At 46.6% G+C, this 70257-nt stretch overlaps 3 protein-coding genes and 1 long non-coding RNA gene across 11 annotated transcripts in view; 3 read left to right on the top strand and 1 right to left on the bottom strand.

Moving 5' to 3' along the window:
* Nucleotides 1–9444, top strand: part of arhgef3 (Rho guanine nucleotide exchange factor (GEF) 3) — an 81176-nt gene extending 71732 nt beyond the window's left edge. For all 5 annotated transcript variants that reach the window (XM_035388725.1, XM_035388729.1, XM_035388728.1 and 2 more), the window contains 4 exons: nucleotides 1642–1899; nucleotides 3205–3375; nucleotides 5335–5521; nucleotides 5914–9444. In XM_035388725.1, coding sequence (XP_035244616.1) covers nucleotides 1642–1899; nucleotides 3205–3375; nucleotides 5335–5521; nucleotides 5914–6221 — 924 coding nt within the window. In that variant the 3' untranslated portion in view covers nucleotides 6222–9444. The remainder of the gene's footprint in view (nucleotides 1–1641; nucleotides 1900–3204; nucleotides 3376–5334; nucleotides 5522–5913) is intronic.
* A 7949-nt stretch (nucleotides 9445–17393) lies between these two features.
* On the top strand, nucleotides 17394–25442 carry LOC118210853. Of its 2 annotated transcripts, XR_004761921.1 has the most exons (5): nucleotides 17394–17803; nucleotides 18431–18807; nucleotides 19055–19131; nucleotides 21866–21966; nucleotides 24147–25442. It is a non-coding gene; the product is annotated as an uncharacterized LOC118210853 (long non-coding RNA). The 2 variants fall into 2 exon arrangements; XR_004761920.1 differs by lacking the exon at nucleotides 24147–25442 and having other exon boundaries at nucleotides 21866–23249.
* A 786-nt stretch (nucleotides 25443–26228) lies between these two features.
* On the top strand, nucleotides 26229–57238 carry tasora (transcription activation suppressor a). 3 transcript variants are annotated; one of them, XM_035387493.1, is made up of 23 exons: nucleotides 26229–26693; nucleotides 30938–31083; nucleotides 31792–31884; nucleotides 33179–33251; nucleotides 36561–36652; nucleotides 36805–36939; nucleotides 37173–37303; nucleotides 37401–37432; nucleotides 38012–38126; nucleotides 40435–40538; nucleotides 40717–40820; nucleotides 40995–41067; nucleotides 41195–41269; nucleotides 42298–43008; nucleotides 44633–44949; nucleotides 46383–46500; nucleotides 46981–48464; nucleotides 49720–49842; nucleotides 50317–50476; nucleotides 52808–52916; nucleotides 53359–53537; nucleotides 54468–54626; nucleotides 55058–57238. In XM_035387493.1, the coding sequence occupies exons 1-23, from the start codon at nucleotides 26390–26392 to the stop codon at nucleotides 56287–56289; spliced, it is 6069 nt and encodes a 2022-aa protein (XP_035243384.1). In that variant the 5' UTR covers nucleotides 26229–26389; the 3' UTR covers nucleotides 56290–57238. The 3 variants fall into 3 exon arrangements, with proteins under 3 accessions (XP_035243384.1, XP_035243385.1, XP_035243386.1); XM_035387494.1 differs by having other exon boundaries at nucleotides 26230–26693; nucleotides 38021–38126; XM_035387495.1 differs by having other exon boundaries at nucleotides 26231–26693; nucleotides 55003–55198.
* A 43-nt stretch (nucleotides 57239–57281) lies between these two features.
* ccdc66 (coiled-coil domain containing 66) lies at nucleotides 57282–69639 on the bottom strand. Its single transcript, XM_035387496.1, has 19 exons — nucleotides 69453–69639; nucleotides 67508–67566; nucleotides 67318–67343; nucleotides 66610–67051; nucleotides 66371–66482; nucleotides 66145–66251; nucleotides 65139–65263; nucleotides 64931–65053; nucleotides 64418–64549; nucleotides 63883–64118; nucleotides 63710–63794; nucleotides 62882–63043; nucleotides 62309–62474; nucleotides 62096–62230; nucleotides 61195–61640; nucleotides 60815–60870; nucleotides 60342–60559; nucleotides 59789–59910; nucleotides 57282–58285 (listed from the first exon to the last, which is right to left on the bottom strand). Exons 1-19 carry the CDS (start codon nucleotides 69461–69463, stop codon nucleotides 58190–58192), a joined length of 2859 nt encoding a protein of 952 aa, XP_035243387.1. The 5' UTR covers nucleotides 69464–69639; the 3' UTR covers nucleotides 57282–58189.
* Between the last annotated feature and the right edge of the window lie 618 nt (nucleotides 69640–70257).

Here is a 70257-nt window from a genome sequence, read left to right as displayed (position 1 = left end):
GAATTGGGATTAATTTTCTGAATTGACCCAATCAAAATCGAATTGCCCTCCTCCCAAAACCTGCTGAGCACTCACCTTCCATACAATTATAATTATAGTTACAATTATGATTACAGGTCAATTTGAGGCATTCAGCAGATGTGTTTTGGACAAAAATAATGTTTCAGAAACACCTGCAGTCCTGTGTATGGCGTCCTGTAGATGCGTTCCTGCAACCCAAAGTGAGGTGTGTGAGACTGGCCTGTTCCTCACCTCGGAGTCTCCACACTCCGCAGCTGCTGGCGATCCGGGCGCGGCCGCCGCTAACCTCAGGGTGAGAGGCCGGGGAGGCGTCCCCAGCAGGTCCGTCAGCCAGGTGTCAGAAGGACGCCACGCTTCCTCTGCTGCACGGCGGGACCGGCGGGCGGGACAGCCGGCCAACGGGAAAGAGTTATGCTGCTGTCCGCAGAGCCATCGATATCCATCCCAGCAGTCAGTGGGGCGCTGCGTGGAGGGAGTCGGTGGATGTTTTAAGGACGGGGACGAGGCTGTGCCAAATGGGGCCTTCCTTCTTGTTTACAGTGGGGCATCATGGGAAGCGAAGCGTGGCGGCACGCTACTCCTCTGTGAGCGCGTCTCCAGCTGAATCGGAGGTCTCCTCCGTGACCCCTGTCCTTCTGCCGCAGAACACATCCACAGGATTGCGTAACTCGGTAGAGTAAATATTTTCCAGTTTCAGTGAAGGCGAACTGCTGTTAAGTCTTGGATCTTTGGACTAAAAGGGAAGTGAGTGTGCTGCAGGAGGGACCGAAGGCTGGGCTCTATTCCAGCTGTGTTGATGCATCTTACATAACATGCGTGTGATATGTTGAAATGCTCTCTGGAGCAGTGGTGGCCTTTGCCGTGTCAGAACATCTAAGGAGATTTCTGGGAATGGTCATGTGACTCCAGAATGGTGAGCGTCTATTCGTTAGTCACCCTTTCCATCGCTGTGCTTTTGGACGCGCTGCAGAAGGGGGGGGCGACGGACCGATGATTAAAATGTTTCTGTGGAATTCTCTTGGTCGTGAATCACAGGGAGCTGAACTCCCCGTCTTGCAAAACTGCAGCAGTGACATTAAGGTTCATCCCTTCTCATTATTAATATTATTATGATATCAAAGCCTTCGTGACGACATTTCCCAGCTGAACAGGAAGTGAGTGAGTTGGAGCGGCCAGGCTTGTAACCAGGTCAGCTGTTGCCGTGGCGTTGAGAAGCAGCAGTGCAGTAGTTTTGGGACTGGGGTCTCTCACGGGTTAATGCACCTCGGCCTGGTCACCCATCATCCTGTACTTCGCTGCAGCAGTCTGACTGGCTACCCTTGCCTGCCTGCCACACCAATGGCCATGTATGTCTCTGCGCTTTCTGCCCTCTGAGACCTACTTTTAAAATGAATTATTATTGTGGAATGTTAGTCTGTTGTCGTATTTCTCAGGATGTTATTCCGCTTTTGTGTGAATCCTTATTTCCCCTTTGGAAAGGCAGGGTGAACACGCTGGCTCCCCTGTGTGTGCTTTGATAGAGGAGCCCTGTCTGAGCGCACTGGTGTCAGGTGGCCAGTTGGTGATGCTCAGAGAGGTGGTAGTACAGAGGCCCCAGTCTCACCCTCTCCCTTCTCCCAGCTGCCCTGCCTGGACTCCTACAACGGCTACTGCAGCAACCAGGTGGCGGCCAAGGCCCTGCTGGACCACAAGAAGCAGGACCACCGCGTGCAGGACTTCCTGCAGCGCTGCCTGGAGTCGCCCTTCAGCCGCAAGCTGGACCTGTGGAACTTTCTGGACATCCCGCGCTCCCGGCTGGTCAAGTACCCGCTGCTGCTGCGCGAGATCCTCAAGCACACGCCCAACGACCACCCCGACCGACAGTACCTGGAGGAGGCGGTGAGTGTCCTGTCTGGCTAACGGGTTCCTTCAGTCCTCTCCCACATAATTACCCAAAACATGCTAGCCCTTTAGCCGCCAGTAAAATTACCTGCAAAATTACCCAGTGGTTTTTAAAAATTTTTTATAGGATTGAATATTTTTCTTAGCATGTTTCTTTGAAAATGATCTAGGATCTACAGGAGTGCATTCAGGTTTTTACAGCATATAAGGGTTTTGGATTCTTTGTGTTTCAAAGCTATATTTCAGCCTTTCTTTCTCTAAGTGTGCTGTCTGTCTCTCTGTGATAACCTGTGCTATCAATAGATAAATGTTCAAATTGTGGCTGAGAGCATACCCTGCATTTAGCGAAACTATGCCCCCTGCTGGGAAAATGTTGTAATGCATGCTGAGGAGAGCGTAGTCCTGAGTATGAACCACACAGCTGGGTCTGAACTGCCAATCTTTGAAATGCAGTGCTTTGTAATAGTGGCAGCTTTGTCTTATTTTTTTGTCTTAAGACACAATGAAGCTGCAATGGCAAACGTATTAGTGTCAGTTTACAGTACAGCAGTGCCAGCAAGGCCTGCTCTCATTGCACATTTTTGTGAGAGAGCCAGAGAGCTCAGGCCCGCGCTGGTCCCCATCAGCTCTGATGACTCATTTTTTTCCCCCCGGGGGACAGGGGCTGCCCCATCCCATCCTTGTCCAATCCCGTCCCAGCCATTTCTCACCCTGCAGGTGCTTTAGCATCTGTCAGTGGAATGAGCCCCTGGGGCAGTCCCCAGACAGGGGCCCAGCCAATGATAAGCTGCCAGTCTCAGAGCAGGAGGCGTGTCTCGCTGTCTGCCCTGAGACTGATGCTCCTTAGGTGTGGGTGTGTTTGCCCTGGGGTACTCAGACCTTGCCCTAGAGGCCGCTAGTGCTGCTGGTTTTCATTCTTCTGCTCTAATGAGGAGCAGCAGGTGAGTGGGATCTCTGGCCAATCAGTGACATTAATCCTGTCAGGTGGTAATGAAAACCAGCAGCACTACAGGCCTCAAGAGGCCATATTTGGGTATCCCTGTGTCAGGCGTGAGTTTCATGGAGGTGCTGAAACATTGAGGCTTTACAATAATTTTGGAACTAACAGGAGTGTGCAACCTCAATTTTACTGCCTGGAATTCAGTTTCTAATAATTTCTTTAGCTTTTGCTTTGAATCCCTCTGCTGGACATCGGATAAAGCGAGGCTCAGCTTCGCTGAAGTTTTGTCAGTTTGAGGCGGCGTTAGGAGTCCCCCTAAATCACTCCGCTCTCGTGACCCCCTCGGCGTGTCTGTCCCGCAGATCAATATAATCCAGGGCATTGTGGCAGAGATCAACGCGCAGACCGGCGAGTCGGAATGCCGATACTACAAGGAGCGGCTGCTGTACCTGGAGGAGAGCCAGAGGGATCTGCTCATCGACCGCTCCCGCGTGCTCACCTGCCACGGAGACCTGAAGAACAACAGAGGCGCCGTGAGTGTTTTAAACCAGCTCTGCACCCCGCCCCAACACCTTACTGTCCCTCACTATACTCACTCTGCTCCAACACCTTACTGTACTCACACACACCTGCACAGCTTCCCCTGGCTGTGGTCAGCCGTTGTAACTGTGTGTACAAGCGTCTGTGTGGACATGGCCCTCCTAGGCTTTATCAGGCTTCCCCTGGCTTTCCGGCCTCCTCGTAAATGTTATGACAGGGTGCTGTTCGGACATTTTAAGAGAGGTGCACTCCATGGTGCGTCCGGCTCATCGCGCTTTTAGTGCAGCTCAGAGCGTTTCGGCCACCCACGCTCGCCACAAAGCCGCAGGTTAGAGGCGTGGGCTCGTGCCCTTTGACCCCCGGCCGCCCCAGCGGGCGTGAAAAGGACGTGATGAGAGAGAAATGGCTCGGGCAAGAATGCGTCCTGTAACTCAAGCCAGAGGTTAAGTACAAGGGTCCACAGAGGTCAAAGTCAAGGGACGGTATGTCCCGCGTAAATATCCCTGATGTCAGGCCATCTCATTGATGGTTCTGTAATGCTGCGGTGAGGGGCAGGCGGGTAATTGGTCATTGTGAGGTCTACACAGCGGGGGCAGGCATGTGATTGGTCACGGCGAGGTTCCTACAGCACAGCCTGAGAGGCGGGCCTGTTGTAATCATCAGCAGGTCAGGGCAGGCGGTTCACACGCAGCCCAAGCCCGGCTGGCTAACGGTGTCACGCAGGTGAGCTCATGAATCCTCTCAGAGCTCCCCAGGAGAGTGGGTGGGCCAGTCGAGAGAAAGGGAAAGACCTCTGCAGCCAAAAGAGTCCCTTCCTAAGTTTGGGCCCATAGTTAAGTCCATATGCCAGGCTCCAGTCCATGCAGAACTCCTGGCTGTTCTTTTGTGCTGCTGTGTTTGTGCGCTCAGTCACCATGTTGCTGGTTGGTGGTTTATTTAGAGATTATTTCACTGCTTTTAATTAATGAGCCGTTCCCAGCAGCGTTCTAAAAATAGGAGGTGTTGTGGAAATTACACTAAACTATTTTCCTTAATAGAAGTGCGATGAAACAAAGTTTTCTCTTTATTGAGGCCTCAAGGGAAGAAATCCAGCTGCTCTCAGATAGGACAGTGGAATTTGTTCCAAAAATCGTTTGTCCATGGCACATTTTTATACATTTCGAGCCAAAGCGTAAAAACAGGTTTTCATTGGTTCATTTCTCCAGATACAGATACAAATTTAGACAATTCTGGTTATTGTACTCCGTGCCTAAATCTCACCAACAGAAAAGCTTTGATGGGTAGCAGCCTTCAGGTCTGGCGTTCAAGGTGACCAGACCTTGACCGCTCATAAGGCCTCCTGTTTCTCATGATATTTTCGGATTTGGCAAAAAGCAACAATTTCCTGTTATCGCCTCAGAAAAAGGAGTGAACCTTAGCAGTCGTTAATAGTTATAAAAAGAAAAACACATGAATATAAATTTTCTCTCGCTGAGGTCACTGAGTGCAGATGGTAAAATCCGAGTAAATTTCCAAATGAAATGTGTCTGTAAAATGTTACAGGGGGTTGAACAGGGAAAATGCAGCACGTTCAATGAGCCATATGTCAATACATATTGGGAACTGTGCTGATGAATTTATAACTACTAGCACCACTACTACTAGTATTGTACTACTGTATGTACTACAGATAACGCTATGAGTACTAATAGTAACAGTCTAATATTTTCCTAATTATACTAATTATTTCTACTCGTATTAGTACTAGTAGTCCTCTGCTAGTATTTTGCAGTTACTGCTGCTTGTGGTAGTACATCAGTTACAGTGCTCCTGCTCCTGCTGTTGCTCCTGCACCTGCTCCTGCTCCTGCTCCTGCCCCTGCTCCTGCTCCTGCTGCTGCTCCTGCTCCTGCTCCTGCAGCCCAGAGCCCCGGTCCTCACACGCCCTGTCCCCTCTCCTCTCTCCCTGCGCAGAAGCTGCACGTCTTCCTGTTCCAGGACGTGCTGGTGATCACGCGCGCCGTCACGCTCAACGAGCAGCTGTGCTACCAGCTGTACCGCCAGCCCATCCCCGTGCGCCTCCTGGACTGGGAGGACCTGCAGGACGGCGAGATCCGGCTGGGCGGCTCCATCCGCGGGGCCTTCAGCAACAACGAGAGGAGTGAGTGTCCCCCTGAAAATGCTGCTCGCGCGCCCCGTGTCCGCGATGCTACCGGGGGGTTATGGGTCATTTTAGCAACCGGCGCTACGGCTAGGCTGTTCTGCTGGGCTTGTGCTGTCCTGACGAGGCTTTGCGTCAGTGAGGAGGGCTGAAGTAAAGTTCCCAATGAAACATGGTTTATAGCAAAGCCTCCCCTCTCCTCCAGCCTCTTCTAGTCCCAGTGCTCGTCCCTAAACAGGCATTTCAAATTGACATGTATAAGACAGAACTGACCAAAGGTATTGGTAAATAAAGCAGTGAATCTAAATTAAATGCTGATAGTAAAGTTATTTATTAAAGTAGAGTTTAGTCAGCGGTGCTACAGCAGGACTAATCTCCTCCTCTTCCTCCAGCCAAGAACTTCTTCCGGGTGACGTTCCGCAGCGGCACGCAGCTCCAGTCCTACTCTTTCCAGGCCAGCGACGCCTTCAACAAGCAGCAGTGGCTCAACTGCATCCGGCAGGCGAAGGGCGCGGCGGGGAGCGGGGCTGGGGGCGGGGCCGGGGACCCTCCCTCGGGACAGGCGGGGCCCAGGCCGGAGAGCATGGAGCACAGCGACAGCGAGGTGTCGGACTGTAGCATGGACACCAGCGAGGCGGTCCCTGACTGCCCTCAGATGGAGCACACGAACACGAGGTCTGACCCCTCCGCCGAGGTCTGATTCCTGGGGAGGGGGCGCGTTCCGTCGCCCCTCTCACGGCCCGACACCCCCTCGCCCCCACTTCCCTCTGAAGCGGTCTTGTACAGTATTGGACCATGGAGGCCCACCTGCACCCTGGGAGTGGACAGCAGTATGTGGAAAGCACTTCTTCTTCCTTGATGCCTTCTCTTTCTTCGTGTCTGTTTTGTTTGTCTGAGCATTCATTCTCTCTTTCTCTCTGCCGTTTTCCTGATATACGGCGGTGGTGTTCTCCATGGCAGTGTGTCCTGTGGGCGGGAGGGGAAGGGGCATCTCTGCGTTCTGCAGAGGGGAGGAGGGTAGGGGTGTCAGTGTTCTTTAGGAAGGGGCGAGGTCACTGTCTCCCTCTCACCCTCCTGCTGAGTGGAGTTTCTGACTCAGGGACAAAAGGTCCTGGGTGTGGCCGGGTCCTGAGGAAGAAATGGGAGGGAGTGGCGCCGCACCCATCAAACCCTCACCTCGGGATGGGAGGCACTGCCCACACGACCCCCCAGCCACTGCCCTTCTGCTGTGCCCTCTCAGCGGAAAGCCCAGGCAGATTTATGTATATTTATGTAGGCAGTAGGGAACATAGTGTTTACAGTGAGTGAATATCCAGTCAAAATGACCAGCAGAATGTTTTAAGACAATCAAGGGAGAGTAGCAGGGGATGTGAAGTGGTGTGAAGCGTTTGGGTTTTTCTGGTGCACCGAGGTCGAAGGTCGGGAGGCGGGTGCTGTGTTCCTGTGACTCTGTACCACGGCTTTTTTACCCTTAGTTCTCTCTCCAGTAGAAGAAGAGAGTGAGCTTTGAAAGGCGTGGCTCTGACACTCTGCAGCGAATGGCAGTCTGATCTGTGAGATGCTTCAGAAGGACAGCCAATGAAAAAACACTGTGAGCAAATCCAGCAGGCCACTTCCCAGCTAACAAAATGTTCTCTCAATGTTGCTGCCATGTAGTGGCATTGTAATAACATTGAATAAACATTGCAGTAACATTCTGAGAACATTTTGTGTTAGCTGGGTTCAACCCGAGAGGCCACTGTGAAGCCACAGGCCTCTGAGGTCCAGGCCGGCTGCATTCTCTCACACGACTGGAGCAGAAGGGAGAGGAGACTGGGGGCGGGACAGGGTCTGTGTGTTTGTGTTTTGAGTGCAGAGCCATGCTGGGGGAAAAGAGCCCTGTCTCTCAGAGAGACAGATCACGCCATTGGACACATTCACGCCCACAACCTTAAAAGCAGCCTCTGTCTCAGGGGGAACATGGAGCGCTGGCCTGTTGTCTGAAGTCTGCATTAACACTGGCCCTACGCGTGGGGTCAGAGGCAAGAAACACGTATTATCACTCCGTAATATGACGTTCGGATTCCGAGAGAAGCACTTCGATTGGACAAAGATCAAGAGACTGTACATTCCCTCAAAGGTGTTCATCACCTTAGACACGTTAGTCACTGACCCCCCCCCCCCCTCCTCCCGTGCACAGGGCACTGTGAAAGTATAGCCTGTCAAAACATGGGGGGGGGCTGTCTTATGCGTAAGTCACATCGTGGGGTAACAAAGCCAGTATGATGTAGCTGTTGCTGTCTGAGGTCTGGTAATTGTTGGATGAAAGTCAAGTAATTTGCCCGGGTCGTTTACCTTCTTCATGTTAAAACAGAACTAAAAGATAAAGTTATTAAATTAAGCTGAAGGTTTTTTTTCTGACTGTGTAAGCGAGTAGTTTGCTTTGCCCTGTGTAGCTTGTGCAGACCTGCTTTAGTCACTGGATGTTCTGTGTGCTGAACTGACGCACACAGAGCTCAAACTAAGACCGCTCAAGCATTGCCAAAAATGTGTTCTGTTGTTGTTGTTGTTTTCGTTTTGTCTTTGTTTTTTTTTGTCTTGTGCCAGTTTACCTGTTTGTACCTGTTTGGCCTATTTGTCTTGTTTTGTTAAGTCACATGTGTTAAAGAAATTGTGACCAGGTAATCACTATCAAAATTTATCCAAAATGTATGCCTTTTTTTTTTTCTTTGTTTTTTTTTTTTTAAGAAATGTATTGAAATTTATCCTTTAGGACATTTATTTATAGTGTTTTTCCCACAGTGGCTTATTGTTTTGTTCTTATTGTTGGTGACTTTGGAGACAGGATGTGACATAATGGCACAGGAAATGCAAGGACAGGAAAGAGAGAATCACAGCCTCTCAGAAAGACCCGGTTGTGTGCGCGTGTCTGTGTGTGTGTCCATGCATGTGTGCGTGTATGTGTGCGTGCATATTTGTGTGTGTGTGTGTTTGTGTGCTTTTGATTTGTCCAAGAAAAGACACTGTTATGTGATGACATTTGTGTTGATGGAGCAAAAGAAAGATGTATGATGGAACTGAAAACATTACCAAATAAATGGCCTGATTTCAGAAATGTAATAAATGATTGTTTTTCCCATTGAAATCTGATACCTATTGGGAGTGGTCGTGTAATAGGATGTTGTGTCACCACGTCTGTCCAGTACAGCCAGTTTGAGCTGTAGCATAGAGTCTACCAGTGTATGGAATTCTACAATTAGGCAGACTATAATACTTCTCCTCAACAAGGCTAATCAACTCACAACTTTTTGGTGGAGCTCATTTGGGTGAATTGTGTCAATGTCATGCTCTTCATATCGTTGGGACGGCTACTGCTTTGTGGATGAGGGCATTTTCATCTTGAAAGACATCCTTCTGCAGGAAAAAAAATGCAAGAAAGAAACGTTTGAACATGGCTGAAGATGGTGACACAGTACCACAAACAATAATCTTGCCTGCTAAGGGTATGAGTAGATCCAGTCCACCCCAGGACGTGCCAGGGCACCAATGCAGGACCACCAGAGAACTTCACTGCTGAAGCACTGCTGTGTTTCCATGGACCTGTTCACTGCCTGTCCCGTGTAAGGCCTGATGGACATAAAACCAGATCGTTCCCAGTCCCGTGGGCTGCTAGGCCAGTCCCTTCCGAGCGCCCAGCAGCTGGATGTGAACGGGAGATCACATGACTCGACGCCCAGGGTTCTTCTAGAAGAATCCAGAAGAGTCTCCTCGAACGTATTACAGATATGAATAACACACAGGGTTAACCCCTAGAAACGGTCCATTTCTGTCTTACTTTCGGAAGTAAGCAAGTAGACTCATTCGTTTCTTGAGTTTCTAAAATATAATTTCAGTTTTATTGTACAGGTGACTGCCAAAATAAAGGAAATATTGATTGAAAGATTGATATTTGTAATGGACTGATTCTCAAACCAGTACATTGACATCATGACTGAGGAGTATGCACTTTTGCATAGTCACGCCTAGTTAATTATGTCTTTACCTCAGACTTCCATACCACCATCACCTTAGCCACTGTTCCTCATGAAACAGCCAGTTGAGTGGTCTTATTCCTGCTGAACTTGCCCCAACAACCACCCCTCTTTCAACTTCACAGATCTCACTATAGCAGCCAAAATAATGGCCATTGTGTCTGTTTAGCATATTGTATTGTTTATGAGAACATGCCAGCAAATTACTTGTCATTAGCAGTATGTGGATTAGATTTTTTTGTTTAACATGTCTGACTTAACAGCTGAAAAGGAAGTGTTTCTCTTTTAAATATTCCAAATATAATACCTTCCAGGTGATTGTGTTAATAGTGTGGGTAATATGCCCAGACTCTTCTCAGGTCACCTGGGGTCATTTACAAAATATATATTCTGTTTTGTCCCGTCAGGTAAAGCCAATTCCATTACACGTTTCAGCCAGTAGATGGCAGGTTCAGGTATCGTTGAGTCACACTGGGTGAATTGGCCTGAAAGGTGGATGTTGTGGGATTTCATGTGGTAGAAAGGTACGTGTTTCTGATTTGTCCAGTCTTGTGCTTTATTCCCTGTCCACTCAGCCTTTTTTATGCACTCAGGAGCTTTTGTTTATTCTGTTTTGGTATGAGCGATGTGTAGGCCTGTTACGTTAGTGGAAACGTAATATAACCTAGTGTAAATCTGCATTTTCCATAGTTATGTCGTCATGATCTGTTTGTGACATATTTATGAAATAGAGAACCGCCTCATTTCAAGCCCCTCCCTGCTAAAAAGTTCACCAAATAAAATGAGAAATAATAAAATGAGTGATGTCACGATTTTGCATTTGTGTCAGCGGCGCACCTTGTTCAAAACATCTTCCTGTGCCAACACCTGCAACTGAACTATTCCTTCAATGCAATTTGTATGAATGTTTACATACTATTTGGTTGTTTTCTCATTATTATTGTGCCTCACTAGCAAGTCACTCGCTAAAAATTTAAATGACTATTGCCAGTTGTTCCAGAGTATTACTTTTGTTCTTACTCTGATGAAAAGACTCAGGACTGTTAGTAAGTCCTAAATGACACTGCTGATTTTGTGTCAGGTGTAGCCAGCACACTCTTTCTTTATGCCAAAGAACTGTCCATATGCACAAATGTTACATACATTGCCTAAATGAAATATTCGCTGCTCATATAAACTGATATCTTAGCAGTCATCTGTAGTACACCAGCAGCCTCTGTCAGCTTTCACACTGTAATCTCTATCATTACAGAAAAACTATGATCAGGCCTATTTTGGGAAGCAGACCTACTTTTAGGGAATTCTGTGAATTTTCTGCTTTTATTTGCACCATTGCTTATGCACTGCAAAACAAACTTTTGATATGCGACTAAAAATGGTTTGGGTGGAGGAACAATCCTGTACATGTCCTGGACCACGTTTAGGAGCCGAGCTAAAGGGGAGGAGTGTGCCAGTTGTTTTTATTTTTTAGGTCTGTCTGTTAGCAATAACGCCGCAAGGCTGGAGATGCAGTAAAATCTTTAAAGGTAACAGGAAATAAATCAGAACATGAGTAACTGGGGGGGGAACAGAACAGAAATAGGACCATAAAATACCCTGCCATCCTTTTAAAGTGCTTTTGAGGAAATAAAAGTTTAAATGTTTTGGAAGTGACATTCGCCTTTGAAGATGCGCTTCTCCTTCCCCAGCTGTTCCTGTCGGTGCGCTGCTCTTAAATGCCGGAGAACTGAGCTCTCACAAGGTCAGTGCCAGAGTGACGGCTTCGCAGTCTGCCTCTCTTTGATCTTTCCGGCTTGCTACGCAACACAGAGAAGTGTTTATGTTACATTTGTTATAAAGTGCCAGATAAACACAACCTGATGTGAAATTGCATCATTCTCATGTCACATTGTTGCCTTTCATGCCAGCAGATATTTAAAATCAGCAGTGAAAGTCCGAGGGGAAAAAGCAGCCATGTCTCAGGTTTCTTTAAAGGACTGGATGGTTTTTGAAACAGAAATTTTGATCAAAAGGGAAGGGGGAGCGCTTGTAATTTTGTAATAGTCACTACTCGTTTCAATTTATGTCCAAAAATGGCTTCTTACACGTGTCTGAAGCAAAATACAGCTGTAAAACAAATGCTGTCTCCTGGAAACCCTGGAAAAGTGCGAGAGTCGCGAGGCAAATGGAACCGGCATTAACATCGTCAGCCTGGGGGTTTCAACCTTTTCTGATCCAGGGACCCCCACCCAGGCTCAAAGGTGTCTGTGGGACCCCCTCATAACTTAAAAAGGGGTTATATTTTTAAACATAGTCAGTGCATATCCTTTCTGGCCCCGGACCCCCTACAGTACCTTTAAGGGCCCCCAGGAGTCCACAGACCCCCCTGTCGGAAGCCCAGGTGAGAAGTGGTTTGGAAGCTGCAGGCTGTGCCGCCTGGTTCTGTGTGCCACAGCTGCTGTGTGTACGGTGTATATGAGCCTTAAAGGCTCAGATTGCATGTCTCTCCAAGTCATTTCAAACCTCCGTCGATGAATTTCCTATTCAAAATAGCCCATTATTGGTACACTGTCTTTCTCCCTCTGAGGATAAACTGTGGTTTTTGATGCTGAAACTGTATTGTGCAGCTTCAGTTTATATTGATTAGATGTTACCATGATATTGCGCCTACGCCTTTTAGTGCAACAAAATGGTATCTCAGGCCTCAACCAGAAGAACATTTTTTAAATAGACTGATGTACTGCCCTCAGGTGTCTGGTATTTGAACTGCAAGATATTGACTTCAGAGATTTTTAAATGAATTTCGTGAAGGAATACTGCCAGATTATAATGACAAGGGCATTGCATATGAAATGTAAAACTGATTATCAATAGCAACCTGTCAATTTATCAATTAATAAATCTACCCTTGTCTGAATAAAGTAAAGACAAAAATACATGAAGGCAGACTGTCTGCTTTCCTTTTTTTACGAATTATTTTGGTATTTAGAAATATTCCATTGAAACCAGTGGCTATAATTGGTATATTTTGTGTATATATTTCTATATAACTGAATAAACGTCACTGTTCAGATTAGATTATACTGTACACTTCACATACAAGTTTCTTATTTCAACTCAGTGTTATGTCTTGATATCATTGGTAGGTGAAGGCTAGTTAAATTCTGTTGTCAATTCTGTTTTGTGACAATCTTCCATTGTCACAAAAAATGTAAACGTCAATTCTGGAGTTGAAATTATAAATTCTACATATGTATGTGTTTTAACGATTGTAACGAATAAATATTATCCATAGTTCATAATTACTGACTAACATTGTTGTGAAGATGGGAGGGGGTCTGGACTGGTGAGAAAGTTCTGCCCAAGCCCTCTCTGTAAACAATAAATCAAACCTTATTCAGCTTATTTGGGTGACCACTGAACATAATACATGAGGACTGGCTCAACAGGAGGTCAAACGAGTGATGTGATACGAATGTAATAAATGTTCAGAGGGACTGCCCCTCTGTGGTGCATTCATCCTGTTGTGTGAATGGGCTCCTCTTCTGCAGAATAAAGAATACTGATTATTTACACTTCCTGCCTCGTACCTTTTTCCACCAGTTCTTGGAGTCAAACAGTTCTGGCGTCATAAACAGGACCTGACCATTCAGTCTCCCGCGCCACTCCACCTACACTTGTGAAGACCACGCGTTATATAAATAAGGTAGGCATGTTTTCTTACAACTTTCATGACTGTGTATGGTAATGGCTTGCTGGTTGTCAGCAAAAAAAAATTTTTGGGTGAAAACAAGTAATATTAATTGTATTGCTGAATGAGGCTGCAGTAAACAGGTGTTTGTTGGTAATCCTTTGGGGTAGTCGGTTCAAAGCCCTGACCCTTGCCTACACTGCAGCCAACAGGACAGCCCCCATCTACTTGCAGGACATGATTCGATCCTATGTGCCTGCTCGACCACTCCGCTCTGCTGCAGCAGGGCGCCTTGTAACCCCTACCACCCGACCAAAGCGATCACAGAGCTTCTCCACCCTAGCTCCCCAGTGATGGAACGAACTCCCCATCCCTCTCCGAACCTCCCCCTCACTACCTATCTTCCGCCGTGGCCTGAAGACTCATCTCTTCAGACTATACCTAGACTAACCACCACCACGCTGTATATTTCACTCTAAATCCCCCCCCCCACCCCTTTTTCATGACACTTGTTACATGTTGCCCCATTGCAGCACTTTTTGGTAATTTGTATTTGTCCTAATACTGTAGCTTATTCTATTGCCTAGTTGGCTTTGCAGTGGTTAGGTCTGAATGTTCACTGTGTGAACTAAACTGTGTTCTTGGCTAGAAATAGCTGTACAAAATAAGTATTGTATCTTACTGAACCTGTGTTTAGTAGTTGTCTATGACCATGAAATGCACTTTTTGTACATCGCTTTGGATAAAAGCGTCTGCCAAATAAATGTAATGTAATGTAATGTAATGTAGTTGGTGTGCATCTGTGACTGTGACAGGATAGATCCGCTCTGCCTGTCCGGTCTTTGGTACAGTAGCTCTCTGTAGGGGTCCGTTGTGGCCCAGGTCCACAGTTTGTAAGACGCAACAGGCATCTCTGTGCGGCTTGGTCTGGTCCGTGTCGCTGCAGCTGGACATTGTGTCATGGCTCGTCATCACAACAATCTGTGGCACCTGTTTCCACAGTCCCCCCGTCTGAAAAGGAGGCACAGTAATCTGCCTCAAGGTCGGACGTGTGGGCTAACAGGACCAAACAAGGCATTTGGAGCAGTGCTCAGTTTGGTAAAGTCCTGGAACCAAGGGGTCTGCTCCCTGCTTGCACTTTAGCCTATCATGAATTGTCACATTCCAGTGTTGAGAAAACTGCCAATTCGCTAAGGCCAGCTGGGCAGGGAAAGGACTGCTGGTATTTTTCAAGAACTACTGTTAACAATGTAGTGTGTGTGCACAAACGAATAGCGGAGCTGTTCTTAAAACTCCTTTGCATTCTCAGCCTTTTCTTGAAGGGTCATTTCATCACATTCAGCTTTAGTTCACTGGTTCCTTCACACCAGAAGGAAGAAATAAATATGTACCGGTAATTTTTGATAAATTTTCATGGTGGGTTGAGGCCTACCTACCCACAAGTGCATGAGCAGACAGCGTTTTGAAACTTCTGCTGAATGACTACATTCCTCGTTGGGGAATCCCATGCAGAATTGACAGCGATCAAGGCACAAATTTCATTGGTAAGATAATGAAGGCCATATGTGAACCCTCAGTCAAGCATTTCATTGCCCCTACTACCCTCAATAACTGGGTTTGGTAGAAAACATGAACAGAACGTTGAAAAATAAAATCACTAAGATCATATGGTCAACTGGCAATGGGTTAATGTGGGTTGCAGCGTTTCCTGTGGCTCTCATGGCAGTGAGAGCAACAGCTAATAAAAGCACTGGCTTGAGTCCACATGAGGTCATCACAGGAAGACCCATGAGAGTCCTGGGAGCTTTGTCCCACCTGGACATGGCTGTTCTGCTACAGAAAATGGTGGATTATACTCTGTGTTTGCCTAAGGCATTAGCTTGTGCATCTTTTGCAGGCCACAGCAGCCCAATGTGGGCAGGCTGAAGACTTCCTCCCTGCACCACAGCCAGGGGACCGGGTCTACATCAAGAAGCATGCGTAAGGTACGCCCGAGGCTGCGTGGACCAGGCCACATCAGGTACTCCTGTTGACCTCCACCGCAGTGAAGGTTGAGGGACATGACACAGGGGTTCACCATTCCCTGGTAAAGCCTGCTTCTCACCCAGAGGATGAAAGACTATTACTGTTTACCTTTGTTACTGCTGAAATGGACAATAAGGCATAAACTTATCACTCAGCATGAGAGCGCCTCTACAAATTTACCGTTGAACAACGCTGACATCGTTTGGACGCATTAGTAGCATGATCTTGACAGCTTATTTGGACGAGCCCTTGACCAAAACAATTTTTAGGGGCCAAATACACCTGCACCACCGCAACAAGAGACTGAATCCTTTACCAATGAAAGGTCATTGACGTGCTTGTAACCTCTCCTGACCAGGAAGATGAGATATTATTTTTTTGGATGACGTGTATCGTCCTCAGTATACTCGACAGAGGGCGGACTCTCTGGATCCTCCTGAATGTTGAATGACAAGCGCCTGTTGCTCATTAGAAGCAGAACCTTCTGGAAAACACCTACTACCAGACCTCTCTACAATATGCTAAAATAATGAATATGTCTATATGTTCAGTGTGCACACACATTCCTCAGAGCACACAGGAAGGTGCTGTAATGATGCCAATACCTCTAGACTGGTTTTCTACAGTTACCTTTTTGGCTATTAAATGTATTAACCAAAACAACAGATATCATCCCCACAATAACATTGAAATGGCCATATTTGAAATGTTAGCTAAGCCCTTCAATTGCTCTGACCAAACTGGGTATTTTTTGGTTATTTCTTTAAACATTACATAAATGCCACCAGCAATAAAGTTGATCCATGCATATAGAGGATATCTCTCTCTGCACTAATAACACTGAGATTGTGTTTATAGGAGAAAGTCACTGTGACTACATCCTCACTTGTAATTCTCAGTTTAATTAAGCAGAACCAGATGGTACAAATTATACTGTGTGATTGGTTCTTTTTTTATATGGGCACACCGGAGGTTCTGGTTGCATCAGCCTGTTGAAGGCGCCTCTGAGGGTATACCTGTGTTTGTGTATGAACACATGCCTGTGCCTGCGTATTCACATATGTGCTTGTGTGTGTGAGAGAGAGCGAGAGAGAGAGAGTGTGTGTGTGTGTGTATGAGAGAGAGAGAGAGAGAGAGAGAGTGTGTGTGTGTATGGGAGAGAGAGAGAGAGAGAGAGAGAGAGAGAGAGAAAATGTGTGTATGTGTTCACTAACAAGAGCCACAGGGACTAGCAAACAATATTTGAATTTATACACCAGAGCAAAGCACCATGGGAATATGACTCACAAGCCAGTGAACAGAGGTTATTCTCATGAGTGGCTGTTAGCCCTCCGGAACCCCGTCCTCACATTTCCTCTTAATCTCACTGTCTGAATCCCACATTGCTGCCAGACTGACTCTTGTCCTTCTGCACTGCTGCTGTCCACATGCAGGCCAGTTGGTCAGTTTCTATATTTATTTGACACATCAGTTTTGCAAATGTATTTCTCGCTGCATGGGTGTGTTATATCATCCTCCCTGTGCTCACTGAGGCCTGAAGAAGGGAAATATAGGGCAGTTCTACCATCATTTAAATAACGGCAATAGTTTTGTTGGACAGTACTACACAATCCTAATAAGGACATTTTTTTTTTCTATTCATTTTCAAATAAACCTCAGATGAATTTCTAGTTCTACACAAATTCACATTTGAATTATGATTATATTGTAAACTCACAATATCTCTAATTTTATGTTTATGTCATGGTTAAAAATAATACCCCATTAATACCCTTTGCGTTTCGATCACCGCTTCGGTAATTTCTTCCCACAGCCCACTTTAATAATTCTAGAGCTATAAATCTCAAGAAGAAGATCTTGTAAGAACAGTCACTAATGTAAAGTTTTTGTGAATCTAAAAACACCTGTGCTCCATCAAACAGTTACTTACTTGCCAATTTGCCCATGTAGTCTATGTGGGTTTTCAGTCTGTCAGTGTCCCTAAGCAAAGGCACAGTCTTAAATTGTGAATTAACATAATTTAATCAATTTTAATACTGCTCACCATATTCTGATGTAAAGATCTGTTGTGGCTCTGTTGTGATTGATAGCTCGGAGGGCAGAACCAAAGTATAATCGAGATCAACGATTGGCTGAAAGTTACACATCATACTTGAATTCACTCAGTGTGAATTTGTAAACAGGAATTTGGATTCGCGCTCTGTTGGAAATGTAGAAGAAGCTGTATGAAGGGAAAATATAAATCATGCGTTGCGTGGTTCAGGGCTGTGATAGTTATACAAAAAGACTAAAAAGACAGCAAATACATTTTCCCAAACGATCCTGAACTTTGCAAACAATGGCTGCTTGCCATTCGATACCCTGGCTACAATCCCTATCGATTTCACAGAGTTACTGCCTTTACGTGTATGTTGTGAACACTTTCTAAGAAATGATTATCCGGAATCGGCAAGCTACAAACCACAGCTCAAACCTGGTTCTGTCCCTACCATCTTCCCATGGTTCACCGAAGACACCGGGTCCGATACTACCGACAATGCGGCTACAGCGAGCTCATCGTCTGCTGTACCACCGCAGGTAAGGCCGGGTGCTGAATTATGGCTAACGTGATTGCAAATATTTGAGCCAAATGTATACTTTTAGGTCGCTAGCATAAGAGACGCAAATACGTATCGTAATGTACGCATGTCCCCCTGATGTAATAGTCACTATAATAGTGCAACATGTAACTGTTAGACAACCAGATTACTCACAATTGTTTCAGAAGCATTATCTCGATTCGATCACATTAGACTTGGTCTAAATTCTAAACAGAGTATCTTCTAACTATATATCTGTATCGACAGAAATTTAAAATAGGAATTCATCCGAGCAATCTCACATGGGGGAGTTTTCTCATTTAGCATTGGCCTGGTATAGTGGGTCGGTGGATGGATGTTGGGATTATTCTTAGGGAGTGGATAGTTTAGTCGCAATCGTATCATTGTTTTAGATTTGTGGGCTTGTGAAGCCCTTTGTGAATGTGTGTACAAGGGCTTTACAAATAATTGCCCCATTTCACCAATGTTACCCTGACGTATTTGTAAAACACTTTGCACTTGGATATGTGGTTCTTTGATATGAGGATGTATGCATGTCAATACCTCGATTATGAAAATTGCACAAGTAGCCTACATTACAGTGTTTATTGTTAATTTCTTTCAGGGCACAGCAGTGATATCACATTTGAGATATCTAGACTCCCTACAAGTGATGAGTCCTGCCCAGATACGTCATTTGTTGGTCCACTTTGGAAGAATGACAAGTGGATTGTTTATGAATCGAAACTTTTGGAGCTTTTAAAAAAATGCCGAGAATGTCAGGGGCCTGTTGAAACAATGGTAAAGAAAAGACAAGGTGGGATGCTCAAAATAGAATGGGTCTGTATCAACAACAACTCCGGACACTGGACATCCTGTCCATCAATCCGAGGTGTTCCAGAAATCAACCTCTTCACCTCGCTTTGCTGTCCTGTTCACAAGACATTCTTCAAACTGGACAGGGGATTGATGTCTGTGGAGATGACAGAAGTGACTCACCAGGTAGGTTAATAATTCAGGTGTTGATAATTATTGTACAAATGTGAACTTTTTATCAATAGTCAAAATAAGCAGAAGACAAAACACTGCTGCTTTGGATGCATTGTTGTTTCAACCAATAACTTTCAAGTTGTCTGTGGAAATGTCTGAATGTGATAGGCTCTAGAATGGGTGTAAATGTATTTGCCATAAGAGGAGAAGCCTCAATGCAGTACAAAACTATTATTATTGCTGTTATTATTTTACACAGGCCACAATGCCAAATACACCACATATAGCATGATGGAAGACTCTACTAAGAGAGTGATCCACTTTGAACTTGTGCAGGTATGTGATGAGTGTTATTATATTTTTAATTTCTTGACTTTCATTTGAAATAAACAGACTCTAGACCTATACCAGTAGTCTAGTAATGCAGTCACAATTGAAACTCAAAGAGCTACTGTCGTGTCTAGGAACCGACAGAATTCAAAGTCCAATCTTTAATTTGTAGAAAACAACTTCACGAGGGAAAAGACACCACAGCAGCAAGCTCTTCAGAAAAGTTAGACTTTATTTGCACAGGTGCACAAAGCCGGATCAATTCTGCAGAATTGAACCTCGATTGTCAGTTTTACATTCATTTTATACACTGTGCACCCCACAACTCCCCCTAACACATTCCTTAAAATGCCATCTGTCCTTGGCACCACAATGATTTCCTGTTCTTGGGTCTACCTGACCTTCTTGGCACCACAATGATTTCCTGTTCTTGGGTCTACCTGACCTTCTTGGCACCACAATGATTTCCTGTTCTTGGGTGATAACGTCATTGTAGAAAGTTACCCCAACTTTCCCTTAAAAAATATTAGTCTTTATTCTGTAATTTTCTGTAAAGTCACAGCCTCCTGTAATTTTCCATTGTATTCAGGATACATAGGGGTCACTGTAAAATATTAGTCTTCTAGCACATTTATTAGCAGTTGATCAGTTTGAAAATATAAGTGGTTAGTATTTGATTAATGTTTTCTGCTGAGTGTGGTTTTTTAAGCCTTCTGCATTCTCTTGCTTTTTTTCTACAGTTGATACTGTGGTTTCTTGCATTTCCATAAGCTCAGCTGCAACTAATGATACAGGTTTATTGGATTACATATTGATTATATGAGTGAATAGTCATACATGTGATGTACTTTTATCATGGAGCATTGAGAGTTTGGAGGAACCAGTTTGATCAACATTGATGGGAATACCCTAACTTTGACATGTGACATCATCACAAGCATGGGGAATCTCAAAATGTTCCTACACTACAAACTGAATTCACTGTCTATTGTAGCAGTGCATTCTGAAATTACTGCACATAAGGTCACGGATAGATTAATAAGATTAACATTAGATTAATAATGGCTATGCAATGAATATCATGTAACCACTTTGGGCAGAACTACACACTGACATTTTCACAGTTCAGTTTTACTGAAGATCACTTCATCAGCCTGCTTATGACATTGATCACACAGCACTGCCCTCATACTGCTCACGCAGTTGAAGACACAACCAGGCTCATTGGGAGCGAATATCTGCACCAGACACCCAAGGTTGAGCTAGACCAACCAAGAGCCTGTCTCTCATCTATGTGAGCTCTGTGAGAATAGTACTGTGTGAACTCTGTTATAAGCTTATTAAATTATAATCGAGGTAAGTTGATGAACTATACTTACTAACCATCAATAATGTGAACTGTAAAACAGATCTAATAGATTCAGTTAATACTGTTAGTGGTGTCCTAAGTGGTTACAGGAAAATCTTTGCATCCTTTTTCATAATTATCACTCTGGCAATGAACCCCTGTACAATTTACACAAGGTGAAGCTACACAAACGGGCTTATTGGGTGTCAGCCTTGGGTGTCTGGAGGAGTTCACTCAGGTAGAGATACCAAAGGTTTGATGACTGATTCAAATTACTGAGATTTAGTTACTGGCTATTGTAAACAAATTTTATCAGAGAATTACATGACATTACATTACAGGCATTTACATTGTATCCATTTATACAGCTGGATATATACTGAAGCAATGCTGGTTAAGTACCTTGCTCAAGGGTACAACGGCAGTGTCCTACCCGGGAATAGAACCTGCGACCTTTCGGTTACAAGTCCAGTTCCTTACCCACTGTGCTACACTCCGTCCGAATGATTACATTAGTTTTTGCTACACACTCATTCGCTCATGTTGTTGGATTAAAGGACCGGTCTAATTTTGACTTCTCGCCATTAGCAGAGATTGCCCCGTCTTCAACAAATTTTGTGTACATAAGTGTATACAGTGTATACTTTAGTAGATCTCAGCCTACATTTTTAAAAATCATTCACTGCCATTCATGTTGAAACGGTGTGGAAAAACACTCTACGAGACTTGAAAGTTGCTAGGTATAGGTAATTCACCCTTTTGAAAATCACTACGCCGTTTATTTTATCTAAAATTACTGTATTACTCTAATACAAGCTATTCAAATTCACACATTGATATCAAATCACCTCCTTTTTAATTTACATGACATTCCAAGAAATTACCTTTATGCTGTGCAGTCTGCTTATTTTTCCAGTCAGTTCCATTGGCTTCTTTCTGAACCACACAAATTTAATAAGCATCTTATTCCATTGTGTAAATGCATTCGGGATAATGGAAATGCGCTTCCAGAGGAAACAGAGATCGGGACTGAAAAGAGATTAATTTCGCTGGTTTCAGTTCTCCTTTGTAGCAAGAGAGCTTCCCCCAGTTTACTTTGTATTTTGTCAAACTGATAATCTGTATTTCATGATTAAGCGCAAGGATAATATTTGCAAGGATATAGGTTTTTATGGTCATTTTTTACAGTGTTTAAAATAGTAAATTATATATTTTTCGCCATACTTCAGTGGTGACGGCATTAAACTTTCCCATTTTACATGTAAGAAAACACATCTATTATTATGTTCAATAAAGTAGGATTGATCCATCTATAATGTAGATTTTAGGCTTTCAAATGCAGAGAAACTGTTATTATTGTCTCTAGCAGAATGTTTGCTTTCTGTTTTGCAGATCCTCTGAAGTTCTGAATGCTTATTAATTTGGCTCTTCGGATAATGCAGAGTCATCAGGGAGTATACAGTATTCAAGAAAGATTTTGGATGTGAAGATGGGTAAGCATTTTTTGTGGATATTTCCCGATAGAAATTCCCATATTCTTGGCATCTGATTTTATAGCTGCCTAGAGAGCATCCTATTGTTATTTAAAAAATAATTCAAATACAGATTACATTTAGAAATATATAAAGCACAGTTATTAAGCTCAAGCTTGGAATATGTTCACATATTAGCAATGCCCATGAATAATCAGAAGTTATGACAAAATTTGAACTCAGGAAAGGCATATATTCTCTAAACACTCTATATATAATTATCTTGTTTGTTTTGTTATTAAAATCTGAAGTGAGACATCTTTAGATCTCTGTAATAAAGTGTATTTATTGACTTCTGCTGAGCTGCTCAGACAGTCCTTTCCCAACTCAATTTTACCTTCTACCCTGTGTATTATCTTTAGGCTCGGGTATAATTTCACTGCAACAGAGTACACTTCAACAAATATCAGAGGATATTTTTGTCAGTATGGTGGCTCAGAATTTTATACTCTGTTTGATTTCTTTTATTATGCATCTCCACCAAAGCTTTTGATGGCAGTCTATGAACTAGTAAACCATTCCTGGCCTCTAAAGATGTAAAACACTTACCTACTGCAGGAAATACAAATTTGCCATCTGTCTCTATCAAGTCACCCTGCTATTTATTTCTGCTGATTGTGCTTCTGTTGTGTGTGGTGGTAGCTATTTGTAAATGAAATAAACTGATATGTTCAAAATCTAAAGAACTCTAAACTGCGTCTGACAAGGGTGATGCTATTTTTTTCTATGCTGGCACCTGCTAGTGCTAGTGTATCTTTCTTATTTCATGACTGTCTTGCTGTGGTTCCATGGAAACACATTAGCATCTTACAGAAAACAACTTGTTCCATTTAATTTGTTTATTGAGTACTTAATTTTCATTCGCTGTCAGCAGTCCCCAAGGAAAGGCACTTACCCTTGCAAAAGCAGATACTCAAGAGATCGGAGCAATACAATATAAGTATACAGCAAAGGTATTACTTCTGTAACAAGTCACAAATTTGCCTTAAATTCATTGCAAGTGATTTAAAAATTTGAAAGTACAATTAAAAGAGATAAATCTTGAGTATGTACAGTGCAGTCTGTCTGTATTTGAACACTGATACACTTGTTATTTTTGGCTCTGTACTCCAACACATTGGATTTTAAAAGAAACAAAGAATATGAGGTTCGGCTGTCACCTTTAATATGAGGTTATCCATATCCATGTCGGATTAACAATGTAGGAATAACAGCCATTTTTATACATAGCTCCCCCATTTTAGGGTACCAAAAGTAATTGGACAATTCACTGCTCAGCTGCTTCTTGGCCAGCTGTGTGTACTTGTGATGTGGTGGCCAACACCCCAGGAACAGACGGCAGGAACCCCAAAGATGAGACGGCAACAGCAGGACAGTCCAGGAGACCTCTGCATAACTTCATGAGATATTCCCCTTTATTGTGAACAATTACCTGAAACTCAGTACACCAGGTCACACCCATAGAATGTAACCACCAGTTACTGCCCTCTCCATTGTCTACCACCCCACTCCCTGAGCAGTGCTCCCCGCTGATTACCTCATCAGGGTGCCCCTCTCTGCCCCGGTGCCTGCCATCATGCCATGAGCTCATTTGCAGGCAAGGGCTTTCAGCCGTGACGCCTGATACGCGTTGGTTCCCATACATTAATAAGACGGTGGAAAACAAGTGAGATTAAGCACACAGAGTGAAATACACAGGGACAAACATAATTAATAGTGACTCCATAATTAATAGTTGGCCCAGGCCCAGCCCCATTCTGAGAAAATCAGATTCACCCTGGTGTGGTATGTGTGAGGCATATTTTTTTCCAACCACAGGTAGCCTAATACCATTGGCCTGTAGTTTAAGTAACACAGGCACGAAAGCTACAAGAAATATGGCAAAGAAGAGGGCATTAAGCTTACATGTGTGGGTCCAAGTAGACATTGTGGGAAAAAGGTTATTCCCTCTGAGAAATTGCAAAGAAGCTTAAGATTTCCAGGTGCAATATTTAATACACACTCAGAAGGGTCCAGCTGATGGGCAGTAATATTAACAGGAGAAAACCATCATAAAATTGCATAGCAACTTATGATCTGCTGGTCAAAAAGGATGTGCATCTGCCTTTTTTGGTTCAGTGTTGATGGTGTTTCGCCCACAGGAGTCTTTTCTTCTTGTTGACAACACATCAGAAGAAGATTCTACCACCGCGGTCTCTGTTCCTGGAGAGCCAGGGCGTGTGCAGGTTTCCATTTTCACTCAGCACTTAAGTTCACTCACCTCACCTGGTTTCTTGGGGTCTGAACTGGCTGCTGATTTTAAGGTTAAATCAAACCCCAGCAGACACTATAGCTGTCCAAGACCAGAGTTGCAGAACTCTGTCCTACAGCGTGACAGATAGTGTCACAGAACAGTGCTTTTTGGTGTAACCATGTTTAGCCATAATAATGTAACTTAACATAATGTAGAATATACAGTATCATTATTCACTCATTAATTTGGTAAAGTATTCAATTAAGAATATGGAAATGTAGACAATTGATTTTTTAAAAGAAAATGTTTGATTACTTCTCATTCCAGTCACATTCCCAATGGTGGATAAATGCTGTTTGAAAAGCACCACCTCATCAGTAAGTGAAATAGTTTCTGCAGGAAAGACACAGGCTAAGCTGGAATGGTGTTGTCTGAATTGTTTGAATTTTTTATTGTTTGCATTTACTATCTCGTAAATATGTTTTTAAAATGCAGTTACAAATTACTTAATGCCTAATTATTAGCAATGGGATGCGCTCATTAGATTGTCTGACTGGTCAGTGATTGGTCCCTCCTGACTGAGTCAGTGGCAGCGTTGCTACATATGTTTACCCACCGTATCCTGAGGTTGAAACGAGTCGCCTTGGAAGCTGAGCCCAGGCCTCATGAAGAGGGATCACCTGGGAAAACCCTGGGTGTGCAGCACAAAAACAACATCCCCTCACTGCCTGATGCAACTCATGGCAACGAGGCTAAAGTGGAGCCAAGCGAACCAAGTTCCCCTGGGAAGAGGCCCCATGCTGGCTTTCCTGAGGGGAGAGGGGGTGTTAGTCCTGGACCCTGGGACCCTGTCATCCTCTCATGTTGATGGCATCCCTTTGTATGTGCCCCCCCCCCACCACTGCCACAGCAAAACTCCCACTCTGCTGTGGTCCCTCGGAGCCAATATTATAGCTCTGTTACCGCACTGTGTGGACTTCTTTAGCCTAATAAATAATGCCACCAGGTACTGGTACACCACAACCACTGTAGCTAAGCATCTTGTTAATCGGAAATTTTTAAATAAATATTAAGAACTGTAGATAGGCTACTGTACAGACAAGTACACTAAATATTGCATAAAGTGACACAAATCTTGCATGCAATGTGTTTTTTATGTGATTGCCTACCTGAGCTACTTGAATGTGCAAATAAAATTCTTGCAAGGACAGTAAAGTATGTATCTACCTACCTACTGATGTAGCAAGGCTACACCTGCGTGTGGAAACATAAATAAATGTTTTTGTCTGGAAAAGACAATAGCTCTTGATTTCTTTTCCAGACAAAAGACTTACCCAGCCATAACCTGAAAGTTATAATTTAACTTGCAGTGAAACAAACTACCAAACTTATGGGCAAGAACAAAGTGCAAAGTGGCTGCTAATTGCTGCAGAAAATATTCACTGGCAGCGTTTGGGGATGTGCCGCACATGATCTTCCTGCAACCGTATGGTTGCAATTCAGAGAAGGGAAATAAATAATTCCAGTCACTGTACACTTGAAGGGCCACAAAAATATGTAAATAATGTGTCATATAGAAAAAAAATCTGCGTTCGCTTAATTCTCTAGATCAGCAAAATGGGAACTACCACTGATGTAGGCCGATTAATGACCGACCTATAAATTACAGTAACATTCTGCATTAGTTTCGATTTTAAAAAAATCTTCGCATTATGATTTTAGTGATAGAATAGTTTAATAAAAATAACATACTTGAGATAACGATATGATATAAAATGGTTCAGTAAATAATAACACAGCTGAGATAACAATAGAATATTTTAACTGGGGAAAAAATAACTGAAAATTTTCAGACCATTTATGTCGAGTCAGATCATACGAAGAAACTACAGTCTATGATACGAGCCTCAAAAAAGGTACAGGCTGTGTCAGAGTACAGTACACTCAAGTTCCTACAGGAGGCGCGACGTTCGTTTGTACGTGAGTGAGATTATAAATGCAACGTCGGGCGGCAGAGTGAAGCAGTGGAGAGGAAGGAGTACGTCAGAGAGACAGAATGGCGGAGGCAGGTTGAGAAGAGATAGTGGGAGAGCCATATACAGCGTCCGCAGAAGTGTGGAAGCGGCGAGTGTTTCATCCGTCGTCTGAAACATGGCCAGTAACCTCAATATGGAGAGACAGCAGAGCAAGGGAGCCGATAGAAGGCACAGCGGTGATGTTCCTGCGGAGAGTTGCGATATTTTGAAGCATTTGTTGCCCGCCGCGGTCGCATCCAGTCAAGATGGCGAACAAGCTGTGTGTGAAGGACTAGCGTCTGAGCAAGAAGCTACTGAAAGACGGAGGAGCGGAGTGTCGGAGCTGAGGCACAACAGTTCTCCCTCGGCATACCAGCGACCTTTAGATGAGCTGCCACGGCTAAACTTTCAGATCCCAAGGAAGAGCAAAGAACGGAAAGGTTGTGCATTCTCTCAAGCTAATGTTCCTAACACAGAGGCTATGTTCTGGTTCGTAGCTCATCTGCTGCATGTACGAGGCAAATCGCGTTTCTTGGCTGAGGTTAGAGAATTGTTTTGGCTTGATCCATCTGCAGAGGGTAGTTTATTAAGCGCGAACACCGTTATCATATGCCGGCAAACACTCAAAAGAATGCTCTAACACTGCAGGTAAGTTTCAGAGCTGGGAGACGGCATAAAAGCGGAGGACAACCACGTGAAGATGGTACCTTGTTTTTAACGAGTCGCGTGCCTTCATAAATTGAGACCAATCACAACAGTCGGATGGCCTTTAGTTTATTTTTGGATAACGGATAGGCCCACGCCTGAAGATCCATTAAGTAATTTTTTTGTCAAATTCTCTGAAGTGTGTGGGTATTTTTTTTTAACCTCAGGTGCCAAGTTTTTTTTGCTTGGCCACACCCATCTCCAGTTGATGTCTAAAGGAGACCCCTCCATTTATTTTTGTTCACCCTTTCTCTCCACCCATTCAGTGAAAATGGATTAGCTTGAGAAATAGATTTTTCAGCTGGTATCCTTGTGTGGCTGTAGTTATGGGGGCAAACAACAAATCTTCTTGAACCAGTATACCTGGTACCAGACATTCCAGCTTCCAGTTGGTTGAATCCAGTGATGATGAACGTTGAATAGGTCCAAGGCTGGTAGGCCTGTTGAGGGAGTCTAACTTTGTTTGCCGGTGAATTCCAGGGCCCTGTTCCTATAGGCGCACATCACTTCCAGTTCCACCTTCTTTAGTTCAAGCTATATTGAGGGGAGACCTTTTTGTTCTGCTCTGTAGCCACAACTGGACAGGTGCAGTCCTGGGGTCCTTGTGTGCGATGTCCAAGATAATTAATTTCTGGAAGACCATACCAGAAGTGGGCCTTTGCTCATGTGTTGAACGCTGGGCCTTCCTCCCTTGGCAGAGGGCGTCTCTTGGTGGTGTTCTGCCATGTGTCCTCTGGCTTGCAGGCCTTACACATTCTCAGTGTTTAAGGATGGTCTGAGGTCTGGGACACTTTATCCCTGCAGGTCAACCTCGTGGACTTAGTTTGCTAATAATCAAGCCTCCACATTGCAGATTAGATGTAGTTGAAACTTACATTTGGTCTAAATGCAGCTAGTCTTTTCCCCCTCATGCACATGTACAATATCACATTTGGGCTGGATAAACTCTTCTGAATGTGCTGTACAAAGAAATATAGTTTGTCACCTCACGTCCCTGTGTAGCGATTCTTGCAATATTATAGTGCACAGCAGTATAAAATAATGGTCCTAATACATGTTTTGGAAGAAAACAAAGTAAGGTCACATTTCAGTCTGAAAATAGGAGCATCTCTGAAGTCCTTTTAAGAAAATCTTTGTCCCGAACAGACTTTTAAAAAGCCCAGTGCATTTACTTTTTCCCTTGAACTTAAAATGTTTAAGTCACAAATTAAGACGTATCCTTTGTGCAAAAATTAAGGGGGGTGTTTTGGGGGGGGGGGGGGGGGGGGGGGGTGTGGGGTCGGGTGGTTAGGGGTGTGTGTCTGTGTGTAGCATTGTCTTTTTATGTAAAGTATTTCCGTATGAGAGCTGGTGGAATGTCCCTTCAGCCTACTAAACAGTCACGCTGCTGATTTGGTTACAGTGTAAACCAGCCTGATCTCCAGAAGAGCGATATCAAGCCCTCTTGTAGTGGGCAGTATAACAACCTTGCTGCTTCAGGACAAAAATAAATAAAGCATTCTTGATAAAATAGGCTTAAAATCATAGCATTTATTTAATTTTTGTATAAAGTAATTAAAAGAGTTTGTGATTTGGACTCCACGTGGTCTCGAAAAGGACAGTCTAGTGAAGTTGCTGAATAATTTAAAATGCTACACCTATGATTGAGCACACTTCATGGCTGAATTTTGGACATATGGACATCAGTAACTTTGAGCCCCCCAGATAGTATACTTGGGTATTTTAGAACACAACTTAGTTCACTTTAGGTACACATTTTATATTTGCATGACTTGTGGTTGGCTAGCTCTTAAGCTGTTTTCATGCAGTAGCTGGAATTTAATTTAAAAAGTCTATAAGTGTTCTGAATCAAAAGAAAAAGAAACGGATTATTTGAATGTCTTCATCTGCTGTAGCCCCTAGTGTGTGGAGGCTAGAATGCAGCCTCTTAAGTAAGCCCGAGTTACCAGTAGGGCTCCAGCATTTGTTCCCGTTAGATTAATTGGATCCCCTTTTAGACACGCAAGTGCACAACAAGGGATTGATAGATTAGCACCACCCCACCCTGTACCTCTCTGCCAAGAACATAAAGCTCAAACTGTGAATATTGTTTTTAAGGATCAAATGATGCAAACATGGTGCCCTTGCTAATGTGACTCACCTTTTGGCATTTGACTATAGTCAACACGGTTAATCATTCCTGTCTTCTTTCATTGTAGGTTTACTAACAGGAAGACCGTTTTGGACCAGATCTCTCCATTTACAAACCATTTACCCCTCCTAAAACCCATGAGTGTAAAACGTGGGCTGAATTCTGTGCTCCTCTCCTGTAGGCCATCCCACACTGACTCCCGTAATGTGTTTTCTGGGGGAGATTGCCGTGGGTGGCTGCGTTACTGTTGACGCGGGACTTCAGAGGGCTCAGTTTTGATCATTCCATATGAATAGTGTCAGTGAGCAGCATGCTGTTGTAGCCTGTAACCGTGTGGAAATTTGCTGCCTTCACTGTACTATGAAACACAGCTGTGGTCCTGCATTGTCCTGCTTCGAATGTCAGCTGTGTGTTTGCATTGCCGTGCAGTTTGTAGCAAACCCGGAATTATTAATGCAGTTCCCTTTTGGATACACAGTTGACATTAATGTAATTTATTTGAACGGGTTTATTTTGAGATCTTGCACATTTTGTTTGGCCTCATCAAGTGATTTGTTTTATAGTTGTCTCCATGAAATTGGAAAAAGGCAGATTGCCATTGCTTGAACACTTCAATGATTGCTACCTTTTCAGGCTGACCATAATAATGCTAAACCTGACTGTATAACCCATGTCAGTTCTGAAACCTAGCTTTGCTTTGTTAGAATGCAGTTGATGAGTATTAAGCCGTCATTTCAGTGGACCTTTGCTGACGTGATTTATTTTGTTACAGAAAAGAGGCTGGCTCTTAAGATAGACACCGAAACGTGCTTTGTTAGTGTGCACAGAGTTGCACCGCTTTAGTTTTTGGTAAACTCATAGTACGTTCTGTGAACCTTAAAGTGCTCTGAAATGAAAGGAGGAATTCAGTCATCTTTGTTACATCGGAACCAAATCTTTAATGTTTTTTTTGAAGTCTGAGTATGTGATTTAATGTTGATCTTGCATGTGCTTCCTTAAACCTTCAGGAATGGTAGCCCCCCGGGCTAAGTGCAAGTATCGCTGTTTTTTTGAGGGGTAGGCAGCCAGAGCATCCAAGTGGTGCTCTGAACAGTGAGTGTGGGGTCTGGGAGGCGTCCGATTATGGATTTCAAAGATGAAGCTGTAGTTAATACTGCAACACGTGACCTCGAAGTGTCAGTGTGCCTGGTGCTAACTCGAGGCGGAAATGGGATGCACATTGACAGGTGCTTCCTGTCTGTTGGTTTGGTAAAATGAGCACAGTGGGCCTGCTGTTCACGGGGATGATCGACTTTGTTTTGTAATGATGGGCTCTTGAAAAGTGAAATGAACCCCCCCCCCCTTTCCCTTTCCCTTGTTTTTACTTGGTGAGCCATCAAGCGCTTGCCAACCCCAGTCTTTCTGCTGTCTGTCAACAGCATGCGCCAAATGTAGGCTAGTTATTACTGCGCTCTACTGCTGTTTTGGATGCATGTGCTCTCCACCATGGATGATTTCAACATGCAGTATACAGAATTCGGCATTTCTTTGTCCACCTACCTGCGATTCTTGCTGTGAATGAGTTGACGAATGTATTTTGTCTGAAGTACAATTTACCCAGTATTCAATTCTATTACATTTTTGCAGGAATGCCTTTATTATTTACTATAAACCATACTGCGGGTCACTTTCAAGGTCAGAGCCAGCAGGGAAATCTCTTGGGATCTGTTCCCTTGTGCAAGGCCTGCAGTTTTGTGCTTGCCTCTGGTAGCGAGAGCTGCAGTTTGCAGGTCTGCTCCGCGGCTGGGGGGCTGGGAGAGCTGGCCCCGTGCTGCATGCTAACCGCGCTCTCGCCCCTCTTTCTCACAGCCCTGTTCCAGTACCTCTCCCAGGGGTCGCGCGAGTTCGAGGACGTCGGCAAGATCCTCTCCTCCTGCTACAGAGACGCCTCCTCGGCTGGGACCTTCTCCTACACCAAGGCCCGACTCGTCCACAGCGAGCTCCTGGAGAAGGACGTAAGCAAGGCCCCTTTACCCCTATCTGGGGATGCATATCTTGGTTCTAAAGGGTTTTTTTTTCTTAATTCCTGGAATACAAGGAGCTTGCGGTATTTGTGCGCGCTCTATGTACGTTTATTTTAATAAAGGGTGTGTCACCAAAGATGTATTTGCCATTGAGTGGGTAGTAGGCTCAGACAGTTTGAAAAGCGCTGTTCTCGGTTGTATTAAGGAACTCTTTTTAGGACATGACCTATGACCTGTCAGTGGAGCCATGTTATCATCGCTTTATATTGGCAGTGGTCAAACCAGTCAGCCAGCAGAAAAAAAAGAAAAGATGCAGCCTATGTTCTGTCTCAGGGAAGGGTTATATTACCAGCAAAACTTGTGTGCTCTTCAGTCGGAAGTTGTTCTGCTAACCATCCTTCCGATGAGATGTAGACCTGAGGTCCTGACTTCCTATAGTCATGAAAGATCCCATAAAAGTTTTAGAAAGAGTCTGGTTGAAAGGATCAGGTGCCCCAGTCAAATTCCCCAGAAAAGCTAGCTCTAATCACCACCTAATCATCGGCTATATTTAATTGGCCATACAGTCCCAGGAATTCCCTACTCGCTGTGATTCCACTGTTAAAGGACACTTGAGTTGTTCCTAGTTGACCTACCTGATTCACTGAAGGTCAAATAAAGATGGATAAATAAGGTGTGATTTTGTTTGCTCCTTTGCAGTTCATTGAGAAGAAAAGGGAGATGAAACAGGATGGGCGAACAGACAAAGAGCTAGTGGAGTCCTACTGTTTCCTGCTACCAGACGCCTCTAAGGTAGGCGGGCCTGTTTGAGACTGTTGTGGTGTTGAGGTGGGGGCAAGGTTTGTGAATGGACAAAAGGACTGTTATGAAATGTGTGGAGGACAAAGGGAGGGGAGGAAACGAAACTGAGTCCTAGATAAACACACACACACAAACACACACACTGTGGTGCAGTCGCTTAAAATTGACTTTTAATTGGTCCTCGTGGCCTTGGCCGTATTTTCAGGTGTGTGGCTCCCTGGTAGAGGGAGGCTCGTAGCGTTCACGGGCCCCTGCTCTACCGGCCCCTGTGCCTCACTTCATGCCAGCTGGCTCAGAGGAGACTGGCCCTTTTACCCGCTCACAGAGAAATGGGCCTCCCACTGTCAATCAACAGCCTCCAAAACACTTAGGTCCTGGAAAGTCTGGGGGGAATGTGCATGGTAATGATGAGAAGAATCGGTGCTGAAAGCAAAATGCATCCATCTTCCAAATTCAGTAGATTAATATGCCCTCCCTTATCTAAGGCTTGAGGTGTAAGTGTGCTGATAGTGTTGACAAATTTGACAGCACACTGGTTCGTACACATATTCCATGACCGAAAGTCTTCGTTCTCTGGAGAGTGAAGCGTGTGCCTTGTAGGCACTGAACATTAGAAAATGTAATGTGCTTCAGAAATATACATCGACTCGCAAAGAAGCGCCTTTAAGCCAAAAACAGAACAAATCCTTGAGTACTGGGAAGTATGAAGCTGATTTGACTGGGAAGACCTGCCGTAAGAGGCCAGCTGTGATGTCATTGCTGTTCCTGGGGTGGGACCTGTGGAGATGGAAGTCCTGTGTCGGTCCTGTCTGCTGCGGCCGCAGGGGGTTCCCTGCAGGAAGCGAAACGCCGTCGTGTTTCGACGCGACCGAGCGGCGGCGTCACAGCAGTGCGGCCGCGGGGCTCTCCTCCTCCTCCCTCACTGCTGAGTCCTGTGTGACTGCACGAGGGGGACAGGAGCGACGGCCGCGGGGCTCTCCTCCTCCTCCTCCCTCACTGCTGAGTCCTGTGTGACTGCGTGAGGGGGACAGGAGCGACGGCTGCGGGGCTCTCCTCCTCCCCCCTCACTGCTGAGTCCTGTGTGACTGCGTGAGGGGGACAGGAGCGACGGCCGCGGGGCTCTCCTCCTCCTCCTCCTCCCTCACTGCTGAGTCCCGTGTGACTGCGCGAGGGGGACAGGAGCGACGGCCGTGTGACCGAGTCTAGATGTGTTCTGAGTTCAGCTGTGGTCTGCGGTGGTTCATTTTGTTTCTCTTTTTCTCTCTCTCTCTCTCTCTCTCTCCAGCTTCATTGGATCTGTGAGAAGGGCCTGTCTGTAGGGCACACTCGGATCACCACACTGGGAAATCCAGCTATGGGTAGGTCTGGTGTGCGTATGTGTGTGTTTGTGTGTGTTGTGTTGGACCAGCCATGCCACGGCCCTTATACACTCTGCAGTACGGGCAGGAGTGTTTGGGAGCATGGCTGGGTGCAAGACATCTCTCACAGTGTAGCAGTGTTTTCAGTTCTGGCCAGGGGAGAACTGGCTTTCTCTGTGTTCCCAGCTGAGCTCTCTTTATTAAATTAATATGATCTCTGTGACCGGTTTGTCAAAGCGCCACCATTTAATAAAATTAACTTTAAAAAATGAGGCCCTCAAGATGTTTTTACTTGAGGTTTCTTCTTTCAGGAAGATGTTTTATTTAATAGTGCTCAACATGTGCCGTATGTCAGATCACTTTAATGCAGTTAGTCGCTTTGCCAAACCTAGCTGAGGTCTAGCTAGACCTGTAAAGACATGCAAACCAGTTCAGGCGCACGCAAACCAGCAGAGCTTTAAATAAAGCAGCGCAGACGCTGACAGACGGACACAGACGTGCGCAGACGGACACAGACGTGCGCAGACGGACACAGACGTGCGCAGACGGACACAGACGTGCGCAGACGGACACAGACGTGCGCAGACGGACACAGACGTGCGCAGACGGACACAGACGTGCGCAGACGGACACAAACGGCCGCAGACGCTGACAGACGAACACAAACGGGCGCAGACGGACACAAAACGGGCGCAGACGGACACAGACGTGCGCAGACGGACACAGACGTGCGCAGACGGACACAGACGTGCGCAGACGGACACAGACGGGCGCAGACGGACACAGACGGACACAGACGTGCGCAGACGGACACAGACGTGCGCAGACGGACACAGACGTGCGCAGACGGACACAAACGGGCGCAGACGGACACAAACGGGCGCAGACGGACACAAACGGGTGCAGACGCTCTGCTGGTGCCTGTTCTTGGGGCCTTGCGGCTGGCTGTTGCGGGGCAGTGCACAAAGCGCATGGCACAGTGTCAGGGGGACATGCAGTCAGGCCCAGGGCTCTCATCAGACTCTCAGGAGGGGCTGAAGATACTCCCAGGAGAGGGGTTAAAGATACTCTCAGGAGGGGCTGAAGATACTCCCAGGAGAGGGGTTAAAGATACTCTCAGGAGGGGCTGAAGATACTCCCAGGAGGGGCTGAAGATACTCCCAGGAGGGGCTGAAGATACTCCCAGGAGGGGCTGAAGATACTCCCAGGAGGGGCTGAAGATACTCCCAGGAGAGGGGCTGAAGATACTCCCAGGAGAGGGGCTAAAGATACTCCCAGGAGAGGGGCTAAAGATACTCCCAGGAGAGGGGCTAAAGATACTCCCAGGAGGGGCTAAAGATACTCCCAGGAGAGGGGCTAAAGATACTCCCAGGAGGGGCTAAAGATACTCCCAGGAGGGGCTAAAGATACTCCCAGGAGAGGGGTTAAAGATACTCCCAGGAGGGGCTGAAGAGAATCCGAGGAGGGGTTAAAGATACTCCCAGGAGGGGCTAAAGATACTCCCAGGAGGGGCTAAAGATACTCCCAGGAGGGGCTGAAGATACTCCCAGGAGGGGTTAAAGATACTCCCAGGAGGCTGAAGATTTAGCCTCGTGAGGCAGAAACTCCACCAGCCGGGCCAGTCCTTGCATTGCGTGTTTGGATAGAAGCGCGCGTGTCAGTGCGGCCATGGAAAGAGGCGGGGCCGGGTCAGTGTGGAATCTCTCTCTCTGCTGTGAACTGAACGAAGGGGAAGCGGTCTCTCTTGGGCCAGGAGGCCGCCTCCCTCTTCAGGCTGGAATAACTGCACCGCTTAGATACTCAGATTAGGCTCTCGAGGCCCGTAGCACTGCTGGTCTTCTTTTCCGCTTGGTCGTTTGATTAACATCAAACACTGACTGACCAGAGATCCCACTCACCTGGTGCCTCAGGTCTAAGTCAGTGCCTGACTGAAGGGGAATAATTAAAGCCAGCAGACACTGCCCCCCCCCCCCCCACCCCAGGGCTGGATTTGAGTGTCCCTGCTGTAGACCTTCGGTTTTGTGGAGGGGAAACGCAGGGTGTTAATTGGGGATAATATTTTCAGTCAGTCTGAGATGGTTGTTCTGCTCACGGCAGGTCAGGATGTCTTAGCATACGGTGACTGTGCTTGGAAAACACCTCTGTGCTGTTAAATCTGGAGGAAAACAATGTTTAATTAAGCTTTGCGGCAGAGGCGCAAAGAGGAAATAAAGATGTCTAAATAAAAATGTACTTAATTTCTCTAACTCTTACCAGGTATGTTAAAATGATTTATAAGGAGAATGTGCTACTTTGTTTCTCTATGTCGACAAAAAATGTGTAGAAGAAAAAGAAAATGAGCAGAAATCGTCCTTGGAAACCCTGTACTGAGCTATGAATGAAGTTTTGAGAGGTCTCTCGGGGCACTGCTTTGGTTCTGGAAAAAAAAAAAAAGAGAACTGCATCACAGGGAGAGGGAGGGTGGGACCTTTTCTGCAAATAAACTAGAAGAGGCGGCCATGCAAACAGCAGCGGTCTCTGTTTATTGTTCACCGGTTACGGTCGCCAGGGTGAGCGGGCCCGGCAAATAGCTGTGCGTTTACTCACCTCGCCACAACAAGCCACACCCCTCTGAACCCCCCCCCCCTAAACACACACACACACACACACACACACACACATTCAGCTGGTGTGGTCACACAACTGGCTGAGCTCACTGCATGGCAGAAGCTCTTCTCTAACATGCGGAGCAGTACGGCCAGGTGCAGGGCTAAAAGAAAAACTCACAGGTGGACAGTAGAGAATGCACCTGTGCACTGTCACTTCTCCCAGTGTTTTCATTCATGCACTCCACCACTGCTGTCAGTCACATTCCTGGAGGACTCTAGTGTCTGTCATTTCTTCTATGGTGTCCTGTCAATCAGCTGCTAATTTAGGCCTTGGTAACAAAGTTGTGTGAACTCTAGCCAATTTGTAACTTCAGTTAAGCATTTAAATGCTGAAACGCAACAAAAACTGGAGCTCAACACTCCTGAGACGCATGTTTTCATCTGATGAGCAATGTGCCCTCAACAGATTGCGTTCCAAACAGGATTCATCTCATTTGAATTGAGCGAACGCCCGTTATTCATACTCACAGGAGCAGTTATGGATGAATTATTAGGCGATTGTTTGTTGATCATGTTCTTGTGACTTTGTATTATGATTGCGTTACTCTTGTTCTCACTGTGCAACTTGTCATAGAATGTACAGGCTTCTGCTGTTCTTTCCTTCTTGAAGTTTGATTTCTGCAAATATTGATTTTTCTTTATTCTTTTTTTGTCTTCTTAGGCGTTTATCTGTCCAAATACTCCGATTTGCTCCAGATCAATACATTTGACTTGGGTGCCACGGGCGATATTATTATATTCAAAGTTATGAAGGTAATGTTTTGAAAATAAACTTTCTCCTTTATGTAGTACAGTAGAGCAGTAGTTTTGGTTAAAGTTTGTGTTTTGATGTTTAGTTTTAAAGGTTGCTGGCAGTAGGGTGAGGCGAGACTTTGCCTGAGCAGGTTACTCTTTGTCCCTCTCAGGGAAAAGTGAAAAGCATATATGAGAACATGTCCAAGAACCTCCTGGATCCCACGCCCAAATTCGACTGCCACGTTTCCAAGAACGCCGCCAGGGTGACCTCCCTCCTGTCCTACAGAGGGTTTGAGCTCACGCAGGTGTGTACTGCAGCACGTGGAACAGTGCGTGCACACACATGCGCGCGCGCACACATACTAATGTATTCTACTTAACCTACCTACTGGTACGTAACTTCATGGTTAGTTATGGTGAGTTTACATGTTAAGATTGACGAGGGAAGAAGGATTTATTGAATACCGTTGTGTTCCTGCACAATGCAGCTCTGAGCATTGCAGCAGTGTGGCTGACTGTGTTTGTCCTTCATTCACAGCAATACTTCTACGAGTACTCCTTCGATGACATCAAGCACCGCCCCCGACACGTCTGTCCGTACGCCGTGGTGTCCTTCCTGTACAAAGGCAAAGAGGCCACGCCCCCTCCAAAACCCACTGCCCCCCTCAGGTACCCTCTCCTGCATTGTCTGTGCCAGCTCTTAAACTGACTGATATCTGCGTATGTGACTTACGATGCGAGCTTACTTGTTTTGTCTCGGTTTCAGGTCGAACTGCAGCATCTCTGAAGGAAGTAAAGGTAAAGGGCTCTCCTGGCTGTTTGGCGGTTGCTGGTTGTGAGCTTGAAATTGAGGAGGATGAAGCCTTGCCTGAAATTGTGAAATTATTGCTCTCGGCCTGTTTGACTGGTAGCCAATCAAAATGCGAACAGTCGTTTGACTCATTAGCTACATAATCCATGCCAGTCAGTTGCTAATCGTCTTTCAAAATTTTGATCTTGTTGCATTTTTTTTTTTTTTTACATGACAAAATTCTGTTTTATTTAACGTAATCTAATGTGAGGTTTCGGCCTCCTATCTTTCAAGCTCACAAGTTGCCATTCGTGTATATAAATGTATGTTAAGGTTGGGGCTCGGTGCAGAAAATCAATTAAAATTTGATCCGTTAATTGAAAAATTCTTTGTTCTCTCAGGAATTTCCAGAACCAATTGATTTAAATTGGAATTGAGCCCAACTTTGTTACGCGATGCTTGTAGGCCCATTTGAACTCATCTGGGAAAGTGTTTAGTATGCTGAGTTGCCTTTAAGTTACTTGTTAGTAAATAACACTGTAAAGGTTGTGATTGACGGCCTGTCTCCTCCCCCTCCTCCCGTGTGGGCGTGGCAGCCAGGAGCAGCTACACTGTGTGGAGCGGGCAGCTGCTGAACGGGGGCAGGGTGGTTTACCAAGTGGGCCTGCGCTCCTCTACCCGCCCCTTCCTCCCCTTCAAACTGTGAGTACCTCTTCTGTCTCTCTCTCTTTCTCTCTCTCTCTAGCTCTCTCTAGCTCTCTCTTGCTCTCTTTCTCTCTCTGTTTCTTTCTCACCTCTCTGTGTTGCTATCTGTATGTCTGATCATTCCTCCCTGTGAATAAACACACACACATATGCACACCAGGGTTTGTCCTGGCTCAAAATGAGGCTGAGGCGGTACTGTAATCGTGAGCAAATGATCAAATTTACCGCGTCTTGTTTAGGCAACTAGAACATTTTGGACGTGCTTGGGTGCAAACAAGCTTTTGGCTACTTGACCAAATGCAGAGAACTTGGTGATCTCTGATCATGCACTCCTTGCAAACGGCACAGCAGCTTTGCGCTGATCTTTGGCAGTGCCTTACCCGGTGCGTTGGCAGTGCCTTACCCGGTGCGTTGTGTTGATTATGATACAGCGCCACGTTGCAGGAATACCGCCATTGTGGTTTAAAAAAAAATGTTGTGCCAACTGGTCAGAATTTTGTGCAGACAGCACAAAATCTGATCGAGGCTCTATGCAGGAAAACCCTACACACACACACACATGCATGCAGAGGACCATGACAAATGACTGTAAATGTGAATATGACAATGAGTTTAAAGGCAGACTGCATTTTCACCTTGAAAATATTATGAAGCAACCATGCTCAGTCATTACTATGATGCACAGGAAATCTGTCTGTGTAGTGTGTACTTCTGCTCGGTCCTTGCTTGTCTGGCTGTAGGACATTTCTGGGCGTGGCCCTTTTTCCTTTTTGTGCTATATCCGAAAAGCATGTGCCCAAAATAACAAGAGGAAATGTGAATGGATTGGCTACAGTGAGTGGTGCGTTATCAGCTGGGTTTGTGCTAGAGAGATAGGATTGGCTGCTGGCTGTTACAAGCTGACCAAATTCAGTTATGTTTGGCAGCGTTAGCTGGCCTGCCATGATGGCCTGAGAATTTGGTGTTGGGCTGATATTTTACAAAGTAACAACTTGGCTCGAGAATAAGATTTCAATCCACTTCTCTTTGGCTCATATGGGCTAGCTAGCTATCGTTAGCTAGGTGATAGAGGAGTCCACCAGTCGGCAAATCCAACTATCCCAGATAAGTTAGGTGTTTTTTCCGAATACAACTGCATTTCGACTACTTGCAGGCTAATATCCTTTGTCGGAGCGGCGCTTCACTAAATCCACATCTTAGGTGAATGTGCGGTCTTGTGCCTTTGTTGCCACCCACGTGGCATTGGGTGGTAGGCCGCAGCCTGGAGCTCTTCCAGGCTCTTCCCCAATCTGCTGAAGGTGGAAGGCGGCCACCCATGGAGCTACTGAGAGAGGGGTATGACTTCGCTGCCATAGATACATGAAGATAGGCTATGCAAAGATACAAAAATAAATCAAGACAATGAATTGATGTGTCTGTGCGTACGCGCACCTGTGTTACAGAATTTTCCATGCTTCCACACAGGCTAGAGCTGACTGAAACCCGCTGGTGCTGTGCTAGCAGTGGCTAGCGTAGGTTTGTTCCATCACCACTAAGCTAAAGATAGCCACCCTGTAACTTTGCTGCGTGTGACAGTGAAGTGGGAGTCCTTGCTATCTGATATGTCGGTTGGGCATTTTGGCATACTTGTGACTGTCTGACTGGTATGAATGCAGCTGTTGCTGTATTTTTGAAAGAGATGTGATTCCAGCAGTCTGCAATACGGTTTTAAAAGCTACCGCTACCTGAGCAGAAGACCTCGGTTTGTTGTGTCGGTGCGTTAGCTGCATCATCTCTTGGGTGTAGGTGGGGTTAAGAATGGTGTTGGAGACGTGTTTGATTGTAAACACGAGAGCGAAGCAAGGAAAGAAGTCCTGCATAGTACACCTCTAATGTATTTCATTGTGACATTTGATTGTGCACACACTACAGAAAATGTTTCATTTTTCTGCATACCTACTGATGGACTCGTTTTTCTGAATACTTCTAGCCTGTGTTCTATTAGTGCTGACCTGCTTAAGCCCAAAAATATTCTACGGTCATATCACAAATGAATTTCATTTTCAACAGAAAAAGATTTTTTTTTGACAAGTAGAAATTGCATTTAAACTAGGTAGTAAATCAAACTGAATATTTGTGCAGGCTTTTTTCCCTTTGTGCTTGATGAAGGTCATTAAGTACAGTGTGAGCCACCACTATTTATGAAACTAAAAAAAAAAAAAAGAAGCACTCTTTGAACTGAGGCGTAAGGCACGGTGCGCATGTTGCGTGTGGCTGCGGATCCTCTGCTGTCCCGCGTTGAGTTCTTTTGGTTTTTGTGGTGCAGTCCGGAGAAGCTTGAGATCGGCACGGTGATGAATCTGGAGCAGGTGAAGAGAAAGATCCCCACAGTGCTGTTCTCCTGGGACACCTACACTGGAGAGCGAGAAGGTGAGGCGCCGCTCATTACTCACCGCGCTGTGCGGCTGGTGGTGTGTAGAACAGGGATTTTCATTTGTATGTGGTGTCTCACCTCAACCACCGAATGCCGCACGGTCTGCTCTAGAGTTGTTAAACATTTTTAATGTCCCTATGACAAACCTTGGTTGTGTGCGTATGTGTGTTCCAGTGCTTAAAAGTGGGATGTACTGCAGCTTGTTTGAGGTGGTGGATAAAAGCAAACATGGCAACAGCCTGACGGCCCTGCTTCAGAAGCTGGAGAGGGAGAGAATGGTGAGTGTCTCTGCCCTTGTGATGTCATCACCGTTTGTCCCTGACGTTCAGCTGTGGATTCAGCGCAGGGTTACCTCTGATTCGCCTGAAAGGCTTTTTAGGGTGTGTATGACTGGCACTTTCCCACCCGTTAAAGGGCTACAGAATGACTGCTGTTCCATCTCCGCTCTGCAGGTTCTTGTCAACACGTTACTGGATAAGGGCTTTCTCTTCCTGCTGTCCTCCACTCAGATGGTCAATTCCAACGGTATGTGGCCCTCTCTTCTACTGTGAGGAATGAGTTGTGTGTCTGTGTGTCTGTGTGTCTGTGTCTGTGTTATTAGTTTTTTGGTTCTGTTCTTCTGGTTTCACGCGGATGTTTCTCTGCGTTTCAGAAAGGAGAGGCGGCTGGACGCGATGCCTCCAAGCGCTCTTTGTCTTTCAGGAGTCGAGAGGAGTCACAAAGTTCAGTAAGTACTGCTCTACATTTTAAAAAAATAATCATTATGCAGTCAGGAACTATTTTGTTACATGGGACACAGGGCTGTTTTCTGAAATAAATTTAATATTTGTAGAAAATATATCAGAGATAGTTTTAGTGGGACTTACTGGAAGCCCCATTCACCACTTCCTCTGGGCGCATGTAAGAGTTTTATATTAATTCCCATATTATTTGGGAGAATTGGATTACAGCACATGTGCCACAAGTGAATACATATGTGAGATTTTTGCACAGCTGCCAAGCAATGTGCTGTATTTGCTATATTTAATTAAAGATTAAATAAAACCTTACGGGCAAATGTTGACTGTATATTTACCATTTTTGGTCTTTAGGTTTAAAGACCTGTAAACCTGGGAAAGAGTGACCCACATTAAATTGTCAGTGAAACTCCACCTTTTATACTGACAGGAGCTAAATAGCTACGCATCAGGGAAACGGAAGATTGTGGCCAAGATACTGTGGCTTAGCTAGTGTGCTCAATGTAAACAAACTAACACCAGTTCATTGACTATAACATAAATGTAACCAATAAAAGGAGGCATTTGGAACAATGAAATTCCTGGTTCTCTCCTGTCATTACTGCTAACGGTAGCATAAAGGTAGCTTTGCCTGTGCAGTAAAACCCTGCAGTGGTTTATACTGCACAGACTACACACAGAGTTGTGGGATCAATGGAGACTTCCATTCCAGGGGAGTAGAAATTGTCATTCGTTATCATTCTGTTCTCTTTACTAGGTCATGCAGTGTAAATTCATAGACTGGTTATTTGCTTGGGTTGCCAGCTGTACATGTGTACTTCCTTTGGTCACTGGATATGAATCCTTACAGCAGGGTTCTCAGCTCTGTTGCGTCTGAAAGTCTTTCCTGTCTGTCAGCAGCCAGTTCAGGCCTTAAGTGCTGAAATGCCCCAGAACCAGTGGAGCTGTGTACTGCTTGCGTTGGAAGTGTGGAGGGCTGTAACCCTTAGATTTGTTTCTAACCTCTCTGTCCCTAAAGCCTCCAAACGGCCCACCGCCCATGAGCCTCTGCAGCCGGACCCTCAGCATCCCATAATGCCCCAGCTGGACACCTTCATCCCGGCGCTGCACTACGCGCTGATGAAGGTGCGGTCCAACCCGCCGGCGGATCTGGGCGCGGGGGTGGAGCGGCAGGCGCGGGACTACCTGAGCGGGCGGGACGACGGCAAGGTGCGGCTGTACTACATGAACGAGTACAAGCAGAACCTGGACGAGCGGGACAAGCTGCACCCCGCGCCCAAGCAGAAGCACAACCTGGAGGCCTACCTGCGCTCCTACATCTACCGGCCCGACGTCTACCTGCTGGCCGTGGTGCAGGCCCGCGAGATGGTGGAGAGCCTGCGGAGGGCGCCGGAGTACAGCCCCGTGTCGGACTGGGAGGGCTCGGACGGGCAGGGGCCCGGGGCCACCTCCGCCGGGGCCGCCGCCCAGGCCAACGGGGCCCACGGGGCGCAGGCCGACAACGACCCGGAGAAGATGCGGGAGCTGCTGAAGCTGATCCAGATGTGGAAGAGGAACGAGGGGGAGGCGCGGCAGGTCGGGGAGGCCCGGGACGGGAGGGAAGGGCCGGAGGAGCCCATCTGGGAGGCGCGCGGACTGAAGAGGAAGCTGGAGGAGGAGGCGGCGGCGGCGGCCAGCACCTTCAAGTACCTGAGGAGGGCGTCGCTTGACAACGGGGAGCACAGCAGAGGTAAGGCCGGCTGGGGAGAGAGGGGCGTCATTGGAAATCCTTCAGTATATTATTTTTTTCTTTTTTTTTTCCTGGAATTGTTATGGCAAATGGTCTCAACCAACTTCCATTGAAAGAATCTGGAAAAATTGGAGAAATTCAGGCTCAGATTATTGATGTAAACGATATGTGTTCAGGACTTGTATTCTGGCTCTTGCTTAGCGGAGTTCATTGACATCAGTGCTTTAGGTGTATTACGCGTCTGCTCGCTTGTCTGGGAATGTTGGCCAAGTCTGCCACTTAAAATAAACCGGGTGAATGGACTTTCATGTTCTCGTATGTTGTAGTAACTCACTCTGGATACGAGCATCTGGTAAATTAATGTGCTGTAACATTAGTGTCTGTTTGTAGATTAGTTCTACCTGAAGTTGGGGTAAATTTTCAGTTTTTCAGTGGAATTTTCCCATGGGAATTTTGCCTCTGCAACATTGAGATTTTTATTTATTTTTTCCATCCTGGACATGTGAGCGCACACTAGTTTTAGTTTGGATCAGCTCCACTTTTAAGATGACTCATAGAGGGCGAATCCTACTCTTTAAACATACCCCTAATCCGTGGATCTTTTGGCATAATCCTTTGATTGTGTTTACTCAAAGTTCCACGAACAAACATTCTGAGCTCTGGCTGCTCCAATAAGGACTTCAGTACCCAGCAGCAGCAGTAGAGCATCAGTGTACGGCTTGTGCTTTACTCATGTGCACGCTGGGAAAGCGAAGGTCTTCCTGTGACTGCTATTCACCTCAGGGACAAGTGCTTTCACCAGGGAAATTGCTGCTGGTACATTTGGTCAATGCAGGTTCACTAGTGAATGTACCAGACATATTGACATATATGAGAGGCATCAATTGTAAAGCGCTTTGGATAAAAGCGCTATATAAATGCAGTCCATTTACCATTTACCATATTGAAGCTAAATGCATCAGTTTGTTTGCATGTAGCCATTTTTTAAGAGTGTACATTTAGGCTATTTCAGCATGTGCTTACGATTTTATAGATTGAATGCTTTTGTTCAACAGGGGTGTTATGTCCATGCAAATGGTGTATCTTTATTGTAGATATGATGTATCATAATTTAATTTTGGTCTACAATTGATGTAGGATTTTGCCTAGGTATAATGATATAGAACAAGTTAAAAGAATGTTATGCAAGATGACAGTTAAAATTCAAAGCTAGAACCCATAACATTTTGAAAGGCTGTTTATTTGTCTTGAAGATGATATTTCAACTGATGATGAAGAAAAGGGGTCAGCAGCAATGTTAAAAAAAACAAAACAAAGAAACAAAAAACATTAATTTCCGCAAACTGCAAGACTGAAGTGTGGTACATGAAGTGTGTGCAGATACTAAATATTTTGAAAATAATTCGTCAAAATTTAAGCAGCTCTGTAGGCTAAAAGAGTTTGTGTATGCTCTTGTGCGTTTGTGGGTGAATTATAGTAATGTGTTCTGGCAGTGGGTGAGACTAGGCCCTGTGTCCCTGCGTCCCTGCTCTTCCTTATTGGCCTCGTACTGCACCCCATGTCCTGTGTGATGCTTGATGAGCGTTACAGTGAACCCAAACGGCACTCCTGTCCCCTCTCTCAGAGGAAGAGGGCCGGTCGCCCCCCTCCCTGTCCGCGGTGATGAACTGCATGGGCATCCGGGACACGGACCTGCGCAAGGACCAGACCCACAACACGTCCCGGCTGATGGAGATGCTGGCCACCCTCAGCAAGGCCAAGAGGAGGTCCAGCGCCGGCCCGCCCGACGGGCCCATCAGCCCCGAGGGCGGGGCAGGGGGCGGGGCCCGGGAGGGGCCCGAGCTGAGCGAACCACTCCGCTACGACACCATGATCAAGCTGGACCTCCCCAGCGGCTGCGACATCGACCTGCGCGACCAGGCAGGCGAGGATGACCTGGAGGTACACCCCCCTTCCCCCCCCTCTCGCCCCCCCCAGCACCTGCGTTACTGTCAACTGTTAGTTTTGTTAAGACGTTTTGTCAATATTAGGTTATTATTAGCAGGAACACAATGATCTTTGTTGCGAAGATTAAAGAAAGAAAAGCACCCAGGTTGGAAGATGTACTAAAGGTATTCTGAACTGGAAGTGAATTTTCACATCTGCGAAGGCAAGCTTCACAAATTGCAGCAGTTAATCTTTTGCTGGGACCCTGGAACACTGCATGGGATTTTAGTGTAAACGTTGTTTTTCAGGGCTGTTGTACATTTTATGGTGGGTGATAAATCACTACTTTTGGATTATTACAAGCTGAATCTTAATGTGCATTTGTTCCCTACCAATGTGACAGGGGTCATAGAATTCATTTGGTTACATAACCATCCTGTATACTGACCTCGTGTTGGAAGCACCTCATGCCAAAATTCAGTCAATGAATACTGTATAAAAATCCTTTTTATTGCTAAAAAAACAAAAACATAATTCTTGATCAGTTAACTTATTTTTTTCCAACACAGAACCTTTTCTCTAAAAAAAAAAGAAAAAAAAAGCAGTGCAGTTGAATAGCCATGATGTAGGTGGATAACTTTTAAGCTACATATTTCTAATGTTTTAAAACTATACCATATCCAACTTTGATTGTGTTCTGTTATTTTGTTAATGAGGGAATCTTGTTTGATATAGCGTGTAGAACTATCTCGGGCAACCCATGGAACCGTTGCTAGGCAATCGCTTAGACAACCAAGCAGCTGTTGATTTTGAAAAGTTGACCTCCTGTTGACCTGCCTGCCTAATTAGCCAGGCATGTGCAACACAGTGGATGCAAGCTAAATTTAGTTCAACAACAAACATGTTTAAAATATTTTGAGAGCCAGTACCGCACAAATAGTTTTTGTTCATTGTGAACCAAAACTAAATTGTTGGTGCAAAACTAGAAGAAGCTCCTAATAAAACATTTTAAAAGATCAGATGTCTCCATGTAAATAAAAGTCCTGGTTTGGCAGCCCAGCCCAAGGACACAGTGTCCGTGTTTGACCCAAATAAATGATTGCTGTCTTATGCCGGATACTCTCTGCTGCTGCCTTTTCAATGCACCTTGGTGTTTTATTGAAGAAGAGCTCAATTATTATTATTTTTTTAACCCTGTCTTTACTCTGTCCCAGACACAGAGTAGGGAGAGGGGAGGAACACACAACTTGAGCTCTTCTTTAATAGTCTGTGTGTGTGTGTGTCTCTCTCTCTCTCTGTGTGTGTGTGTGTGTGTGTGTGTGTGTCTCTGTGCGTGGTGTGTGTGTCTGTGTCTGTCTGTGTTTGTGTGTGTCTCTGTGTGTGGTGTGTCTGTGCGTGTGTGTGTGTCTCTGCGTTTTGTGTGTGTGTGTGTGTGTGTTTTTGTGTAGGATCAGACTGCTGGCAGCATGAGCAGCCTGGAGGTGTTCAGCCCCTGCTCCAGTAATGAGCAGCGCCGGGGTGGTGATAATGAAGGACAGATGCCCTGGTTTCTCATCCCCATAACCGGTATGACCATCGCCCCAGGAAATGACATCAGTGCCAAAGGAACAAGCGCTTTGTGGGCTCTGTCCAATTGCTTATTTTATCAGTCGCACATTCCTTTCAGTTCATGTGACCTTTTGATAAGGAGGTTATGTCAGTGGTCCTTGCTTTATGCATAGATGAAGCTGCATGGAATGGTGACTAAGCATACTGTACATGTTCTTTCTCGAATGCCCAGAACGTTCTCAACTTTATGAATTATAAAAGCTCTATTTTATCTATATGCTACACAGTTCAAAAGCTTCAACACTCTGCAAAACACACTCCCAGTCTGCTAACGCACGCTTATTGTGTAACTTCTGCCCTTCCCCATCAGTCAGGACTGGCTGTGACTGCACTGGGGTGCAGAAGCGTAACTGAGTGGAGGGACTCTTTAAGGACGGCTCTTGAAAGCTCAGTAGATTTGAGAGAAGCTGCTTGCCTGTCTCCCTCCCTGTGCTGCAGGTATAAAGTCGGAGAAGTACTGCCGCAGAGAGGAGGACAACCCCCAAGACCCCCGTTTCCTAAACAACCCGTTGGCGTCCAGCTACAGCGCTGCTGAGAAACCCCACACTTCCCTCTCCCAGCCACCGGAGGACAGTTACCTGACAGTCGGAGGGGAAGTGGAGGAGATGGAGGTGGAGGAGGAGGCGGCGGCGCTGGTGGAAGGGGGATCGGAGCCCCTCTGCCCCCTGGGCCGGGACGTCCCCCCCGGCACTCTGGACGGCATCATCGACGAGGCGCTGGGCCACTTTTCGGTGGGGATGCGGGACATTCTGCGGGAGGGGCGGGTGAGCTACAGCCCGGAGCCCACGCCCATCCCGCTGGAGCAGCACCAGCAGCTGTGGGCGCCGGGCGTGGCCTTCTCGGAGTACATCTCGCACTACACGTCCTCCGTCCCCATCCACGGCTACGTCACCACGCTGTGTGAGCAGATGAGCTGCCTCGCGCGCCCCAAGGAGAGGACCGCTCCTGCAGACGCGCTGACGAACCGCGCGGGCGTCCAGGACACGGACCTGCGCAAGGACCAGACCCACAACACGTCCCGGCTGATGGAGATGCTGACCACCCTCAGCAAGGCCAAGAGGAGGTCCAGCGCCCCTGTGCCTCCTGACACACCTCCTCACACATCTACTCATGTCCCTGTGCCTGATCTGACACCTTCTCACACACCTACGCACACCCCTGCTCACACCTGTACTCCTATTCCTACTCATACCCCTGTCCCTGCTCACACACCTACTCACACCCCTGCTCACACCTCTACGCACACCCCTACTCATGCTCCTGTCCCTGCTCACACACCTACTCACACCCCTGCTCACACCTCTACGCATACCTCTACTCATGCTCCTGTCCCTGCTCCCACCCCTGCTCACAGCTCTACTCATAGCCCTGTCCCTGCTCATATTTCTGGTGTTCCCCCTGTGCACACCCTGGTACCTGCTCCTGCCCCAGCAGCAGTACCTTCTCCTCACTCTGACCTGGCCCCAGCCCACGTTCCTCTTGCACCTGCCCTTGGTCCAGTGCCTGCCCCCTCCTCTTCCCCTTGCACTGCCCCTCCGCCCGCCAAATCGTGGGACTCCCCGCCCCACAGGCAGGCCCCTCACAGTCTACCTCGCCTCGGCACCATTAAGGACACAGCCCCTCTGACCCCAAAAGCACAGGGGGTCCACAGGAGGCCCCCCCGACAGGATGGAGGCAGGGCCGTCGCGGAGGTGGAGCCGGACGGAAAGCACCCCACGCCTCTGACTGAAGCCCCTCCCACCTCGAGCCTTCCCCCAGACTCTGGCTCCGCCTCCGGCCCCGCGGCCATCAGCAGCCTGATTAGCCAGCTGAAGCCCGAGGTGTTCAGCAGCCTCGTGGAGATCATCAAGGACGTGCAGAAGAACGCCGTCAAGTTCTACATCCACTCTCAGGAGGACAGCGCAGTCTGCCTCGAAATCAAGGTATCGCCTGCCGCCATACCCACAACAGCACGCCTTCCCCCCGCCCACCCTCCATACCACTAAAAACACCAGTAATAACGTAAATATCAACACACTTTAAATCACATTGAGATGTTTATGTTGTATCAGAAACAAAACGCTATGGTTTCATTTCAATTGCTCGACTTTGTTCCCACTTTGAGAAAAGTACTTAAATCATTTGGCAAAATGCATTTTAGCCGATTTTAACATGAGTTTTGAAAATACCCTCTATCACTGATGAACATTCCTTAACCTTATATTATGCAGTATAACAGAGAATTTTATTTTTAATTTAAAAAAAATATTTTTAAGTATCAAGTGAGTTGATGAATAAATACGTAAATAATTCATAAATAATTGAAACTATATTACTAACAACTCAAACTTAAGATTTCCTGGTGCAGTGTTCAGTACACACTCAGAAGGGTCCAGCTGATGGGCAGCAATGTTAACAGGAGAAGAGCAAGAGGTAGAAGACAAATATCTTGTGTTGTCTAGCAAGAGAAACTGTTGTAAAACTGCACCACAACTACAGGGAGAAATCAATGCAACTAGAGAGAAACCAGCTTCCTTGACAACAGTGAAATGGCAACTACGATCTGCTGGCCTAAAAGGGTGTGTAAAAAAGTCCTTGCTGTGTCCTGTTAACAAGAAGAAAAGATTCAAGTGGGCCACACACCATCAACACTGGACCCAAAAGATTGGGAAAAGGCAGATGCTTTTAGACCAGCAGATCATAGTTGCCGTTACTCTCCAAACTTCACCCCCACAAAAACGCACAAACTGCAGAACAGAGAAGTGCTGCACTTGGACCAGATCCTTTCCATGCCAGATTCAGTTCTTTATTCTGAAGTTTAATACATGTCCAGTGAATGTCAATAATATCAAAGAGTTTATATTAGCAGATTCATAGCTGTGCAGTGCAACTGTGCGATGTTGAATTATTCTGTTTTTCATTAAGTGTCTGCAAGTAAGATGTATGAGCCTGCTTGACTGTCTTTGTCCTTAGTGAACCTCAAAAAAACTGAGTAATTGCTTTTGTTTGGGATAAGATGGCGAGCATTTTACTAAAAGCGTCTGATTTCGGAAGTATTCATTGCGAGTATTCTTCATGTGTGCGTTTGCATTTTATGATCTGAAAGAGAGGGCCTGTATATCTATGCTAAACCCTAAAGGCAGCTGTCAGAATGGTTGGGAAGAGTGATGATGAGAATGTCTTTATTGTTGTGCCCAGGAGTACCTGATAAGACTGGGAAATGTGGAGTGCAACCCTCAGGCCTTCCTGGAGAGCAAGAACAACCTGGACAAGCTGCTGATCATCATTCAGAACGAGGACATCGCTGCTCACGTCCACAAGGTTGGAGAGATTCATTTAATCTTTTTTTTTTATTTTCTATTTACCCAGGAGAAAAACAAACATTTGTCTAAGAGTACCTGGCCAACAGTGTACACAAATATGAATCACTAGAGCATACACTAGACTATGAAAACAAGGGAGAAGGAGTTCCATGAATGTGTGGCTGTCGATGTTTCAGAGCTCACCAGGACCAAGTGTAAGATTAGTGTAGATTTTTTTTATTTTTTTTATTTTGGTAGCATTCTGTACTTAAAATTTCAAGCTGCTCACATTCTAGTCTAGATGGCGCTTATTGAGTTGGGGGGCCTGCAGGTAGGTTTGTTTTATGCTGCACAGTCTCTTACCGCTTGACAGTCTCTTCATCGGTGCTGGTGAGCTGTACAGCGCAGGAATTTCTGTCTGTGGAAGTCTTACACCCCAGGCAGTGGTAGGCTTCTCTCCATGCTGGTGCTGATTCATTGTGTTTTGCGGCAGATCCCGGCGCTGGTGTCTCTGAAAAAGTTGCCGGCGGTGAGCTTTGCTGGAGTGGACAGCCTGGACGACGTGAAGAACCACACTTACAACGAGCTGTTTGTGTCCGGCGGCTTCATTGTGTCTGATGAGTTTGTGCTCAACCCAGACTTCATCACTCACGGTGAGTCTGAATCCCCAACCCAGACTTCATCACTCACGGTGAGTCTGAATCCCCAACCCAGACTTCATCACTCACGGTGAGTCTGAATCCCCAACCCAGACTTCATCACTCACGGTGAGTCTGAATCCCCAACCCAGACTTCATCACTCTCAGTGAATCTGAATCCCCAACCCAGACTTCATCACTCACGGTGAGTCTGAATCCCCAACCCAGACTTCATCACTCACGGTGAGTCTGAATCCCCAACCCAGACTTCATCACTCTCAGTGAATCTGAATCCCCAACCCAGACTTCATCACTCACGGTGAGTCTGAATCCCCAACCCAGACTTCATCACTCACGGTGAGTCTGAATCCCCAACCCAGACTTCATCACTCTCAGTGAATCTGAATCCCCAACCCTGACTTCATCACTCTCAGTGAATCTGAATCCCCAACCCAGACTTCATCACTCACAGTGAGTCTGAATCCTTCCCAGACATCATACATATTATGCAGTTTGAAATATACAGTTTTGGCCTTCAACAAGCAAATAGTTTATTCTGGAACTTTCTGGCTACTCTGAAAGTGATTACTGATCACTGTCTTGCCAGCTGGGATGGCTAACTAGCTTGATGGCTTACCAAATATTTTTGATGACACAGGGTCCAGCGATTTGCACAAATACCGTTAACGTTGCACCTGGCTGGTCATTCAAAACCGTAACCAACGGTGTTAATAGCTCACCTAATGGCATAGACAGCACGTCTGCTTATCTTGAAAATGTCTGGTGAAATATCCAGTTTTACAGTTAATGTCAGTATGGTCAGCTGACACATTTGGTGTGTGATCAGCTGTCCTTGACAGATTTAGGATCAGGAACTGTCCTGCAACTTCTGTGGTAGCCGAATGGAGGACTGAATCAGGACCTGCTCATAGACACGCTCGCTTCCTCCTCCGTAATGCTAGTGGCAGTGTTACTTCGTAACCACTGGATGTCACTGTTAGTTTTTCCATTTCAGCATTAAATTTGAGTTGAGGCTTTATTTATTTCAAATCAGTTTATTTGCTGATGTTTATTTGGTGCTGTAAATCAGTACTGGCAAGGTATGTAGGCCCCATGGTAAACAAGTTGAATGGCGGTTTCTATAACAAGTTGGGAGTTGCCTTGTGGATCTCTCTCATCCTTGGACAGAGGTCTGAATTTGTAAATCTGAAACTCCTAATTCCAGACCCTGTAGGGAGCGGTCCCTTGTTGCTGATGCTGGAGAGATGCTAGTGGAGTGTGCCACTGCTCTTGTGTGAGGGAGGTGCTGAATGGTTTGTGGTATTAAGCAGCTGTGTAGTACTGATCTTAAGCCGCTGTTTAACATTGCTTAAACATGATTAAGTATTCACTAATATAACGTGAAAAGGCAAAACAGGACTGAGTGGAAGGAGTGCCTTTTAATTAACCCTCTTCCATCTCAGTCATTTTAGCGAGGCTACTGTAGCTGACTGATAAATATTTGATTAGCTAGCGTTCAGCTTTCTGCAATGGGGAGCCCAGTACACTCTGTGTCAGCACTGCCCTAATCTATAACTGCTCTCCTGTGCTGAATGCCTGCAGGAAAGGATGACTCTTCCCAGTAGTGATCTGTCCTGGGTAGACTCGGAAGGACCATCATTGACGTTGGCCGTCTGTCGTTTTCAGGATCGGCCTATGAGTGAGGGCACTTAGCCATTTAAAGGGGCGAGGAGAGGAGTGGCAGGACTCGGAATGTTGAAGCTATCGGGATGTTGATTTGGAGCCAATAAATGATATGCTCCATCAGCAGTCTCAAAAGAGTAGTGGTCAGACATAGTAGAACTTTCATTACAATGATCGAGGCGAAGTTACTAACACACTAATAGAGACAGACATGCAGTATATTTAGTTCTCTGAAGTATTCAGACTCCTTGGTTCTTTAGATCCCTGCCCCTGGAGAACGGTGCTTCCTAAATTCCCTGGCCAGTTCTGCTTAGCCCATCTGACCGGAAAACCACGACAGGGCACCAGAGGGCGGGTTATATTAGGCCAACCAGCCGGCTTCCTGAGAACCATTACAGAAGGAACTGCGGTGAAAACTGAAGTGCAGATCAGGAGCCCGAATCACACCTGTTACAGCCCTTAAGAAGCAGAGCGAATGCTCTCCCTGCAGACCCCCCCCCCCCCCCCCCGCGAACCCCCCTGCCGGCCCCCCACGGCCCCCCACCCCCCCCCCGCGAACCCCCCCTGCCGGCCCCCCACCCCCCCCCACAGCCCCCCCTGCTCGTGAAAGAGTTGGCGCTGCGCTGGCTGAGAGTGACTGTGCTTATGCTCTGTTTCCTGCAGAGAGGCTGCTCAGGTTCCTGAAGTTGCTGGAGAAGCAGAGCAGCCCGGAGAACCTGTGGCAGTGGAAGGTGCACTGTAAGACCCAGAAGAAGCTGAAGGAGCTGGGCAGGTCAGCGTGCTGCACTGTGAACACACACTACTGAGCTGGGGGCTGGATTCTGCCTGACTCATGCAAAGATCCAGTCCCTATAACAACCGGTTGTTGTAAAGTCTATTTGTCTGAACTCGTGCTGCATTAAGTGGGTGTTTTCTGGCGCTGTGTCTGTTCTGTGTCGATGGCAGCAGTAGCCTGCAGGTCCACCGGGCGGTGCTTAATTGGCTGTAGCGTCGCCTGGGGAGGGAGGGATTTCGGTTTCCCGTCCCTCCCCAGTGACCCCCTGCGGTCTGCCGGGCGCCCTCATTCCGCCTGCAGCAGCCACACGTTCATGTCCTGGGGACGTGTCGGATTTGGAGGGACGTGTGGGGCAGATTATTTAGAAAAGATTGTGCTTTGGGGAGATGGTTTACAGTTTTTTTGGTTTTGTGTGTGTGTGTGCGTGCGTGTGTCTCAGGTTGAACAGCGATGCTCTGAGCCTCTTGACCCTCCTCACCACCTATCAGAAGAAGCACCTGGTGGAGTTCCTGCCGTACCACGAGTGTGACGCTCCCTCCCGCCACGCCCCCGATCTGGACTGCCTGATCCGCCTGCAGGCTCAGCACACCCAGCACCGCCACATCCTCTTCCTCACAGGTAACTACACACACACCCAGCACCGCCACATCCTCTTCCTCACAGGTAACTACACACACACCCAGCACCGCCACATCCTCTTCCTCACAGGTAACTACACACACACCCAGCACCACCACATACTCTTCCTCACAGGTAACTACACACACACCCAGCACTGCCACATACTCTTCCTCACAGGTAACCACACACACACCCAGCACTGCCACATCCTCTTCCTCACAGGTAACTACACACACACCCAGCACCGCCACATCCTCTTCCTCACAGGTAACTACACACACACCCAGCACCGCCACATCCTCTTCCTCACAGGTAACTACACACACACCCAGCACCGCCACATCCTCTTCCTCACAGGTAACTACACACACACCCAGCACCGCCACATACTCTTCCTCACAGGTAACTACACACACACACACACACACACATCCAGCACTGCCACATCCTCTTCCTCACAGGTAACTACACACACACCCAGCACCGCCACATACTCTTCCTCACAGGTAACTACACACACACACAGCACCACCACATACTCTTCCTCACAGGCAGCTACTCATTTGCATGGTACACACGAGACCTGGGTCTAGCAATGGGCAAAATTTCAAGTGCAGGTATTGGCAATTTGTATTTGCATGTGTACATTACATTGCAAAATACACAATCTTATGAAAAACAAGTAGTTACATGCATTATATTTTGTTCTGAACATTAGTGAAAATGGATGTTTCTTTTTATAATTGTATGCAATTCACACGTGTTAATACATCTACAGTAATATACCACAGAGAATTACACACAAAAACACAGAGCAACAGTCAGTGTAATTTCTGATTGGCAGCCGGCCTGTACAGTGTATGGTAATTGTTTGATTGGCAGCCAGCTTGCATTGTGGAAGGTAATTGTGATGCGTTTGATTGGCAGAACGGCGGTTTGAGATGTTCCCACACTACTCCAGCAATGGCATTGTGATTGCAAGCATCGATGATGTCATGAACAGCTTCCACAGCCTCATTGGTTTCCATGACAACGCAGAAGAGCCACCTGCCTCTGACAATCACTCTCCTCAGACTCCCCCTGCAGGTCAGTTCAGTCCAAGTTTGAGTGCATCGCTCAGCTCTGCAAGCACTTTGTATTTGAGAAATGCAGTTTCAGAATTTTTTATATTAACATCCACAGCAAGGATGGGGTGTGTTGTAACTTCAGAAATGTGGAATGTTTTCTAAAATGAGTGCAAAACTAGCCAAAGCCTATCCTACATCATTTTGCCATTCATTAACATTCACCCTTGGCTAATTTAATCAATCCACATTTTTGAAAACACCCAGTCCTAGTGAGCCTGCTTGATGGGATCACAGAACGCTGAAGGAAACGCATTTCCACAAGCTTATTGCTGCTTTCTTTTGAGCCGTTTTGGTGTCATTTCATTATCTAATGACTTTTTCTGTGCTGCATGCAGTCTTAAGCAGAGGAAATGCTCACTGCTCATGCAGCTCTGCTCTGGTCCCCCTCAGTGCTGAAGGACGAGTGTGTGGAGGAGGAGGACATGTCTCTGGACTCTGAGGATGACGCCCCCGTGATCGAGGAGCCCAGCGCCCAGAGTCAGGAAGTGGGCGCGGAGGGCGTGGCCCAACAGCCCCCCCTGCCCCAGATCCAGGAGTTTCGGCCACCCCTCCCCGAGCAGGAGCACCTGTCCTTCCTGCAGGCGTGCTCCGGGGAGGGGCCGAAGCCGCTGGACTTCGCGGCGCTCAAGTCGGCCATCTCGCAGTTCAAGGCCTCCGGCCAGGGGCAGCCCCCGGAGTACGAGGTGGGCGGGTCGTCGCCGGGGGCCTTCAACGTCAACCCCCACCAGAGCTTCCTGTGCCCGTCGCTGCTGCCCACGTCCTACCAGGGCGCCGGCAGGTACGCGGGCCCCCCGCCGTATCCCAGCTCCCCCTGCAGCGTGACCCAGGAGCCGGCCCTCGGCCCGGGGCAGGACGACGTGCGTTCGGCCGCCGGCCCGGCCCCCTCCCAGGACAGGACGAGCCACGCCCCCGGGAGCACCGCCCTCGGCCCCCAGGGCCTGGTCGCCACGGCGACCAGCGGGGCGGGCGGGGCGCAGCACGGCTGGGGCCACGTGGGCGGGGTCAGCAGCGCCTGCGGCACGCCCACCAGCCAGGACGACGGGGCACTGGGTCCCGCGCTGGACGCCCCGCGGGGGAACAGCGCCTCAGGGACTCCCAACAGCCAGGGAGGGGCCACGCCCAGCTCGGCCGGCTTCAGCGCGCAGGGGCCCGCCAGAACAGCCAACCAGGCGGGCGGCAGCACGCCCAGCAGCCAGGGCAGCCAGGGCAGCCTCACCCCCGTGCCCAGCAAGGTCGCGGAGAAGGCAGCCGCCCCCACGCCGGCCCCGGCCCCGGCCAGAGGGGGCGCTCACGGCTCAGGCCTGCTGCCCTTCCCCCACGGGGTGGGCAGCGTGAACGGCAGGGGGCGGGGGGGCGGACCGGGTCCCGTCCCTTTTGACTGCTCGTGGGGGAACGGGGCCGTGGGTTACAGGGGACTCCCTCCCGGCAGGTCCAGACCCAGGGGCTGCAGGGAGCTGAGGGGGGGGCCCTGCATTCGGGGCTTCCCTCAGGGCAGGGGGCGGGGCCACCCCGGCGGCTACTACACAGACTTCACACAGGACACCTACCTCTCCTGGGGGGAGGAGCATTGGTCCCCGGGGGACGGCTACGGCACTCACAGAGATGGCTATAATGGCTGGTGAGCCAGCATTGAATGTACATAGTTAAATCTTCAGAGCGCTTTAAATGGGGAAAAAAGAAATGACTCACAGGATCCCTTGTTTTCTACCAGAGAGAGAGAGAGAGAGAGAGAAGAGGAAAAAATGAAAAGATACAGGCCAGCCCAGTGTCCTATTGTCTGGTGGATGCTCCTCATGTTTCAAAAATCTTGTTCAGACCACTAAATTTGTAATTGCCAAGATTGTTTTATTGCCTTCAAACGATTCTGTTGTTATGTATTTGTTTTATGTTTTTCCTCCCAGTCTCTGGGGGGTGGGGGTGTGCACAATGTGTCATCTCTTCATCCTCACACGGCTCAACCAGGTGATGTTGTCGGCTGCTGGTTTTTAATTTTATTTTTTTCCCTTTTTAAAAAAAAAATAAAAAATACTAGGTTGTTCAAAATTGTTGGAACTTTCTATTAAAACATGCCTGTATCAAACCTCTGGGTTTTCTGTTGGACGCTCCAGTTCATGTAAGGGCAGACCGGCCTGGATTCTGTCAGTTGAAGGTGTCCTCAAATTTGACTGCAAAATAAATGAAGTAACACGCCCTGTTTACATAGCACATGCAGCTGACCATTTGGATTTCTTCATGTCCAATAACTGCAGATCTGGATAAATTGAATCCACATCTGATTCCTTTAGTTTAAACTAGTCATCAAATACGACTTGAGAGTCACAAAAATGGAAATATAACATGAAAAGCATGAACGTTTTTTTTTATCTGCAACATTTTGAGTTCAGTAGTCACAAATGTTACCTCATGAAATTGTTCATCGAGGGGGAAAAAAACACTAAATCTAAGTCGAACTTGAGGACATGGGATGGATGGAATGCAGTCCAGTCTAGTCTGAAATGTGATTATGAGTGAACGTGCATTTCCAGTGAGGGGGTTCAACATGTGAAGGGAAGAATAAAAGAATTACCAACAGCTTTGAAACACAAACCTTTTTAATTCAGCGGTGTTTGTTTCACTTAGGTTGCTGCTATTGATTTGTACTCTAAACACATTTTTACTTGTAGAACGTGTGCTGAAATACCTCTGCTCAAAACAGTGTGGAGAAGGAAGAGATCGCATCGCAAACACGTCTTAGTGACACTAGAAGGGATCCCCACATTAAAGGTATGTTTGCTATGGACAGGACACTGGTTGTGCTCCTGTTTGTAGGACACTTCTGTATTTTGTATAACATTTCAGGAACTCTTTGTTCCTTAATCTTGATAGGAAAAGCTGGCGTTGTTTTTAGTAAGTCATCTCATGTTCAGTACTTAAGGTTTTCCTTTATTTCTTTGTGGGTGTGACATCACTCCATTCTACTTCTGAACTCAAAGGACTGGTAGATGGACACTGCTCATTTTCACAACCTGATTTTATTTAAACAAAATTAAACTGTTAAAAATGATTTCCTTCATTATCCATGTACCACAAACAAGATTATAGTGGTTCAGATGGTCATGTTCAGTAGTTCAGCTGGTTTCAAGTCTTGGACTTCAAGTAAATTACATCCTGTGGACATTCAATGATGAGATTTCACACTGAAGGATTATTCGAAACGCATTTTTACACACACACATGCACACACACTCACAGAAGCACAAGCATGCGCGCACACACACACAAGCTTAAACACTGCTTTTCACTTGTCCCATACAGAAGTCACAACTGTGCAAAGTTCTCTGTTGTCAGTGCTATCCCAAGTTGAAATATGTTGGCCAGCCGCAGTAAAGTGCCGTTCATTCAGTGAATATAGTGCTGGTGCCTGGATCAGGGCTGACTGCTGGTCTGTACAGTTACTGCCAGACCAGCAGTGATCTAGCCATGTAACGAACGCTGCGGTTTGGCACCGATGTGTGGACGTGTCACAGCATGTCCTGCTGCTGTTCACATGTGCTGGTAATGGGGTGAAGGGCTGCCCTCCTGTCCCAGCAGCAACGGGTTCAGTCCCGTCTCGAGTTCCCTCTGCTTCTGCAACAGGCCCTGAAAGTCAATTTGCACAACAATCTAATGTCAGATCAAACACGCACTCCCATCCATTCAATTAACCGCCAAAGCCAAACATGCTAACTGGGAGCTTGCTCAACTGAATTATTTTGGCTTTGATCTTCAATTAATTTTACACCCACGAATAAACTATACATCATGTCTGGTGAAAGTTGACAGCACCCATCCACTACTTGCCAATCGCATGAATATAAAACACTTAAAAGTTCCTGAACACTAGCCTGCTAGTTGTACTGACAATATGTTCTGATAGCGCAACTATAAAAGCAGAACAAATATTACAAATTACAAGGATAAAAGGATGAAAATAATTGACTGCAGTCGTTATAAATAGCTTTTCCTATGTCTCGTATTGATGGCTTATGTTCAGCTGTAATTCTGGAATATTTTAACGGAAGAAAGAAAAAACGTTGACTTGGGGTTGATGCCTAAATTGCCCAGCAGGGTGCGCTAATGATAAATCCTTTGAAGAACTGCCTTTTTGTACATTTAATAAATTATTGATGTCAGAACTCCCAGAGGAAATGGTGCCCTTTACAATACATAAAAGAAAAATTACATAATTGTACACTTAAATAGCATGCCTTTGCTTCCAAAACGGATGTTCTGTCCATCTGTTATGGTCAGTTTAGGGGGAAAAACAACTAAATTTACTAATGCAGTAAGCCTACAGCCAAACAGTCAAATACAGTCACCTGCATGTTCATATTTTATGTGGCTGGTTGTAATGATTTAACATTTGTGCCAGTTTTGAGATTGAAAATGGAACAGATATGCTTGTGAGGTAGACCTTAGCAAAAGGAAGAAGGGCTGTGTCAGGACTGGTTTGCCGGTTTTCTAGAATTTTCATTTTAGTTTGTGTAACACTGCCCAAAGTGTACAGTAATTGTTAGTGTCGTTGTGTTGATTGTAATCAGTAGTGAAATGCTAACCAGTTAGCATGTAGATTGTGGACAGCTGTAGTTTGGGCTGAAGTGCAGTCTGCTCCACACCAGTGTAAGCTCGGTCAAGATGGAAGCTACGCAGCATCACACTGGGAGAAACTCTGATCTCTAGGCAGACAGGCCTGTCTCTACATTCCCTTAATACTTGGAGGAGCCTAAATGTCATTTCACACTAATTCTTGGAATATTTCCATTAACAATGCTTACAAGAGGGCCAATATCTAGTGTTCTGATCGTTATATATTTAAAAGCATATAAAAATGTATGTCAACAAAACATAAAAATTGTATTTAACAGGCCTGGGTCAAAAATAGATTTGGAATATTTTAAAAAATTTGTACAAAATGAGCTACCGATCAAAACTAGGACTAGGACTAGGAATTTTGTTGTAAACAGGTGAAGATAGAGGTTTCTTTTAAAATGGTAAGTCAACTGTAGGGGTGTTTGTGGTCTGAAGGGTCAGAGTATTTCAGATGGAGTATGCGAGCGAGGTTTCTCGTTCAGCGCACACGGGCGTGGCGCTCCAGGGGCCTACCTGCCGCAGCTCGGACAGGCCCCGCAGGATGGCCTGCTGCCTCTCCTTGTTCTTCAGCAGCTCCGGGTGCAGGAGGGGGTCGCGCTCGGAGGGAGGGGGAGTGGGCCGCCCGAGGTCAGCACCTGAGCAGAGCGCAGAGCAACGTCAGCACACGCGCATGCAGACAGGCTCCGCCTCCCACAGCCAGCTGTGCGCTGCTCGCCTTTACCCTCTGCGCCAATCAACCGTCAGGGCAGGCAAGGGCCCTGTCTGCTACGATGCTATTGTTCAGGCTTTATTCATGAAATACACAATGTGCTGAGAGAATAAGGCTGGGTATGACAGCATGAGGTTGGACTTCTGCAAGGTGAGATTAGCTTTGGCACTCTCTTCAATTCGCTAAAAATAGCTCTGTATTATTTATTTTTATTTTTTTTAAGTGGCTTGCATTAAATATTAAATGTATAAAAATAGATGGTTAGGATGGGCAGGCAATCCTCCTATTCTCGTTGCCCTTTGAAACTGAAGGTTCGGAGGGGATTATGGGCGCTGGAATCCCTGAGTGTGACGTTACCTGGTTGAGCTGGCTGTTGTGACCCCTGCGTTGGGGGTCTGGAGAGCGGCGCCAAGGGGTCCAGCTGGTACACCTCGTCTGTCCTTACGTACGGGACGAAGGGCGAGGACGGGGGGCGCTCTTCGGCTTCCGCGGGCCCTTGTGAGGAAGGCCTGACGGGCAGCTGGGGCTGCTGCTGAAGCCTGTGCTTAATCGCTGGGACTGGAGGAGAGCACCCCCTGGTGGTGAGGGGTGTAAAGGGCAGCTTTACACTTAACACTCGCCAGACTCTGAATTTCACCAGCTTAGAGAGCCAACACAGTTGATTTCCAAGCTCTAAACTGGCTTCTGACTGAAATACAGAGAACTGCAGACCTCCAGCACTGGAGTTTGAGCTCCAGGCTGATGCTGATATTTATGCACAGAGCTGAGGGGTTGTTACATGCTTGTGTATTGCGGTTATGGCTGGTCTGTAGGATTTGTGAGGGACTAACCGGTTTTCCATATGGGTAGCTCCTGAGTGGGGAGGGCTTTTCGAAATGTGTTCTTCCTGACAAAGGGAATGGAAAACATCAGTATTGACTTACGTCATTTTCAGCTGTTCACACAAGAACACAGAAATGCGCACCAGCGTGAGAGAAAGCATTACAGATACGTATTTCACCCCGCTAGGGTTCAACAGAAATGTAAATACAGTAAAATATTTGGGAGGCAGAAAATATTTTTTTGTGCCTCCCAAATATTTGGAGGTGGAACAGCGATAGGAACCAAGCATTTCAAATATGCATTTGACCCAGGTCTCTCTCTCTCTCACACACACATCCTCCCAGAGGTATCCAGCTGAACGGCCAGTCCTCATGCTCTTTGGTCTCACCTGTCTGTGTGGGAGGGGCTTGCGAGGTGGGCGTGGCTCCTTGGGGCCCGGCCTGTAGGGGGCGTTCCTCTCGACCAGCGTCAGGAGCTCCATCTGCCTGCGCAGCCGGCTGTCCTGCCGGTCCCTGCGCAGGCCGGACGGGTAGCGGTCGGAGGCGGGGACGAAGGCCTTGCCGGGCCGGTGCGTGTTCCACTCCGGCCTCTTCCCCGGCCTCTGGGCCTGCTTGGGCCGCCGGGCGAAGGCCTCGTACGGGTCGCCTCCCGCCCCCTGGCCGCCGTCCTCCACCACCCGCACGTTCACGTTCTCCTTCCCCAAAACCGGCCCCTCCCGCCTGTGCCTCCTCCCGCTGCCCGGGGGCCTGTACTCGGCCGGGACGTCCGGCGTCTCGCTCCTCCCTGCCGCTGCCACGGTTCCCATGGCGATGCCCAGGCTCGGTTTGCCAACGTCTGTGCCAGGACACACAGAGACACTTACCTTCCCTTCCCTAAAGAGCTCCTCCTCTGTTACACTTGTTCTCTGCTCTGGGCTCCCAGTACAGTCAGGACTGTTCTGCTGCAAGCTGAAAGCACGTCCACTTACACTGCAACTAACGCTGAACTCTCAATGCTTATCTTGCGCTATGCCCTCAGACCAATCTGCTTCTTAAAGCACGTCTCCCTCATATACCTGCGTGGCACCTGACTTGCTACTGTAAGTTTACGTAAACGCTACTGATACTGGTGACTGGACCCAGCTCTGTTCCTTGCTTACACTTTGATGTACTTTAGTCGCCCTGGATTAGAGCGTCTTCTAAATGCTCTATCTGTAGTAGAGACAGTACTGTTGTACTGCTCAAACAGAAACCATTTCAGAATGAAGGCCTATAAAGCAGTTCAGAACTGCAATGGTGACTCGTAAGTACCGGTCTGCACCGCGGCATCTCTTCTGGAAGAGAGTGTGCCGAGATCCCCACTCTCATTGGCTGACGAAGCCGCCGCCAACACGTCCACGTCCACCCTGCCCAACGCCAGGCTGCTCGTGCCTCTGCTGTCAAGCCCTGGAGAAAAAGACTGGACTTCAGTCCAATTCAGGAAGAGGTGCATTATGGGAGGCCGGTGCTCTGCTCTCCACCCACCCGACGGCGTGGGAGGCTCCTCCTCCATGCAGTGCAGCAGCTTGGAGACGTCGTGGCCTCTCCTGGCCAGTTTGCGGATCCTCTGCTCCTGCTTGTCCTTTGCCGCCTCCTGCTGGGCCCTCTGGACGCTCAGGTACAGCTCCTCCGTCTTCCGCGAGTGCAGCTCCTGAACGGGCCCCGTTGGAGAGATGAGTTGCCTGTGCAGGGTGCTGTTTGTCTGTAAATGTGCAGGGTGTGGGGTGTCTGTAAATGTGCAGGGTGCTTTTTATGTGCAGCGTGCTGGGTGTCTGTAAATGTGCAGGGTGTGGAGTGTCTGTAAATGTGCAGGGTGCCAGGTGTCTGTAAACATGCGTGGTGCCACGTGTCATTAAATGTGCAGGGTGCCAGGTGTCTGTAAACATGCGTGGTGCCACGTGTCATTAAATGTGCAGGGTGCCAGGTGTCTGTAAACATGCGTGGTGCCACGTGTCATTAAATGTGCAGGGTGCCAGGTGTCGGTAAATGTGCAGGGTGCTGTGTGTCTGTAAATGTGCAGGATGTCCAGTCATGTCTGTAGCAGCACGTTCATCTCGCCTGCTTCTGCCTCACGCGCAGGGCGTCCAGCTGGTACTGCTCCTGCAGTGTCTCCCTCTCTCGGGCCAGCCTCTGCTCCTCCTCCTGCTCCTCTGCCCTCCTCAGCGCCTCCTCCCTCTCCCGCTGCCGCCTCCTCTCCTCCACCTGGACCTCGATAGCGTGCTGCCATGAGGAGAGTCACAGGTAATGAGCAGTGTGGGTCAGGAGAACTGGGCTTGTAACTCCACAGGTTGCAGATTGTGGGGCATTTTCTAGAGTAAGGTACATAACCTGAGCTGCATCAGTAAATTACCCAGCTGTAGGATTTCATCCGTTTATTCTCTCATTAAAAAATCACCAATTCTTAAGTTGTTTTAAAACAATGTTTATAATTTGCTAATTTAATAATCACTATACATAAAAATAACATTGTTATCATAATTTAGAAATTTAGAATCTTATAAGTACTGTATAGGTGAAGTGGCAAGTTTCTTGAAGGGTATTTATGACCCAAATTTCAAATACCCTTTTATAAGTAGCTTTTTGTGGAAGACAAATTTACGACGTTAAGTGAATTTTCATCCAAATTCGCACAGAATGTCCACCCTAAACTAAATGATTTAGGAGCATGAGTGGTGCAGTGGTGACCCCAATGGTAACCAGGGAACCTGCGGCTATCTGGTCAGTAGCTTGGTGAGTTGATGATGCAGTGGTGACCCGAAGAAGGCGGTATCTAGCACTAAGACCTGGGGCTTGGCCTGTGCTCATTTCATTGGTCCCCTGGTTAGCCCTCATGAAGCTGGGTATCCCTTATGAAGCTGGGTAGCCCTTATGAAGGGCAGTTCATACCTGGTGCTCCAGCTGTTTGAGCCGCTTCCTCTCCCTGTCCTCGATCTGGGCTGGGTCCAGGAGAGACGTCATGGTGCGGAGGTAGCTGGAGAGGGAAGATTCCAGCGTTAAGCCCTGCTGAGATGCGGCACTGCCGCTGGGTGTGTGCAGCATGGTCCTGCTGGGGAGCTGACCTGGCCCTGGGGGCGATCCCTCTGGTGGTGTCCACGCTCAGCCTGCCCAGGCTGTCTCCTCCCAGAGGGCTCGTTTCCTCCGAGGTCACGGAGAGGGCGCCCGATGGGGACAGCTGCTGGGTGGCAGAGCGGGCCGGAGTGTCGCGCTCCCCTCGCTCTGGCCCCTGGGCCGGCTGGGAGGGCGCCCTCATCTGGAGGGAGTCGAAATGCATGGCCCAGCGCTCATGGTCCTCTGCCTGGTGGAGAGGGTCAGGACTCACCAGTCAGCCAGTCTGTGTGGGTGTGTGTGTGCATGCGAGTATATCTCTTTGTGTGAGAGAGTGAGTATGTGTGCACGTTTGTGTGTATACCTCATACGTGTATGTGCATGTGAGAGGGTGTGTGTATGTAGCCAGAGTGCACGTGTACGTGCGCACGTTTGTGTGTATACCTCATACGTGTATGTGCATGTGAGAGGGTGTGTGTGTGTATGTAGTCAGAGTGCACGTGTACGTGCGCGCGCACAGGCCGGTGGGAGCTGGCGCTCTGACGGTACCTGGCTGAGCTCCCGTTTCTCCTGCTGCCGGCGGAGCTTGTTCTCCTCCCTCTGCTGCTCCAGGTCCTGCAGCCAGCGCCTCTGCTGCTCCTGCTTGTGTGCACTGGAAGTCTGCTCCACTGGAGAGGCCTCCTGGAGCCAGCACACACACACACACACAGTTACTGAGGCTGCTCCTGCAGCCTCCACACACATAGTTACTGACACATTGATTTATCCATAATTATTGACTCATCCTTGACACTGAGGAGTAAAATTACTGTGTTTTTTTTGCCGTTGCTTATGGCCAAAAAAACAAAAATGTCACCTCAATGTGTGTGAATGAGTAGACTGAAGTGTGTGTGTGTGTCTGTGCGTGTATATGTGTAAGTGTTTGAGTGTGTGCGAGGCTATGTGTGTGTTTTAAGTGTGTGTGTGTGTGTTTTGAGTGTGTGTGTGTGTGTGTGAGAGAGTGTGTCTGTGTGTATGTGCGTGTGTATGTGTGTGTGCTCTGTAATAACACATGAGCGGTACCCCCAGGATGAAGGCGGAGCGTATGGCAGCGGGCAGGTCCTGCTGGCTGCTGTAGCTCTGTGCTGTGGAGCGCGTCCTCTCCTCCAGGCCCGAGACCGCCCTGCCCAGCCTCTCCTCTTCCCCCTGCGCACATCCACACGGTCACCAGCGCCCCCACAAACACACACGCGCTGCCTGGAACACGGCTACGGACCCGAATCTGGCCTACCCTTTCCACTGCACCCTCTGAGCTGGGCTTGGAGGGATCCCCAGCAGCAGGTCGAGCCCAGGGATTATAATCCAGAGATGACGCTGCAGTCTTCTTCTGCTGTAATCTGTCAGCCATCTGTTCATCTGGGCCGCAGAGACAAGAAAAAAGTCACCATTTATCATTTATCACCATTTACCCCCCCCCCCCCAGCTCTAATCCTAAAACTCCATTATGAATTACCTTTCCAATAAATAAATAATGCTGTCAATTAAAGAACAGCATATTTGCAAAATGCCAGTGATAAATATGGAACACAGCCACACAGAGAATTAATTTGTGAGCAACAAGAAAAAGAACACCTGAAAGAATTCATAAAACATGCTTTGGCATCCAGAGATCAAGACAAAAGTAAAAGAAATATATTATTTATTTATTCTTTTATAATGCTGTGAGAGTGACAGACTGTGTTTCTGCTGTGTGTGCAGGAAACGTTGGGTGTGCTTCTCAAGATGTGTTGCACATTCCCCCAGAAGGACCTCCACCTGTCTTTCACTTGAAGGTACTGAACACTTCTGTGGAGCCAAGGTTATACAGCTCATGTGCTTCTTCTTTTAGTTTGGCTAACTTGCCTGCACTATACTTTCTATGCCACACCTGGGGGGTATATTACGAAGGAAGCTAAACATACCCAGGGTTCTTTGCGTCAGCTGGCTTGACAAAACCTAACAACCTAATCAAGCTTAACTGGTACCACAAAGGTGGTTATCAACTTGCAAAGTGAACACGGGCTTTGTTAATCAAGCTCTGTGTGCGTTCCCATAAGTGGGGGTGTCTGCAAAAATGAGCCTATGGCCGCACAGCATGGACCCTATCCGTGTGTGTGTACACAGCACCATTTCACTGACAATATGAAACATGCAGTATGCAGTAGGCAATATGCAGTTACGTTTGTGTTCTTTAGCCTCATTTTAACTAAAAATGCTGAGTGTGCATCTTCTCTGACTGCGTTTCCTCGCACAGGTACCTAGCTCCTTCTTCCACTGCGCCCTCTTTGCCTCCAGAGCTTCCTTCTCCCTCTCTCTCTCTCCCAGGGTGCTGAAGAGACCGGCTGGTATCCCATTCGCAATCACCCTAGCCAACAGGAATGGAGAACAGGGGTTAACATTGAGAGCGCCTGGGCATGGCTTCGCTTTGTCCAGATGATGGCATCTTTATAAACGGGCACAGAGGCTTTCTAAACAGGGCCCCACCTCTCGTCCTGAGTTCTCCCGCTCCTGTCACTACGCGCAGAGTGAGGTGCTTTTAAAGGCAGTGTGACTGCCTCACTGACGAGGCTCTCCTCTTTTGAGTCATCCGCCGGTGCTTTTGGCATAAGAGAAACAAACGTTTGCATAAGAGGTGGCCTGTTTTGCACAAGAGTCACATTACTGTATGGATTCCCGCCAGTTGGCGCAGGGGGTGTTTGCTTTGAGCCTAGAGGGCAGCTCACCTGGTTTGGGCTGGCTGCAGGTGCCCTGGTCCTGTGGGCTGCTGCCTGAGGCCTGGCTGATGGTGCTGAGGATCTGCTGCAGCTGGTCCTGCGTCAGGCACACCAAACTCTCCTTCAGGGCGTCCGCTGTGACCTTTGAGGGACCCCTGCTGGGCGCCTGCTTGTTTGCCCCAGTCTTCTTAGCAGATTGCGCTCTGGCTGGAGCTCTGACCGGCACACATGCCTTGCTGTTGCCATTGGCACCGGGGTTGGCCTTCGACGCAGTCTTCCCCGGAGCTTTCGGACCAGCCTGCTCCTTGTGTGCGACAGCTGTGGTCTCCATGACGACCCTTGTCCTTGAATCTTCCAGCTTTTCCCGGGTTCTCTGGGGCTGATCCGCCATTGGCTCTTCAGAACCTTGCTTTGACTTAAGTACATTTTGAGGCCTGGTTCTAGTCACAGTCTACTCCCAAAACAAGGACAAAAATGATCAACTTTATAGTTTTCTCACCAAAGTCTTTTTTTTCTTTTCTTTTTTCACAGAAAATTATTTCTTCACAAATTGGTTCACAAAAACTCTAAGGAATTATTTTATGCTTTAGGTAGCCCTTCTTAAAGGTCCTGGATATTAATATACAACATGTTATATCGTACATAAAAATGTTATTTTATATATGTTAACTACATGATTCTCACAAATGGAAATATTGATAAAACTAGTAATCATACCTTCTTTGAACTCTTTGACTGTACACCTGCAATTGAAAGAAAATCCACTTTTTGAATGACTACACTTCAAACTCATGGACATAACAGAAATAAATTACATTTTCACATTCATTGGTTTTTGGTAAATTTATCACCAAAAAAACTCACAACAATTTTGGTTAAACAGAGCAATGGAAGGACTGTCACCAACCATTGGTGGACAAAATCAGCTTTGGCTTCCCATCCTCAAGTTGGAATGTGAGACCATCCCTGAAGAAGAAAAAATGGCCATGGCATCACACACTGCCTCAGAAAATACACACAATGGCCATCTAGAGTTTACCCCTTTAATGAAGTGCTCACAAGACAAGAGACATAATATAATAGCTCCATTTGAGCAGTGTTTGATTCTGTGATGTCCTAATGGTACCCATAAAGCAAAACATATCTGTCTGCGAATGTAATGTAAGCATAACAGAGGAGGAAAAAGGTCTGGAATGTATATTGCCACAAATAATGTAAGAAACTCCTTTAATTTAGGTGAGACTTTGAGGAGGCAAAGAGTGTGGATGGGAACAAACTCTGGTCTCCAACTACAGGCCACAACTTTACCACATCAACAAAATGGCCAAACTTCCTGCTGAGGTCCCACTAGGAGTTCTCCTGACCACATCTTACTAGGCAGATGTAGTGGTAACACTGCTCTGCAGCACAGTATTATAAGACAGCTTCTTGTTAATGGAATGCGTAGCACAGTGTACTGAGCCTGCCTAAAGGCATATAACCAATTTATAAAATAATTACGTATATATCCCAAGAACTTAGTTCGTGAATGAGTTAATGCTAATTAGCATATGACCTGACTGGAATATTTGCACCATGTTAAAGTAACTTAAAAAACATATATAGATTCAATTGGTCCTTAGAGATAGAAATGCAAAGAATTCATGGATAATTAACTTAAAGGCAGGGACTAGGTTGGCAATTCGGTAGATGCCTCTTTACCTTAAACTATCACCATAAGGATATCAGTTCAGCATCTCAGAATAAGGGACTTACAACATCAGGGATGGGCAATTCTGGTCCTGGAGGGCCCGTATGTATGCAGGTTTTTGTTTCCATCAATTACCCTGGTTAAATGAGCTAATTGGCTATATACACCAGCACTGGTTCAGTTGTGGTTTCATGTAGGGACACAAGAACAGCCTTCGGCTATCATTCATGTGCTTGTCAAGAATGTAGCAAAAATAACAGATGGCATAAATGTTGGGGCTAAGTTCAGCACATTGTGTTGCAAATTTCTGTGAAATGTGCTCTTTAAATAAAACCTGATCATTTTATTAAGACCAGGAGCTATCATGAAAAACAAACAGATACACCCCTTATTGTCCACCTCTGTCCAACACCTTGCCCTCACCAATGCATTGTATTTATTTAACCCAGAGGGAAGAGTGCCCCCTACTGTCTGAACAGCATCACTTCCAGTGCTAATATTTTGGCTGGCTCTGGTAGCGTTTTTCCATCTTGTCTTAGCCCAGGGTCATTACTTTAAGTCACTGGTTGGTTAACGAGTGCATCTTGCTTTCAATGTCTGTTGTTGATTAAAAGGAAAACACAAAATTCCACAGCCGTGCAGGTCTGCAGTTTGACACCCTCGAGGACAGAACACCATGCCAGAGAACCTGGTATGGCTGCTAGCACGGTTGGTGGCGTTGTGCTTTAAATCATGAAAGGGATATACGAGTGTTGGGAAGCCCATCATAAAGCAGAATGTTAAAAGCTCCGGAAGAGCGATGTAATTTAGCTAATCCAGTAGACGAGGTTAGCTTTGTGTATCTGATGTGATACATCGATCAAATGAAACAGCGCATTTACAGCCACGAAAACAACAGAGTCTGCAATTCAGGAGCATTATCAAACCTATCTAGCATACCTGGTTACAGCAATACACAATCGCGTTCGCCAGTATTTACTAGGAGCTAGCTAGTCAACAAACATGGCTAGCCAGCTTGCTATAAAACCACTTGTCTGATTATCATTTATCTTACCATAATCCCACGATAGATAGCTAAGATAGCTACCCAGATCAGATATCGCAACAAAACACGAAAAAAAATCGTTGGAGCAAGATAAAATCAGCTTTAAACGCCACTTACCCAAGATTCATGATTGCACTCCGCTGTCATTTAGCTAGTAGGAGCTAATATAGCTAAGTATATACTTGGAAATAATTCTCTTTATTCCTTCAAACCGCTAAAAATACCTGCATTTTACATCCAGTAATATTCCTAAACCGTCTGGCGTGCATTACGGCGACATCACTTCCTGAAATCGTTATTGTGTATGTCCGTTGCTGGTCACTACCAAGAAGATTCTCGTCGATTGGCACATTACCTTGCTGTCGCCCGTGAAGCTACCAATCATACGTCTTATTCACACATGGGTCAGCAAATGGGGTGGGGAAAGTTTGCGTTTACAGCGAAAAAAAATAATAATAATAATAAATTTGAAGTCGCCTTTGCTTGTTGAGTGAGTGAATTTATGACAGCTTACACTGCTAACAAAAATTTATTCGGTCTGAATATGCTTCTTTAAAACAGTTATTTTATGAGCACGAGACGTTGAACATTTACATTACTGCCGTATTATTAGATAACCTCATTTTTATTTGAATGCAGCCATTAATATATACAATTGGAACTGAAACAAAAAAATAGCAAAAGTTGGACTGCGGTCTCAATTAAAGCAATACATGCTAATCCCTGTAGATACTCAGGAACCGCATTAAAGTCTAATTTTAATAGGTCCTTTTCACTGATACCGCTGTATTTTAATTGGCTGAATATAGGATGAGATGAGGCATCTACTGTAACGGGCAGATTTCTTTCTCCATGCACAGACGCAACGGCCACCATACAATTAGAAGAAAAACGTGATATGTCTACCCTTGAGAAATTAAAC

Source organism: Anguilla anguilla, chromosome 13, assembly GCF_013347855.1.
Source record: "Anguilla anguilla isolate fAngAng1 chromosome 13, fAngAng1.pri, whole genome shotgun sequence".
Classification (NCBI taxonomy): domain Eukaryota; kingdom Metazoa; phylum Chordata; class Actinopteri; order Anguilliformes; family Anguillidae; genus Anguilla; species Anguilla anguilla.
Note: the sequence above shows the minus strand (reverse complement) of the source record. Positions and strands in the feature narration are given on the sequence as shown.

Excerpts from the sequence above, each read along its gene's own strand:
- tasora (XM_035387493.1), top strand. The coding sequence starts at position 26,390 with ATGGCCAGTAACCTCAATATGGAGAGACAGCAGAGCAAGGGAGCCGAT. Across the intron at positions 37,433-38,011 it reads CATCTCTGAAGGAAGTAAAG|GCGTGGCAGCCAGGAGCAGC; the intron begins GTAAAGGGCTCT and ends CCTCCCGTGTGG. Across the intron at positions 40,821-40,994 it reads AGCTGGAGAGGGAGAGAATG|GTTCTTGTCAACACGTTACT; the intron begins GTGAGTGTCTCT and ends TCCGCTCTGCAG.
- ccdc66 (XM_035387496.1), bottom strand. Across the intron at positions 63,044-63,709 it reads TCAAACAGCTGGAGCACCAG|CACGCTATCGAGGTCCAGGT; the intron begins GTATGAACTGCC and ends TCCTCATGGCAG. Across the intron at positions 62,475-62,881 it reads TGCGCGTGAGGCAGAAGCAG|GAGCTGCACTCGCGGAAGAC; the intron begins GCGAGATGAACG and ends GGGCCCGTTCAG.